Consider the following 72,089-nt stretch of genomic DNA (forward strand, 5'->3'; position numbering starts at 1 on the left):
CTTAATCAGATGGTACGTTTCAGGCTACTATCCTGTATTCTTCGGGTAAAGGCCATTGTAGAAACCCACAACGGGTGGCGGCAGCAGACTAGCCGCTGGGAGAATAACTTATCCCTGTCTAAATATTCTAGGCCAAAGGGTTGTGTACTGATGAAGCCTGAAAGCAGGCGCATATACAGCAAAGTTAAGCGATGCACGGTGATGGGTGGAAAAAAGTCTCTGCGATGCCTCAAGTAGTTTTGGTGTGCGTCGCTAGCTGCTTTTCTTTTGATAAGCAATACTTGTGTTTTCTATGTTGGGAAATTCACCTCGGTGGAGCTAGTATGGCGACGGTGTAGAAGGGAGCTGAGTGACCAATGGCAACTGGGTTCTGATGATGTTTCTAAAACAATCAATCGAAAGAGAAAAGCATAGAACATGTGTTGGTATCCGGGAGGAGGTGTGCAACGCAGGCAGCAGGTCTCACAGGAAGATCGTTTTGCAGTGAGACTAGCGACCTTTCTGATTCCAGTTACTTACACCGATGGATGGTGTTGAAGGCATGTGAACATGAACACTGTTATTTAGTTGCCTAAATAAAGGGGTGATGTGTCTCAAAACTATATTGAGTCAACTTGGCTGCACTAGCCCTCTTATCAATATGATGTTGCACTCCCTCAGGCCTGGATGCATTCAGTGATTCGGTTGGGAAGGCTGTCATAAAGCCGTTGTATCCTTTGCATGTATATTCTAGCAGGGGCAGATCTGGGGATCTGCCTCTCCGCGGGAGTACCTCAGTATCGTGAGGCAGTCATGAGAGATGCGTGCCATGTGTGGACGAGCGTCCTCCTGTGGGACCATGGTACTGTCACATGAGAGGTAACCGTGAGAATGTTGCATGTCTGTGACGTATAGCTGTGCCGTCAGAGTTCCCTCAGCCACCACCAGCCATGACCTGAAGCTGTACCCAATGGCTCGCCCCACGAAGCTGCCAGGGGTGACACCGTTGTGGCTCTCCCCAGGTACCCGCCATTCTTCTAGTAGCGATCCATCTCCGAACACAGTGCAACGCCGTCGACGGCTCACCTGAAGATGACTGGCAGGTGCCCAGTTGAAATATCGTGCAGAGTATTGAACGACGACTGGCTGCAAGCCAGAAATTTGTTTGACAGTAAATTCGCCGGGAAAACTTTAAAATTTACACAGTGCAACGCTATTCATCAACAGTCCACGCTTCCTAGTCAAGGCACCTCTCCAAAAATATCCGGTAGTGTTGTTGCGTTAACGGCAGTGTACGCATGGGTCAATAGTTCCTGATCCAGGTGCTGTTAGTGTCCGACCAGTGGTGCAGGATGACACAGTATGCCGCACGACGCCAATGACTTTCCTCGGACGGCAGACACAGATGTGGAGGGCCACGATGTGTTCGGTGCTCTACACGGCGATCCTCTCTCGTGGTGATCAGACGTGGCCAGCCGGCAATTTGATGGCGAGTATGCCTGCAGATCAACATTGGGCAAGGTCATGTTCAAATGCCTCATAGTTGTGGCTACAGCACTATCCCACTAGCCGGCCAGGTGGAGCCCCCTCAGAAACTGTCACTTCCTGATTAGGCTGTCTCACACGAGTACGCGGCATTCCCGTGTTCTTCACAGTGATCACTCTATCTCTGAGTCGTCACACCCCCTTGAATCTCCTTTCAGGCCTTGTAACAACACTAAACACAACAACACTAATCCGCTCTGGTGGGTTTTCAACTTGCCACATAGAACTGCAACTCTGCTCACTTACATACTCGTCTATTGTGTGTTCGTATACGAAGTTACATTGACATACAGTCATGTGTTCTGTCGGTTTCACTTTTTTTGACAGGCAGTGCTTATACTACCTGAGCATCATTCATAACGGACATCTGGATGATACACTCAGTCAGAATTATTTGCCAATATACGTAGTGCATAGTCATTATGTATCCCTAGCATGTGTTCACGTGAGTGATATTTATCCGGCAATAGTAATAATTCCGACCGGCTCAACGGCCTTCTACAAGTCTTTCAATTGGATGTCACTTTGGCGACTTGAGTGTCTCTAACGTACTCCAGATATCCAGCTGGAGAAAAGGGACCTACATTTAACATGGAATCATAACCTGACGAATCTTCACGTCACTGAGAGGTGAAGAAATAGACCGTTAAATGAAGACTGAAAGAAGAGAGAAGAAAACTGTGAAATTTCAGGGTTACAAGGATGTCGTCTCCAAGCTTCTCCAACTGTATAGGGTGCCACACGGTGCAACATACAGATGCAGAGTTGTGAATTCTGCTCTCCTGTTGGCGTGGCTTGACAGTAACGTATCATACTGGAGGACTGTCTTGATCCAGTTTTTACCTACTAACCTGATGGCTTCGAGGGTTTCTTACATTCACATACGCTCAGCTAAATTTACTCCAATAACCTAAAAAAATTAGCTTTAAAAACACTTTGTGTTCAATTTTTATCATGACAGTTAATAATAATTCCATTAACATGACAAGTCCCAAAGCAAAAAAGGCGTTTTAGGTGTAAATACAACGAATGATTTTTTATTTCCTGTTCCTCCAGTTTGTGGCATGGTAATGAGTGACATTATTTACTGGTTAGTCTTTTTCATGCTATAGGATTTCCTCACTGGATCATATTTTTTCTTCTATTTCGGGTTTTTAATATTCAGTGCCAACCCAGCATAGAAGGTGTATATAAATTTTGCGAATATTTCCTAGCTTTTTTTGCTCCTTTTACTCATGAAAGTACGTATTTATACTTTCTTGAAAAGAAATGGTAAGATGAACATCGACCAAAGCAAGACAAGGATAATGGAATAAAGCCGAATTGTATTAGGCGATGCTGAGGGAATTAGAGAATGAGACACTAAAAGCGGCAAATCTGTTTCGCTATTTGGGCAGTAAAACAGCTAATGATGGCCGAAGCAGAGAGGATATAAAATGCAGATTATACATAGGACGAAAAACGTTTCTGAAAATTAAAAACTTACATCTAATGCCAATCTAGCAAATATTTTTTGAAGGAACTGGTATGTAGTTGTGTGCATAAGTGAAACGTGGATAAGACGTTCAGACAAGGAGTGAAATGTTCTGCAACAGGAGAATGTTGAAAGTTAGATGGGTAAATCGAGTAAGAAATGGGGAAGTACAGGATCTAACTGGAGAAAAAATATATTTTTGACACAACCTGATAATACCAAGGGAACAGTCGATAGAACAATCCTTAAGGCGTTAAGGAACCGTTAGTTTGGGAATGGTAAGAAATGTGGGGTGTAAAAATTCTAGAAGGACCAAGGGATGAATACTGTAAGAGCGTTCAAAGAGATGTAGGCTGCCGAAGTTTTGCAGAGACGCTTTCACAGGGCGGAGTAGCGTAGAGAGCTGTATAAAACCAGTCTTCGGACTAAAGATCACAACAACAACAATGTGTTAAATGAAAAAAGTGACATCCACATGCGTATTAACAGTATTATCTACCCATAACGACCTTACGTGGAATGACACATAAAACTAATATCAGAAAAGCAAACACCAGATGAGGAATCGTAAGGAAATGTAATTCATTGACGAAAGAAGCGGCTCACAAGGCGCTTGTTGGAGCAATTCCTTTGTTCATCGATCTGGGTCCCCTACCAGGTAGGACTGATAGAGGAGATGGAGAAGATCCAGCGAAGAGTGGCGCATTTCGTCACAGGATGTTTTAGTAGGGGCGAGACCGTTACAGAGATGCTCAGGAAACTCTAGTGGAAGGATCTACAAGAGAGGCGCTGTGCACCACAGAGTGGTATACAGTTGAAATTTCGGGAAAGTACCACCCAGGAGAGTCTGACAGCATACTACTTCGCCCCCTCGCTAAATGATCAAAGTGAAAAAATTCTAGAAATTAGAGCTAATACAGAAACTTGAGCTGACAAATCATTCTTCTCAGGCACCTCTCGCGACTGAAACAGGGAAAGCGGGATCGGTCAGAGGTACTCTCCGCCACACACCAACAGATGGCTTGCGGAGTACTGATGTAGATGGCTTTGCACATTTGCTTACCTCTGAAGCGTGAAATTAATCTACGTGTAAAAATTTTTTTGGTTGGCTAACTATCAACAATACGTTTTATGTATTTCACATCAAATTAATTTATTTGGGCACGACATATTCTCGAACTCACCTAATCAGTTATATACGATATAAAGGTAATATCCGGAGTACCACAGGGTAGTGTGATTGGACCGTTGCTGATCAAAATATACACACATCAGGAAAACGTTTTGCATCACCGCTGTTCCCAGGAAGTTTTGCATCACCCCAGTTCCCAGAACTCCTGAAAATAGACATTGACTGTGGATATTGTATCAGTCCCTTTGACTGTTCAGAGATGTCACTAAACCCGCCCAGAGATGTAAACCACCATGCATGAGCAGCGCCTGTTAGGGTGTCCCACAACCGATCAGTTACAGTCATTCAACCAGGAAGGAGGCGCATTGCACGTGTTGTCTGTAGCTCAACCATGCCTAGACGGTCAGTACCGCGGTTTGATGGTGTCCGCATTGTTATTTCTTGTTAAAAAGGGCTCTCAACAAGAGAACTGTCCAGGCGTCTCGGGGTGAACCAAAGCGATGTTGTTCGTATATAGAGAGATACAGAGAGACAAGAACTATGGCATGCCTCGCTCAGACCGCTGAAGGTCAACTACTGCAGTGGATGACCGCTACCTACGTATTATGACTCGGAGGAACCCTGACAGCAACGCCACGATGTAGAATAATGCATTTCGTACAGCCACGGGACGTCGTGTTACGACTCAAACTGTGCGCAATAGGCTGCATGATGCGCAACTTCACTCCCGACGTCCATGGCGAGGTCCATCTTTGTAACCACGACACCACGTAGCGCGGTGCAGATGGGCCCAACAACATGCCGAATGGACCGCTCAGGATTGGCATAACGTTCTCTTCACCGATGAGTGTCGCATATGCCTTCAACCAGACAGTCGTCGGAGACGTGTTCGGAGCCAACCCGTTCAGGCTGAACGCTTTAAACACACTGTCCAGCGAGTACAGCAAGGTGGAGGTTCCCTGCTGTTTTGGGGTGGCATTATGTGGGGCCGATGTACTCTGGTGGTCATGGAAGGCGCCGTAACGGCTGTACGATACGTGAATGCTATCCTCCGACCGATAGTGCAACCATATAGGCAGCATATTGGCGAGGCATTCGTCTTTATGGACGACAATTTGAGAGCCCATCGTGCACATCTTCTAAATGACTTCCTTCAGGATAACAACATCGCTCGCCTAGAGTGGCCACCCTGTTCTCCAGACATGAACCCTATCGAACATGGCTGGGGTAGATTGAAAAGGGCTGTTTAAGGCCGACGTGACCCACCAACCACTCTGAGGGATCTACACCGAATCTCCGTTGAGGACTGGAACAGTCTGGACCAGTAATGCCTTGATGAACTTGTGGATAGTATGGCACGACGAATACAGGCATGCATCAATGCAAGAGGACGAGCTACTGGATGTGTAATGCAATCTGGACCACCACTTCTGAAGGTCTCACAGTGTAGTGGTACAGCATGCAATGTTTGGTTTTCATGAGCAATGAAAAGGGCGGAAATGATGTTTATGTTGATGTCTATTCCATTTTTCTGTACAAGTTCCGGAACTCTCGGATCCAAGGTAATGCAAAACTTTTTTGGTGTGTGTATATAAATGATCTAGTAGAAAGAGTCGGTTGCTCTTTATGGCTATTCGCAGATGATGCAGTTGTTTATACCAAAGTAGCAACTCCAGAAGAAAGTAAGAATTTGCAGAACGATCTGCACAGAATTGATAAATGGTGCAGACTCTGGCAGTTGACCCTGAACTTAAATAAATGTAACATGTAGCGCATACATAGGAAAAGATATCCACTACTGTGCACCTGTAGACAGCGTCTGCCGTAAAATATCTAGGGGTAACTATCCAGAGGGACCTCAAGTTGAATGACCATATTGAAAGAGATATTGGGAAAAGCAGACACTAGACTCCGATTCATCGGAAGAATCTTAAGGAAATGTAACGCATCCACGAAGGAAGTGGCTTATGAGGTGCTTGTTCGCCTGATTATTGAGTATTGTTCATCTGCGTGGGATCCCTATCAGGTGGGACTGACAGAGGAGATAGAGAAGATCCAATGCAGAGCGGCGCTTTTCGCCACGGGATCGTTGAGCAGGCGAGAGAGCGCTACAGAGATGGTAAACAAACTCCACTGGCAGAGGTTACAAGAGAGGCGCTGTGGATTACAGAGAGATTTACTTCTGAAATTTCGGGACAGCACTTTTCAAGAGGAGTGAGACAACATATTACTTCCCCGCACATACATCTCGCGTATTGACCACGAGGAGAAAATTCGAGCCAATGCAGAGGCTTACCGACAATCGTTCTTCCCACGCTCTATTCGCGAGTGGAATAGGGTTGTGGGTATCAGACAGTGGTACCCAAAGTACCCTCCACCGCATACCATTAGGTGGCTTGCGGAGTGTGATGCAGATGTAGATACAAAATGACAATTTTACACTGCCATTTTGACTATTTTTTGTCCGTGACTGTCTCAAGAAATACGTAAAGGTTTTTTTTAATTTACCGCTACCAGTCACAAACTTTGTCAACTATTGAATTATTTATTTATTTAGCGGCATGTTTCGAGATAAAACTCATCTTCAGGCTAAATGACATTCCAAAAAAACTTTAAAATAAGGTCATACTGATGTTACATAGTCATATCGTAAATGCTGTGGTCATCTTTTTCTTCCGGCGTGACAGTCTCGTAGTGATGCGCTGGGGTGGCTCCATTTCAATGCCTCTCCTGGCCACTTTCTCTAAGGTCACTGGAAGCTATTTTTGCAGCGTCCCCGGTTGCATTCCTCTGCTGCTGGTAGTCTCTGGAATGTAAAGAATGCTTACTGAAGAGATCTGGCAAAAGGGCAAACAAATTGTTTTAGCCCGGCCAAAAAGAAAGATAGCAGCTATGCAAGGAATGTTTCAAGCCCAGAAGTTTGGCTGACTACTCCACTTCAAAAATCATCAAAAGTAAAAAAAAACTTTCAGTTTACAAGATTATTTTAAACTTAATACGGGATGTAATATATTGATGTGACCACTCAGATTTTTCCGGCAGATGTGTTTGATTTGTGGCTCTTGGTTCAGCCGTCGGATAACGTTTTGTAAACCCCACAGTAATTCTTCGAGCCAACTGCTCGACTTCGCCGCTTCGTGCCTGCTACTTACTGCTGGCAAACAGCAAGCAGCCGGTGGTTAGTTGGCAACAGAAAACACCAGCCACGGCCTGACGATGTCGAGTAGTTGACTCGAAGAAATTCTGTGCGGTTTACAAAATGTGATCCGGTGACAGAACCGAGAGGTACACAGGTGTAGCGTATTGTTACTTGAAAGACGCTGTCGGTTGCTGGTAACCGACGAGGGCGTAACGTGACGCGATCCTGCGATGAGGTCAGCACGTCGTAGTCAATGGCAGGTGGGTGATGTTTCCGGCTTGTCGGTGTTGAACGTAGCGCGTGATGGTGGAGAAAAGGCAGCGTTTGGTGTGTTGCGGAAAAATGTTCTGGAAACTGGGAAGTAAAGTGGACGGTTGCCGCAGAACGAGCTTATTTTACACAGATTACAACGGCCTCTATATCTGAAGTCTGCAAGTGCGTCGGAATTTCATGCAAGTTGGAAAGCCTCTCCAATATGTCCGAGAATGTTGGTTGGTGATGATGCGGAAGAGATGCAACCACCGGAAGTCAGTAGGAGAGCAAGCTCAGAGAAGGCACTCGACGCTCGAGGTTTTGCAGTCATTCCGTCAGGTAATCCTGCAGATTGTGAGGAGAGGTCGTATGGACGAGTGGTTCTCTTTGTTGAGTGGATCAAGGAAATATTGCACTCTATGGATGGTTGTGGGAGTTGTTGTATGAAGGATTCTTGGAATTTAGTAGAAGCTTCTAGACATTCTATACTTACAAGTGCATACTGTAGGTCGTTTTCGACGTTCATTCAGTGACATGGCGGTCCAACGAATGGTAAAATAACACTCGAATTGTCTTCGTGGTAGGAACCACACACTGAAATAAAAAAAGGTTTGTTTGCGGAGAAACGGCGTGTGATCGTTGCTAGCCACTCCTCAGCTTGGGGACTGGGTGTTGTATTGTCCTCACAGTCGTACTGTCATAACTGACTTTTATTCCACTGGGAAACTGGCTGGATGGGCACCTCTCGACTGCCAAGAAATTGAAAAAAAGTTGAAATTTCCAGTGTTTTCGGCGTATGGAGCCTGTAGTCAGAGCGTGACTCGCTCGAAAAGTTACGAGGCCCTGTTCAATGCGTCCAGCTTCAAGCGCCATAAACATATGTGGACGAAGACCAAGTGTGCTGTCATACAAGATGAACACAAGCTGCACAATTAGAACTTCGGAGGTTGTTCAGGGATATTTTGTAAGTATTTTGGAATAATACGGATAGAGTCGTGCCGCGCTTCCACTGCACTGAATGAATCCTTACGCTGCCAACTCTTTGTCAGCAAACCTATCTATAATGCTGTGTATCGCGTTTACCCTGTAATTAACGCTCCCGGGAAAAGAACACCCGAGACAAAACCGACCATTACTGCGTGCAAGCTTCAGGGCGAAGAGTTGTTGTCAACAGCAGGTGACGTGAGTGAATGGACTGGACTGGAGAGCCAGAGAAGCTGGAACACCTGCCTAATATCGTGTAGGGTCCCAACAAGCACGCAGAATCCTTCGTACAGGGATGAACGGAAAGGAACAGCAATGCAACGAAAAGACGCTCAATGACCAAGGCACACTAAGGAACTCCAGATTCTTGGACTCCTGCGGCCCCGTTATTGACAACTTCCCTTAAAGTTACTCCCTAATATCGTTCCTGTGTGTGGATGTTGTACTGTATGGAACTGGTAACCTAGAAACGACGGAGAGGCTCCGTCCCCGCCGTAGCCCACAATGGAACACATGTCACCCTCCGCCCTACATCGAACCCAGGTTTATTGTGCGGTTCGGCCCCAGGACCGCCCCCCCCCCCCCCCCTCCCTCCAACCTCTTCTTCCAGGGAACGTCTCACACCAGACGAGTGTAACCCCAATGTTTGCGTGGTAGAGTAATTATGGCGTACGCATACGTGCAGAAAGTGTCTGCGCAGCCATCACGGAGAGAATGTAACTGAGGCGGGATTAGGGGAACCAGCCCGCATTCGCCGAGGCGAGTCCAGTGTGCTAACCACTGCGCCGCCTCGCTCGGTATCCCGCCTCGCTCGGTATCCGTGAGCAACCATTCGCTCTCCGTGTTTTATACCCGCTATCCACAGAATTTCAAAGAGAACCCTTCTTATCAACATTGTTAAAATCCTTCTACACATCTATAAATTCTATAAATGTCGGTTTGTCTATCTTTAACTAAAATAAGTCGTGGAGTCAGTGTTGCCTGGAGTGCACCTAGGGTCAGACACCGTCATACCGACTGTCTGCGCACCGTCATACTTTGGGTCATCTTGCACGGTCCGGAAGTGTGATCAATGGCCGCTAACAAACTCTTGAAACGAGTGCAAAAACAAAGTATTGCAGGTTCTCTGCACGCTCTCTGCTATACTCTCCTCACTAACGTTAGTAAACATTTAGCGGATGCACCCACCTACCAAACCATCCACAAAGACATCCACCAAATGTCACATGGAAATAAATTTCCCTGCAAAAGCTTTATCAGTTCACTACGTCAAAAACCTACAAATTCGCTTCTTGAAAGACCAAAGAGGATCCACATACGCACACGACACTTAAGGAACTAACACACTTTTACCACTTCTATATAGAAGACGGGCACAGTACCCTGACGAGGTTCCGTTGTCCTCAAGACCAATACGCTCGCGGCTCCAGTAGCGTCGTGTTTTTGCGTCACTTCGTGTTCACCAGCTACTATCCGGCTGCTTCCCCGACGCCGACAATTACTGCTACGCTACTGGTTGCCAACGTTGGCTAGATTCTCACTTGATGTTCAGCAAACATAAAACTATTCTTGTGCGGTACGTTCAACAAACAAGAGATATGAACGCTTCCTCGAGGTGTATTTCTTTGTATGAGTAGCGGAGATTGTCGTGTTGGTCACTGACTGAGGTAGGGCGTAGAGCCGAGCTTGGCAATAATAGTGTCACACATTAAAAACAAACCTGATAACACATGGTTTTCGCTGGAGCAGTCATAGCGTACAGCTCCGAAATCACTCACCGTGCGCCTTGCCGGTGTCGGGAAACAATTAATTTAATGCGTGTAGCCAACACAAAGAACACTTTTCAATAGCAGTCAGCACCATCCAGTTCTATACAACGCGCTGAACTGCGCTTCTTTTACTGACAGGTCATTAACACCTTTAAAAATACGCGGGCGCGTTCGTGGCCTAGTTCGCCGTGCGCTTGTCTTTCTCCTTGGTGCTCTCACCCGATAAAACATTCTGCCACGTACATAATTATGCGAGTTCAGAAACCTTACGGACCGCATTAGAAGCCTATATCACGAGCAGCTTTCAATGTTACACAGTCCTGTGTCTCACAGATACTCGGTTACTTCGTCTACACGTTTCGCTCTCGTCATTTGATAACACTTTGGCTATCCAGACTTGAGTTTATCTCGTATCTTACTCATAACTTCTTTCTTCAGTTGCTAACCATATCATATTATAAATATGACTGCCCTTACTTTCGTGATAGCCCAGTGAGGCGGCGCAGTTGTTAGCACTGGACTCGCATTCGGGAGGACGACGGTTCAAAATCGTGTCCCGCCATCCTGATTTAGGTTTTCCATGATTTCCCTAAATCGCTTCAGGCAAATGCCGAGATGTTTCCTTTCACAGGGCACGGCCGACTTCCTTCCGCATCCTCCCCAAATCCGATGGGACTGACGACCTCGCAGTTTCGTCTCCTCCCACAAATCAACCAACCTCACAACTTGGAAAGAACGCAAAATCCAGTTGTAAGAGTCAGAAATGTATTTTTAAGTTTTAGTTGTCACATGAGGAAGGCTTATATAGTTGGAACCCTTTTAGTGATCAAACAGAAATAGTTTTGCAGAACATTAGGAAAGTAGTTACCTTTCAACATACGCCTCGATATTCACAAGTCTTTTCTGAAGGTATCTTCATTGTATGTAGCTTTTTACACAATGAAAATTAGGAGATAAGAATCGCAGGCGAGAGAAGAATAGCTTTTGAAACGTGCAGTCACAGAAGAATGTGGTACATTGGGTTGGTACATCGGATAGTTTATGAAGAGGTACTGAATCAAGTTGGAAAGAAAAAATAACGGCTTAACTAAACGAAGGCGTCGATGATAGGACACATCCTGAGGCGTCAAGGAATTGTAAATTTAGTAATGGAAGGATGTTTGGAGGTTAAAAATTGTAAGGGAAAACCAATGAATTTGTTTTACAAACAGTACTCTACGGTACTGACCCTACCTAGCCTGCATTTATCGTGAATTTCTGGCCCGGCATAAACGCCCAAGTGACTGGAATAAAAGCCGCAGGTGACTTCAGTGTATTAAGAAAGGATAAGAAAACGGACCTACAGAATTAAAGACCAATATTCCTAACTTCTGTATGCTGCTGAATCCTTGCACATATTCTCAGTTCGAGATATTAAACTTTCTTGAGAATGAGAAGCTTATTTTCACGAATGAACATGGTTTTCGAGAGCATCGCTCGCCTGAAACACATTTTGTTATTTTCTCACATGATATAGTGCAATTATGGATGAAGGGCAACAGGCAGATTCCATATTTCTAGATTTCCGGGAAGCATTTGAACACGGTGCCCCATTGCAGCCTGTTAACGAAGGTACGAGCATGTAGAATAAGTTCACAGATCTGTGAGTAGCTCGAAAACTTCCAAGTAATAGAATGTAGCAACCAGACGCGGAAACATAATTTATTTATCTTGTTGCAAATCGATTTCGACTGATATCATTCATCATCGCTTCTAAAACAAATAAAAGAGACAGGGCATAAACAACAACTGCTTTAACAAACGAAAAAGGTGACAATGAAATATAGTTACATCAATTACAACATACACAGGTGTCAGAAATTAAAATTCAAAGTCATAACATACCATTTTTCTAACTGATGCATGCCATAAGTACTGTCATTGGCAGATTTCTATCATGAAGTGACACATCATAGGTCAACACTACAATAAGACAACATGAAATGGCGCCACATTGCAATAAGCGCCCTCTATGTAAAATACAAGAGCAATGTAAAATACAACCAATACGGAATATATCACATTAAAAAAAAGTTTTACAGTGCTGGTAATTGATAATACCAATTTAAATAATTACAACAAATATTTTAGGCCATTAGAATGTAAGTTTGCTGTGTTGAGCAGATGATCTGTGATTTCAAGATTGTTCATATTTGTTCACATTAGAACGGTATAATACAGTATGTTGTGTTGTTCTCTTCCTGATGATTATTTATGTCACCTTACATCGAGTGACGTTTATTTATCATACAATTTTAACTTTTGGTTTTATAAATGGTTTTGTATTAACTTTTAAACAAGATATGTATTTTGCGAAATCTTATGCAATTCCCAATTTCCGCACCTAAACTGAGCCATTCTGATTAAAAAAAAAGTGGTTGTCAGATGGTATATGTTTTTCTGTGTTGAGAGTTGGTTCTACATATTTTGAGAGTAGTGCTCTTGTTGTTTTGTGATTGACTTTTGAGCACCTATTTTATCGCCGGTGGTTGGCAGTGATATGACAATCCTTGTATCGATTACCATCATATTCATGAGAAATATAAGGGCGCATGGTACATTTGTTCATGAGGTCATAGTTCACATGGTAGATCTAAAGTCGTTATCCACATGTATGCTTCTTTATATGCGCAACACTTTGTTAATCGCATTATTTAAGTAATACGATTGTTTAATGTAGTTCGTATGTAGAACGGCAGATGGCCATTGATACCACTATTCGGTTTCGTCATTATGACAAATAAGTTTCAGTTCCTAAATTTGTGTGAATGGATTCATATTTTTAGCGTGTTTATCTCTCCTTACAATTTTGACGATCGTTGGTTTGACATATATATTTAATTTGTTATTATCATCTGACAACCAATGTTCAGACTTTTTCACTTGTTGTAATTATTTAAATTGGTATTATCAATTATGATCCCTGTATATTTTTTTTGTAATGTGGTATATTCCTTATTGCTTGTATTTTACATTACTTTTGTATTTTGGATAGAGGGCGCTTATTGCAACGTGGCGCCACCTCATGTTGTCTTATTGTAGTGTTGACCTATGATGTGTCACTTCATGATAGAAATCTGCCGAGGACAGTACTTCTACTTATGGCATGTATCGGTTAGAAAAATGGTATGTTACGACTTTGAATTTTAATTTCAGACACCTGTGTATGTTGTAATTGACGTAACTATGTTTTATTGTCGATTTTTTTCGTTTGTTAATACAGTTGTTGTTTATGCCCTGTCTCTTGTATTTGTTTTAGCACCGATGATAACTGATATCAGTCGAAACCGTAGTGCAACAAGAGAAATAAATTATGTTTCCGCGACTGGTTGCTACATTCTTTATAATTTTATACTCCACGCTCGCTGCACAGAAAGGGAACCTTATGCAGCCCAACATTCAGAACCCAGTATGTTGTCCTCGACGGCGAGGGTTCATCAGAGACAGGAGTATCGTCGCGATTGCCCCAGGCAAGTGTGGCAGCCCCCCGCTGTTGTTCTCTGTATACATAATTGATTTGGCCCACAGGGTGGGCAGCAATCTCCGGCTGTTTGCTAACGATGGCGTGGTGTACGGTAAGGTGTCCAAATTGAGTTGACTGCAGTAAAAGACGACTTAGACAAAACTTCCAGTTGCTGTGATGAATGGCACTTCGCTTTTAATAACGAAAAATGTAATTTATGCGAATGAGAACAAAGCTGTTACGTTCGGTTACAGTATTACCAGTGTCCTGCTTGACACAATCAAGTCGTTTCAATATCTCGATGTAACGACGGAAAACGATATGAAATGGGACGAACGTGAGAGAAGTGTGGTAGGGAAGGCGAATGGTCGACTTCGGTTCATTGGGAGACTTTTGGGAAAGAGTGGTTCACCTGTAAAGGAGACCGCATGTAGGATGCCGGTGCTACCTACCCTTGAGTATTGGTCGAGTGTATGGGATCAGCACCAAGTCGGATTGAAAGAAGATATCGAAGCACTTCAGAGGCGGACTGATGGAGTTGTTACCGGTAGGTTAAAATAACACACAAATGTTACGGAAGTGCTTCGGAAACTCAAATGGGAATTCCTGGAGGGAAGGTGACTTTTTTTTCGAAAAGCACTAGTGAGAAAATTCAGAGAACTGAATTTTGAAGCCGACTGTCAAACGTTTGTACTACACCAACATACAGTGCACTTAAGGGCCACAAGATAAGAAAATTAGGGCTCATACGGAGGCATGTAGGAAGTAGTTGTTCTGGCTGTTGATATACTTTTCGGGATGTGAGGTCGTGGTCCAAGAACTTCTCTGCTCCTTACGTTTCGTCCAGGACTGCGCTTGACTTCCTCAGATGCGCTGCTCCGCTGCGTCTTGCCGGTCGGATTATTATTTACGATTTTATTAAAGGTCTAACTCAAAAGGTTTTGGTAATCAATAGCTTTCAGAAAAGTGTTTACAGTTTGTATGCAGAATTTTGTAGTACTCGTTATCCGATTACATGCTTTACGCGATCAGGACAGAGAATAACGCGACATCACAATTAGGGCTGTCCGTCTTCCTCTGTCTTCTGCTACCTGCCTTCAGTTCTCCAAGAGTCCCATCTGCAGCAGTCTTGTGTTGCCCCACGCAGCCGGCCAGTGTGGCCGAGCGGTTCTGGGCGCTACAGTCTGGAACCGCGCGACCGCTACGGTCGCAGGTTCGAAAACTGCCTCGGTCCTGGATGTGTGTGATGTCCTTAGGTTAGTTAGGTTTAAGTAGTTCTAAGTTCTAGGGGACTGATGACCTCAGATGTAAGTCTCATAGTGATCAGAGGCATTTGAACCATTTTGAACCCCACGCATCCATCTGCTCCTGGAGGATTCCCGATTGGATTCAGTCGACTGCATTACTGGGCCATTTGTTTTCCCCATCTCAATACGCGTGCAACTCATTCAGGTTCTTTGCTTTTCGTCACTACAACGATGCTAGACTCCTTGTATTGTTCTTCTTGTTCTGTGTTGTAGCGCCTTCTCCATTCTGCAGTATTTGGGTGCAGACTGGTCCAAATACACTGACAAGCCGAAACATTACGACCACTGCACACCGCGACGTTGGATGCCGCCTGGGACGTTGCTGGCACGTGACGCGGTTTGCAAAAGTATGTAAGCGAAGCAGACACGGACGGGGAGCACCCTAACGAAGATATGGACCGCGAATTGGGAAATCCATTGAGATAAGCGACTCTGACAAAGGGCAGGTTATTCATGTTTTTTATTTGCAGCTCCTTGTATTGGCCGTGTTTGCAGTTAAAACTGTCGGATGTGAGGTCCGCCAGTTATGCAAAACACAGTTTTTCTCAGTACTCAAACATGTTTCGGCACCACTATGCCATCATCAGTGGGTTTTCGTTTCTATTTACTCTGCAATGTGAACATTTTTGTTAAATGATTATAAAGTTATTTGCATTTTAGTTCAAACAACAGATCGTTTCTTTTTGTAAATACCTTTATATTTGGTGTACATGAATTTTCTAGATCACTTTTGTGGTAATTACTACAGATAGCTTGGGTTCTGAGAAAAACGGTGTTTTGCATAACGGGCAGATTAGTATCTGACAGAGCCTGTGAACGAGTATCTCGAAGACGACGTAGGTGATCGAATGCTCGCGTGCTACTGTCGTGAGCATCTCTGAAAGAGGTAGGAGGACAGTGAAACTACCACTAGGCACTGAATGGTTGGACGTCCACGATTCTTCACATAACGTGAGGTTCAGAGACTTGTCTGGTCTGTAAAGTAGGATAGATGGTGATGTGTGGCACCTCTGCCGAGAGAGCACAACGCAGGTGCACGCACAAGTGTTGCAGAGCACACCGTTCACCGTACATGGTTGAACACGGATCGACAATTACGGTTCCAGTGGGCACGGGACCATTGGTATTCAGTGCAAACGTGTCGGCTCTTCGGGTGAATCACGTTTTTGCCACACTAGATCGGTGGTCGTCTCCACAAACGTCGTCATCGATGTGAACGACGACTCGAAACGTGCAGCGCGCCACGGACGCAGGCTGGTGGGAGCAAGGGACCCGTGGTAGTAATCGAAGATACGCTGACAGCTGCAAACCACCTGCTTCCCTTCGTGCTCGATGCCTTCCCTAACGGGATGTCTGTCACGTTGATTGTTTGTTGTGTCTCATGCCACGTCTATTTTGTCGTTCTTTTATTTACTGAGGGTGTAGCGTCTTTGCGATCTAGTCTGCCGTGCTATCGATTTCTTTCTGTGCTTTTTCATCTCCAATGGCGTTGTACAAGACCTACTATGTGTGCTCTAGTAAGGAATGTGCAGTTCATTACGACGTGCTCTGGCAAACTTCCCAACCCCCTCCCCCCGCTAACAACATTCTTCCCTTTCACTGAGGTGCATGCAGTGTAAATGCGTTGGGTAAATCAGGGCGTCATCCAACTCCAAACCATATCAGCAGACTGGGGAGAGTGTGTCCCAGAAGAAAAGTGTCCGCCATCGGCATCCTCCTGGAATAATGGAGGGGCCACAGTACCGTTAGGCAGTGCCAACGCTCGCTTATAGCACAGACGTACAATACTAGACTAGCACTTTTACTGAAGCCTGACGTTTGGTGAGGTAAGATGGCGGCTTCAGGAAGTTTGTGCGTGGTAATAACATGATTTTCTGAAACGAAATGGCGTTGTAGGATATACGAGGTGGCTTAAAGAATTTCAGGAGTTGAGCAAATATTTGCATACTACTTGAGTTTAACACATACAATGTAGAATCGTGCAACGAGAAGAGCATCAGTTTACATAATATATAAACACGTTTAATGCTGTCTATAGTTTTAGTAGATACATTCAGATGAATAAAGACGCTTGTTATTAAAGACAACTAGCACTTTCTAGTTGTAGGAGCACTTTCATAACGAGCATACTATTCAAAGAAAAGCTGAAGTCTATCGAAACTGGTTAAAAGCATATTATTCAACTGTGTCTGTTAATACTAGGTTATTAAACGCCCTAAAACAGGTAGAAACTATTTAAATACTTCCGGTATTTCGGGTAAGACAAACTGCAACGTAATTATTTAGACTTACATACAGAAAAAAACAAAAATACGTAAGCTGTTACTAGTTATGCTTGCCCTGAGACATGTTCCGTTTCTTGTTATCTTCCGTCTGCTGTCCGAAAAATTACTGCCAGACACGACGCATTATGTCAGAACTCTAAAGGTAATGTAGTTGTATCAGTTTATTCCCATTTCTTACGAATGTTTTATCAGTAAATAAATAGCTGTTCACAAGTACTTTGTGCTCACCACCATGTTGCTATTCTAAATTGTTGGTTCAGTGACACCAGCGATATTGCATGCGGCATTGTAGGCTAGTAATGTATGTCTGTGGCTCAGAGGCGCTTAAAAGTAAACTGTATAACTGTGGCTTGCCCTGAGCTCAGTGCTACCACAATACACTTAGGTTGGTAAAGCTCCGGCATGCCTAACTGTATTGTGATAGTACTGAACGCAGGGAAAGCCAACGTTATACAGTTAGCATTATGCTTCACTGTGGAAGTTCTAGATTCAGTCATTCGTTCAATAAGTCAATGGGTACACAGGAACGGATGTTGACTAAATAGGTACCAATGTGTTACAAATACACACATTTTCCTGCGCATGCTTCCCTCACAGACTCGTCAACATATAACCGCCCCACTATATTCGTTTCTATATGAAATGTAGCCCAACTTCATCTCTCACTCAATAAAAGTCTAGGTATTACCAAAAATATGTCGCTACAAACTGTTATCCAACTTACATTCGTGTGCTAACCTCTGACCAAGGACAACCTAATTTGGACTGAACTGTAACTGATTCAAATGCAACCTGTCTTTATATTAAATGTGTAACTGAAGTAAAATAATTATCTGGCCCTAATCAAAATTTCCACTTACCTCGCGTGTTGAAAACATTACTGCAGTTTTCTCGAAAGCGTAACAGCGGAGAAGCGCCTAAGCTACATTTCTGTTTCTGAAACCACATTCAGACTGTTGCATGTGGTTATGCGTAATGATGAACAATGAAGTGGGGAGAGTAAGTATTCCTATGAACTGATATTCCAAGACAACGATTTTAAAACGAAATATGCATTCAAAAAGACAGAGTAAAACTTCACGTGATCTTCACACACAACATAGGTCTGAACAATACTATGCTTAACAAAGTGAACAATGATTTACAGTGTGCAATATTAACAGAGAATTTCTATTAAAACCAAACAACGTAATCAGTTAATACCTTAATGCATGACTCAGAGAAGTGGGTTGATCTTTCTCCCAGTTAGCTGACAGTAATCATTCCTAGCTGCGAAGTGCTGCAGTCTTACCCAAACTTCCTCTCCTCAAAAATAAGCCGGCCAGTATGGCCGAGTGGTTCTAGGCGCTTCAGTCTGGAACCACGCGACCGCTGCGGTCGCAGGTTCGAACCCTGCCTCGGACATGGATGTGTGTGATGTCCTTAGGTTAGTTAGGTTTAAGTAGTTCTAAGTTCTAGGGGACTGATGACCTCAGATGTTAAGTCCCATAGTGCTCAGCGCCATTTCAAAAATAATATTATTCAAAATTTCTATCCCTTTCGCCTTCCAAAGTATACATCATATTCATCCTTGCTGTCCTTTACAATAAATGTTTCTCATCTAACAGATACGATGACAAGTCAACGCAGCACTACAGAATACGTCCGTCACCTACCACAATTCAAATAAGAATGTAGCAGATTGCGCTGAGGCAAAGACTGTGCCACAACAAGACCAAAGATTGTTTAGCAGTAACGTAACTTTCTCTCTCTCGCTAACGTGCACATCGTTATTATCAAAATGACACGGCCACCTTACAACTACAGTAAAAGCGTGAGATTCAGTGTCACGTGGTAAGAACACGCTAGGAAATTCCAAGTGCGGTTTAATCCTGAACTGTTCTTGCAGTCCCAGTAAATGTATGCTCGATGAATTTTGGTGAGGAAAAAAGGCAGCATTGGGCGGTAGCTTAATTCTGGACCGCAAAACTTTGATATTGAGACACAGAAAACTGAAAGTAAACAGGGAAAGTCGTATGACACGATTGTCTGGGCGACTTTTAGGGGCAAGTTTAGCCGCCTCATTGGGAACGGTTTTCCCTACAGTTTGGTACACTTCACGAAATGTGAGATTTGTGTTTGTATGTGATACATGTAGATGACTAATGTGCGTGTGTGGTGTGCTATGAAATTATGTTGTCTGATGGTGAGAGAGAGGAAAAGGGTCAAATCCGGTGCTGGCACACAGCTTACCCCTCTCGGACAGAACCACGGCAGATCACTGTAGACAGCATCATTTCCGCCATTTCATGAGACACTGCGGAGAGGTTTGGGACTTAGCCCACGAAATCGGCGCAAAGTGTGACGTTAGGGAAGTTCACCCCTCCTCCCCTTTGCCGCACAGACAAAGGGAAAACTGCCGACAGCGTGTGACCTACCCGGGCGGTCACCCATGCGAGTACCGGGCACTTTCGGGGCTGTTTAACTTCGGTGACCTGTGAACCGTGATTTATTTTCAAAGAATATTCTTAAGAATTTTTTTTGTTTACTAGCGATTCATCAAGAACATTAACACATTTAACCACACTATGTAAGCATAGAAGTAGTTGCCAGGGAGTAACTGATAAAATCATAACCAAATTCCTTTTAACAAATGGGAACTTTATTCACCTTAATAATGTCTAAAAGCATTTTTTAAAAGAAACAGATTTAAAATTATAATCATAAAGCACCCTTCAAATATCATAGTTACAATTTATTCAGAGGCAGAAAGAAACAAGTTTCGAGTGTTTGAACTTTGGGGCAGAGAACCCTGTCACTCTCTTTTGACACGGCCGTAGTTACGACCGCTTACAACAACCTCTGAAAGACTACACTAGTGCAAATCTGCAACACACCAGATAGCTTTAAACTAAGAGTTTTAACAATTTGCACAATCACACAAACTATGCACCCCCCGTAGGAGGGATGGAAATGGAACAAAACACTAACAATTAAAATATTAACCTTGCCACCTAAGGTGCAACTTGATTTTATCTTCTAAGAAAAGTCTTACGGTGAAAGGGTGGCAACTTTATATACTAAAATGATCATTTAAATAAAAGCCCATGAAATGCAATCTTATATAAAATTCTACAAGGTTGGCCAAACAATATTTAAGATGCTCTACAGTACACAGATACCGCCTTTCAAGGAAATAATATCAAAGTTTCCAAAGATCAAAACATATTTCAGGTGTTAGGCCGTTACACTCCAACCAATGAATTCGTTAACACACCAAATTCGACAAACATGACATGGGCAGCTACTAACGTACGGTAGATTGATAGAGAGATTACCGAATAACCCGAACGGCAGGTTATTCTAACTCGCCCCTACTCCACAAGGGGAAAAGGTACCTCCCAGTTCATAAAAAACCACCTTCCCGCGGGTGGGCAAAAGAAGAAGAATGGTGGGACGACCCCAAAGCAAACGGCTGGTGACCTCACCAAGAAAACAAGTTGAATTTGACAAGAGTAAAGCAAACAACATATCACCCATCACTTTTAATAAACTGCGATTTCTTGAGAAGACCTGGCGCAGCACCCCCAAATCGCTCTCCCGAACCGCCCGCTGCCAGCCGCTTCAACGGACGCAGGAAGGCGCGCCGATCTCCCGTCTCACGGCGTCGCAGCTCGCACCGGCCAGCCCCATGTCGTGGTTTCACTCCTGTTGCTGTCGTGTCGACCGCGATGTCACTACCACTCGCTATACGGCGCGGCCCACTGGACTCACGTGGCGACCTCACATGCGCCGACGCTCAAGACGGACAAGTCATCTTCTGTGTCAGTGCGCGACCGACCAACCGACCAATCCAACCGCCAATGACCATTTCCTGAACAAACTCGAGCAGACTGGCGGCCTAACGCGCAGACTCAGATGCAGGAACGAAGCTCCGACAGGGCGACCACTCGCTGAGTTCTCTTACTGGTACCGGCTTTAAAGGTTGATCCTAACGATAGACATACTAGCAATGCGAACGACAGACGGACACTAAATGAAACTTCCTGGCAGATTAAAACTATGTGCCGGACCGAAACTCGAACTCAAAACCTATGCCTTTCGCGGGAATGTGCTCTATCATCTGAGCTACCCAAGCACTACTCACGCCCCGTCTCGGTCCGGCACACAGTTCTGCCAGGAAGTTTCATATCAGCGCACACTACGCTTCAGAGTGAAAATCTCATTCTGGAAACATCCCCAAGGCTGTGGATAAGCCATGTCTGCGCTATATGCTTTTTTACGGGAGTGCTGGTTCTGCAAGGTTCGCAGGAGAGCTTCTGTAAAGTTTGGAAGGTAGGAGACGAGGTAGTGGCAGAAGTAAAGCTGTGAGGACGGGGCGTGAGTCGTGCTTGGGTAGCTCAGTTGGTAGAGCACTTTCCCGCGAAAGGCATAGGTCTTGAGTTCGAGTTTCGGTCCGGCACGTAGTTTTAATCTGCCAGGAAGTTTCAGTTAGGTCCCGAGTTCGAGTCTCGGTCCGGCACACAGTTTTAATCTGCCATGTAATTTCATATCAGCGCACACTCCGCTGGAGAGTGAAAATCTCATTCTGGAGACACTAACTGCCTAACAAGTGCAGACGAGAGACAGACTAGCATGCTGGAGACGAGAGGCTGACCCAGACTAACCCACTGGCGAGCCCATAGGCCCTTTAAATGCACGTGAACAGGCAACCTTTCACCAAAGCTGCGACTGCCACAGCGGCGCCACCGCCAGAAACGGAGGGCAACTGCTTCCCACTACGCGCTGCGGCGCGCTCTTCAAAATGGCAATTTTTACCACTGCTCAATCTGTAGTCAACGAGGCGAGGCCGTTGGCGAGATTATAAGTAAGCAGTGCTGATAATACGAATAAAAATTCCGCCATTGGTTCATAGAGATATAAATCAGTGAGTGAGTGTAGGAGCAGAAATAGCGCGCGGTAGAGGGAGACCGCGGATTTGGAGGAAGGTCAGACGGTGGTGGGTTACAAGGGCGAGCCATTACGTGGCGGCCAAGTGTCCGGGTCACGCACCAGCTGCTAGCTCTACCTGCTGGCGCCCGCGCCACGCCAAACTCCCATCTGCGAGCCGGCGGCCGCCTTCTCAGAGCCACCTTGACGGATAGCGCCCACCCACCCTGACACCTCATTTCCGGTCGCGTTTTTCACAGCGATATCGCCTCCTGGCTCTGGAGTGCTTCTAGCTCCACCATCCGGAAGCAAAATGATTCCTCATTTCATTACGCGGAGAAAGTTTGATTCGTTTAATGGTCTGAGATGCTCACTGATGGACTTCTGAAGAAGAAACGTTAAACTTTGTTCAAAAGCGTTCCAGGTGAGCTTGTTTCATTTGCTATACTCCTCCCTCTCCCCCTCCCAACAGCTTCCCCTTTTTCCGTAGCGCCTTTCTTTCAGAGTTATCAACCTTCTGACTGGTTTCATTCAGACCGCCATGAACTTCCCTCTTGCAGCAACCTCTTCATCTCAGAGTAGCTGTTTCACTCTTTGTCCTCAGTTGTTTGTTGGCCGTATTCCAACATCTGCCTTCTCCTAAGATTTTTACCCTCTACAACTCTCACTACTGCTACAGAGGTATATCATTGATATACCTTGTTGTCTTAACACAAGTTTTGTCTTTTTGTCCATTCTATTTGTTGTATTGGCAGAAGAGCCAATACTGTGTTACTAGAGGAGGCCGAAATGCACGCGTTTTAGCTCACGCAGGCTGGTGTGAGGAGGGAAGAAATATACTAACGTGAGGTCTGGAACATGACAAGCAATTAGAATTCAGAAAGCGGATCTAATTAGTTTCATACTTAACTTTAATCCATTAATGATGAACGTCGCTCATGACGGTACATCATTCACAATATTATCTGTTCAGAATAGTAACTGAGTATGGCGCCTTGCTATGTCGTAGCAAATGACGTAGCTGAAGGCTATTCTAAACTGTCGTCTCTGCAAATGAGAGCGTATGTAGGCAGTGAACCATCGCTAGCAAAGTCGGCTGTTCAACTTTGGCGAGTGCTAGGGAGTCTCTCTAGACTAGACCTGCCGTGTGGCGGCGCTCTGTCTGCAATTCACTGATAGTGGCGACACGCAGGTCCGACGTATACTAACGGACCGCGGCCGATTTAAAGGCTACCACCTAGCAAGGCGATGACACCACATTATTCTTGTCAGTGTTTTCCATATGACCCTTTCTTCAGCGTCTCTATAGCTTCATCTAATTTTCAACATCTTTCTATAATACCACCTCTGAAACGATTAGATTCTCTTCTTTCCTAGTTTTCCCACGTTCCGTTATTCAGTACCATACAATTCCGTGCTCCAAGATGCGACCTATGTTTGATATTTGTTCAAATGGCTCTGAGCATTATGGGACTTAACATTTGAGGTCATCAGTCCCCTAGAACTTAGAACTACTTAAACCTAACTAACCTAAGGACATCACACACATCCATGCCCGAGGCAGAATTCGAACCTCCGACCGTAGCAGTCGCGCGGTTCGAGACAGTAGCGCCTAGAAACCCTCGGCCACAACGGCCAGCTATGTTTCATACTAGCAGACCTGTTTGATCAGGAATTCCCTCTTTGTCTGTGATAATCTGCTATTTACGTCTTCCTTGCTTCATTCGTTATTTGTTGTTTTCTTTCCAAGATAACACCCTTCTTAAACTTCGTCTACTTCGTGATCCTCATTTTGACGTTAAGTTAATCTTCAATCACATTCCTGCTACTCCTCGTTATTTTAACCTTTCTTCCGTGTACTCTCAATCCATATTCTGTACACATTAGACTGTTCACTGCACTCAGTTCGTTCTGTAATTCTTCATTTTCACTGAGCTCAGCAGTGTCGTCTCCGAATCTTATCATTGATATACTTCACTCTGAAATTTAATTCCAGCCATGGTCCTATCTATTATTTCGGTCATTGTTACTTGGATGCATAGATCAGAGAGTTGAGGCGAAAGAGAGGATCCGTGTCTTACACTCTTTTGAATCCGATCGCTAAGTTCTTCGTTTTTCATTCTTACTGTTTTTTCTTGTAACGTGCTAGTATTTTTCTCAAAATTTTTAACATCTTGCACCCAGTTTACTTTGTAGAATAGTTTCTCTAGGTCGTTAAATCCTATGGATGTATTTAGATTTTTCTTAAATCTTGCTTCCACTATTAATCACAACGTCATAGATACCTGTATGGTGCCTTTGCCTTTCCTAAAGTAAACTCATTAACATCTTCTTCTTTCCAGCGCTAACAGGCCCTGTAGACCACAGGCTGCATCAACCATCTGCTGCCATCTTCTTCTGTCTCTGTCTCTCTCCAAGCTGCGAGGATTCCTAAGGCTGCGATGTCGTTCTCTATGTCGCCTTTCTACCGTGTGCAAGGTCGGCCCAATGGTGTTGTAGCTTGGAGAATGCCCTCAAATGGCTTCTTCGGAACTTTGTTGGTTTCCCTTCAAGGCACATGCCTAGCCCATTGCAGTCTCCTAATTTTTAATTTCTGAACGATTGTGGGTTGCTTCATTAACTGATACATTTCAGTAGTGTTTCGAACTCTCCATTTACCCTTCTCCAACACAGGTCCCCAAATTTTACTCGTCACCTTTTTTTGAAAACATTCAGTTTTTCGCTTTCTTTCTTGGTAAGCGTCCTGCTTTCAGAACCATACAGTACTACTAGGCAGACGATGGTGTTATATGTCTTGATCTTTTTGGTGACTGACAAACCTTCAGCTTTGAGTGGGCTGCTTAGAGCTTACAGACATCTTGATCGTGAGGCTACTCTCTCGTTTATGTACAGTGTCATGATAATTTTACTGCTGAAGCGCGATCCAAGATATTTAAACCTATGAACTTTTCTGACTCTAGAATGGTAGTCAGTTTCAAAGTGTGGATTTGGGTTATGACTTGACCTGTTTCCGTATATTCTGTTTTCTCTTGATTAATCAAAAGCCCAATTTTGCTGTCACTGTGCCTGAGAGATCTGTACACCGTCTTCAGCTCTTCTTCTGTTTGACCGAGTATGCGAGGAGTTTTACTTCACTGTATTAACATATAGAGTCGAGCAGATCAATTTTCTTATCCATTCTTCTGCCTGGTAGGAGAGGCAAATACCTACCCATTTTGAAGAACGCAAACGTAAAATTACGTAAAGCTTCCAGGAAATGAAAGTTCTTCAGACAGCTATCTGCAACAAAAGTTCCGCACTGACACAATTCCACTACTGGGACAAGGTGAAGTGTTCGTGGTCTTGAACAAATACGGCATTGATTTCTACGAAATATTGCTCGTGCCATATTCTTACCTGTTGAAGAATAATGATGTGCCGTGACGAGCCCGCCACCGTTTAATCTATGCCGTGTCGTTCAACTTGAATTTTCCGCAGGCTCTGCCGAGAGAGGCAACTGGGCGATATAGAAGGCCCTATTGTCCGTGTCTTGGCCAAGGTGGACAGGTATACGAGTATACGTAAAACATAATAAACCTGTTACGTATTATTGTACGAGGGTCAGTCAAAAAGTAATGCCTCCTATTTTTTTTTCTACGTTTAATTGTCAGGAAATTTAAATGCAATTACATAGGTTGAAAACCACAACATTGAGGATCATTTTGTCATTTTTCAATGTAATCTCCGCCCATCTCTACAGTTTTGGTCCATCTTTGAACAAGGGCATGTATCCCAGCACGGTAAAAATCACAGCTCTGCTTCCTAAGCCATTGATGCACGGATGTTTTGACGGCCGCCTCATCTTCAAAATGAATCCCACGATGAGCTTCTTTTAGTGGCCCAAACAGATGGAAGTCTGATGGTGCCAGGTCAGGGCTGTATGGGGGATGAGGCAAAACTTCCCATCCAATTTTGACAATCTCGTCAGAGGTGTGACGACTGGTGCGTGGTCTTGCATTGTCATGCAAAAGAAGAACATCTGCCATTGATTTTGTTGGGCGAACTCGCTGAAGACGTGCTTTACGTTTTTTGAGGGTTGTGACGTATTGAACAGAATTTATTGTGCATCCCTGCTCCAAAAAATCAACCAGAATCACACCCTCTGTATCCCAGAAAACTGTTGCCATAACTTTCCCTGCCGATCGCACAGTTTTGAATTTTTTCTTCCTCGGCGAGCTTGTGTGACGCCACTCCATTGACTGCCTCTTTGATTCGGGTTCAAAAAAATGCACCCATGTTTCGTCCCCGGTCACAATTTTTTTCAGAAACTCATCTCCCTCCAAACGGAAGCGCTGCAAGTGTTGGGAGGCTATTGTTTTCCTTGCCTCTTTATTCTGATCGGTTAACATTCTTGGAACCCACCGTGCACAAACTTTTGAGTACCCCAATTGTTTAATAATCGTGATCACACTGCCTTTACTAAGAGAAATAATGCGACACACTTCATCTGCAGTCACCCGACGGTCACCACGAATGATGTCATCAACTTGCTGAATGTTGTGTGGAGTCACTGCACTCACCGGCCTGCCGCTCCGCTTTTCGTCAGTCAACGGTGTTTGCCCTTCAGCTTCCTTACAACGAGGAACCCATCGTCTAACAGTGCTGACATCCACTGTCACAACACCATACACCTTCTTCAGTCTTTCATGAATGTGTATGGGCGTTTCACCTTCTGCATTCAAGAATTCAATCACACAACGCTGTCTCAAACGAACATCGATGTCGGCCATCTTACAAACTTCTGCTGTGCTGCCACCTGTTGACACAGAAAGTTACCACTGCAGTGGATTGCAGAAGAAGGTTTGAGGAATGGCGCCAAATTCAAATTTTTCACTTAACTTAATTTTTTTAAGTAGAAAAAAAATGGGAGGCATTACTTTTTGACCGACCCTCGTAAAAGTTGTTGCACACTACCAAGCTTTTCAGAACTACAATTATTATTTAATTCAAGTGTCCATTTTATCTAAGCAATGGGTTTCTTACGTGTGGATTTTTAAAGCAACAGTGTTCTGTGTGTTTCATTAAAGTGACTATATCGGAGAGACGCATCTTGCCAAATTTTTATAGCCAGGGCACATTTATGAAATTTTGATGAATATTTATAAGAACACTAGAGAACCCAGCAATGCTTCACAATTGCTAAAGATTTACGGGAATTGTACGATATACGTCGTAGCGCCCTGCTGCCCCCTCTCTCCACCCACTTCCCGCTCCGCCAGTCTCCCTCTACCTCTTCCTCATCCCTCTCTCTGTGCATCTCATCCTTCCCCCTCTCTACGTGCATCCTCCTCTCTCTGTCCAGCACATCGTCCTTCCTGTCTTGTTTAAAGCTGTAGCCAACGAAATCTTGATTGGGAATTGAAGCCACTTAAAATGAATACGTTAACTGAATGGGATTACTGCTGTGAGTGAGAGACCTCTCCTGCTGCTGTATCTGTGAGGATAGTACCTCCAACGGCAGTTTTTGGGCATAGTTTTAATCCGCAAACAGGTTGGATTACAAACTTCCGGACGATTCAGATTCCATATTAGTTTTCTAATCACAAACCGACAAGCCATAAATACAGTTTTCTGTTAAAATAGATCGCGAGGAAGAAAGCAAAACAGTGCATAGCTCTGTATATGATTTTTGTTTAAAATTGTACGTATAAGGAGAAATGACATATATGTGAGAAACGATTTGCCTAATGTTTATTTGCGTTGCTATGCCAGTTAAAATTGCCTTTGGGAAGAAAAACGAAATCGCATTTTTTTTCACCACAGCATAGCAAAATGTTCAAATGTGTGTGAAATCTTATGAGACTTAACTGCTAAGGTCATCAGTCCCTAAGCTTACACACTACTTAACCTAAATTATTCTAAGGACAAACACACACACCCATGCCCGAGGGAGGACTCGAACCTCCGCCGGGACCAGCCGCACAGTCCATGACTGCAGCGCCTTCGACCGCTCGGCCACAGCATAGCATATAGTTTCCTTGCTCACAGTTCGTGTAATAGAAAACTTGTACATTGTTGTTTAATAAAATATGTAGCTGTCTAAATGTTTATTAGACTACCGTGTAAAAATTTGAAGTAAGTCTGTCAAGAAATTTCGAGATTTTTGCTGACAATTTTACTCTCCTCTACGTTATACATATATATGTTACATATGTTAAAAATACGTATCCTGCGTCCGTCCAAATATATATTTATTAGAGTAGCATGTAAAAATCTGAAGTAAATCGGTCGAGAAGTTACCGAGATTTTTGCTAGCATTTCGCATTTGTATAGTACGTATACAACCTTTTATTTCGTGAACGGTTACATATATCGAAATTTTTTTCGGCAAATGTTAGAGCGTCGAGGACCACGTGTGTTTTTGTTTGGTTAATGTTTCATCGCTGGTATCAATTGAGATATAGAAGCTAGTACGTTTCTTAAATGGAACCTTAAACTTTTTATATCTACATTCGATAGCACTGGAGAAGACAATTATAGTGATATAGCGTTTGTTAATATGACGCCGAAACTTGTGTAGAAAAATTCGAGAAATAGCCTAGAATGTGAGAACATAATGGTCGGAAGCGGCATTTGCGGTGCTAATACTGTCAAAGAGGCATCTCGGATCAAACTACGTAGCTTTTGTACCGTAAGGTAGGCCTGCGCTACGAGAATAAAGCTTTATTTGCTCTTGAACTACGAATGTTGTATATGGAAATACAACATGTAGCGTATAACAAAAAGCTGAGGAAAACTATTTCACATTGGTGTATCCTCCGTGATTTACGTGAACTGAAACAGAGACATCAACTTCTTCAAAAACAAAGAGGTCTTATACACTCTAAAAATCAACTACTCTATTAAAATTCTAAATGCTAGGAGGAAGAATTGACGTCTCTTTTCCACTACGTGGCTGTGTGCTTCTTAGAGTAAAATACATGCTGTCGGACAACTGTCTGTACCTAAACTGATCTAAATTATGTCATATGGGATACATTCGTTGAACTAAACATTTTAGTAAAAATTCTTTGGTGTCGACTTGTACACCGCAAAATAAATATTCTTCTTAACGAATGTAAGCGCTTAATGACAGTCTTACCAGCTACGTCCAATGCACGCTGTCGTCTTATTTGACATTGCAGTGCGATTTCGTACATACGTAAATGAAATAAACGATTTATTAACAAAGATTTGGTAACCACCCAAGACACATAACATAAATTTAGTCTTCCAAAAAGTAACTTTATCCTTTATTTAAGCATGGGTTCAGATTTTTGACAAAAGACTGAAAGGCACACTTGCAATCGCCTTTCGGAAGAACGACGAATAGATGTAATGACAGTGGCTTAGTTGGAGCTTCGTCGTAGACTGTATTTTTCAGTGCTCACCAAAGAAAGAAATCGAGAGGAGTCAAATCGGAGGACTTTGCAGGCCATTTGACGACAGAGTTTCGTCCTATCCAACGTCCTGGAAAGTTCTCATTCAGTATTTTCGTTGCAACACGGGACGAGTGAGCTTGACAACCGTCGTGTTGCAGCCACACACACTGTCGAATATCCAGTTTCACCTCTTTCAGAAGAACCGGCAGAATGTTCATCAGAAAGTGTGCGTACGGTTGTCCTTTGAGAACGCCTGAGACGAAGTAAGGTCAGACAGTGTATTTTCCTAAGACGCCGCACCCTGCGTTTACGCTACACGGCCGCTGACGTTGCACGTGACGAAGCCAGAGTGGGTTTTGGCTGCCCAGTAGTGCATCTTATGCAAATTTGCATTAGTGTGGTTAGTAAACGTTGCTTCATCGGTAAAGAGAACACGTTGGAAGAAAGTGTGGTCGTCTCTCGGTTGCTGAAGGGCAAACCGACAAAATTCTATACGACGTTCGAAATCACCGTCGTCGAGTGCCAGATGAAGTGGCAGATGATAGGGATGGAAATTCTATCGATGCAGGATGGCAATATCATTCGTCTGGCTGATTCCAAATTCCTTGGCAGTATGTCTCGTACCACTGATCTGATTTAGTAGCGCCGTTGCCAGAACAGCTTCTTCGTGTTCTCTGTCAACTGCGGTCTCATTTCTTGACTTCTTGATTTCTGCAGCCTGTCCGCACTGGCGTCTTGATAATTCGTGCTATTGTCTAGCGCGTCGGACACTGGCGATCGGGATTGATAGCCCTATACCGCTGTATTGCTTCTTTTACATTCACCAAGTATAAGTGGTATACCCGACTTCACCTCATTGGTGCAACTGTCTGCACGAAACGAAGGTTGAAGTAGCGGCGTGCAGTGCAGAAAAGAAAACATGCAAATGTGTTGACAGTCTGACACAGCAACACGAGAGCGAAAACTAGCGATGTTTGTACCGCTAATGCCGATTCCAGCCACCATTCTCCCAATTTCTAGGGCATTTCTCGAATATTTTTACGACATGTTGTAATGTCAACATTACCAAATCTATACCATTGTATCGTCTTCTCCAGAGCAATAGAATGCAGTCATAAAAGGTATACCGTCCCATTAAAAAAATGTACTTGCTTCAATATATTTCCATTGATACCAGAGCTGAAAACATTAACTATACTTACCCCTCGACACTTCAACATTTTTCAGAAAGCGCGTTTCAGTATGTGTAACAGTTCACGCAATAGAAGTGATGTTACCATTACTTGACTCAACCTGTATATTTATATACAAAATATATTAAAATATGTAGCCTATGCACGTCTAACGTTTATTAGAAAATCGTGTAAAAATGAAGTAAACCAGTAAATAAATTCTCGAGATTTTTGGTGAGAACCTTAAGTAAAGACTTGGCGTGCACTGAAGAGCCAAAGGGTATGGGCATGTGTATTCAAATACAGAGGTATGTAAGCAGGCAAATTACGGCTCTGCGGTAGGCAACGCCTATATAAGGCAAGAAGAATGTGGAACAGTTGTTACATCGGTTACTGCTGCTAATATGGCAGGTTATCAATATTTGTGTGAACGTAGTGGTATAGACGGCGCACGAGCGACGTGACACAGAATCTCAGAGGTAGCGATCAAGTGGAGATTTTCCCATACTACCATTTCACGAGTGTATCGTGAATATCGGGAATCCGGTAAAACATCAAGTCTCCGACATCGCTGCTGCCGGAAAATATCCTGCAAGAACGGGTTAAACGAGCACTGAAAAGAATCGTTCAACGTAACAGAAGTGCAACCCTTCCGCAAATTAGTACAGATTTCAATGCTGGGTCGTCAACAAGCGTCAGTATGTGAACCATTGAACGAAACACCATCGATATGGGCTTTCGCAGCCAAAGGCTCACTCGTGTACCCATGATGACTGCACAACACAAAGCTTTACGACTCACCTGGGCCAGTCAACACCGACGTTGGACTCTTGATGACTGGGAACATGTTGCCTAATCGGACGAGTCTCGTTTCAAATTGTATTGAGCGGATGGACGCGCACGGGTATGGACCCTGCGTGTCAAGCTGGTGGAGGCTCTGTAATTGTGTGGGGCGTGTGCAGTTGGAGTGATATGGGACCCGTGATACGTCTGGATACAACTCTTACAGGTGACGTACGTAAGCACCCTCTCTGATCACCCCCATCCACTCATGTCCATTGTGCATTCCGTCGGACTTGGGCAGGTCCAACAGGACACTGCGACACCCCATACGTCCTGAAATGCTACAGAGTGGCTCGAGGAACACTCTTCTGAGTTTAAACACTTTGGCTGGCCAAGAAACTCCCCAGACATGAACATTATTGAACATATCTGCGATGCCTTCCGACGTGCTGTTCAGAATAGATCTCCACTTCCTCGTACTCTTACGGATTTATGGACAGCACTGGAGGATTCATGGTATCAGTTCCCTCCAGCACTATTTCTGACATTACTCTAGTCCATGCCACGCCGTGTTGTGCACTCCTGCGTGCTTGCGGGGGCTCTACACGATATTAGGCAGGTATACCAGCTTCTTTGGCTCTTCAGTGTAGAAGTATAGACAAGGACAAGTTTTCTTATTTTTAGGTCTCAGAAAGTGAGTAGCTCAAATGAAACTTGTGCGTACTTTTCTAAAATGTGATATACAAGAGGATATCCGAACATTGCTACTGCAGATGAAAACATCGGTCAAGTAGCGACAGTATGATATTGAACGATCAGTGGTTAACCATATGTTACAGCTGACATCACGTGGATATCAAACGAAAGAGAACGGAATATTTCACATGGGGAGTTAACTTCCGGAAAGCTTTATGAGAGATGGGTACTACATTCGTTGATTTCTGACTAAAAGTAAATGCCGAAACGAATTTCTCTGCAGCGTCTGGACTGTTTTTGTGTGTGGATTTGTAACTGTAGAGAAAACTACCACAGCATCACGTCAGGAGCGAAATAGATATCGCAGCAGTGAGTAGAAGTCGGCGGTCTTAAATGAAGGAAGGAAAGTGGAATTCAGATGCCAGACCGAGAGAGGTGGTGCAGTGGTCCGCACACTGGACTCTCATTCGAACAACGGTTCAAACCCGCGTTCCTTGATTTCTCTAAATCTCTCCAGGCAAATGCCGGAATGGTTGCTTTGAAAAGAAAACGGCCGGCTTCCTTCCACATCTTTGAAATATTCGCAGCTCATTCCGCAGCTCGTGGTCTGATGGCCAGCGTTCCTGCCTCTAGACCACGGGGTCCCGGGTTCTATCCCCGGCTGGGTTGGGGATTTTCTGTGCCCAGAGATTGGGTGTTGTCCTCGTCATTTCATCATCATTCGTAACGGTGGCTAGATTGGACTGCGTAAAATTTGCGACTTCGTACGGGTGCTGATGACCGTGCAGTTGAGCGCCTCACAAACCAATCATCATCGTCATCATCGCCGGTTTTACTACGCCTCTAACGACTTCGATGTCGAGAGGGCGTTGAATACTAATCTTCTTTCCTGAAACTGACAGAGACGTTAAGGCCTGTGTTTTCTGGGATGCAAAAAAGGTTCTGATTATTGATTATACGGGCGTAAGGAATGAACAGGGAATACGGCTGGTTCTCCTCCTGTAATAACGCGGCTCAACCAGTCTGTGACGATGCTGCTGCACGAGCGCCTGCTCGGCGACTGACGCCGTCTTACCGGAAACGTCACTTAAACAGCTGCCAGTTAGCGCTAACGGTGCAGCGCTTCCCTTATCAGCCGTTGTGCAGTCCTGATAACGAATTTTAGTTCCCCGCGACGCTTGTAAGACTAGAGCGTCGCGTACAAGGTACCATGATGGGCAAGGCTAAGTACCTAGAACGCCGCACGTAGTACACTAGTATATCGAAGATATATATCATAATAACTGGCAGCAAAGTTATGTATAATGGCTTGGTTCCCTCCTCTGAGGTGTCAATATTTGTTGGTGAATCAGTATCTGCATGACTTGGGATGGATCATTTACCATGACCCAATAAGTTTCTTCTTTTGCCGTGTGTTATTTATTATTATTTTTATTAAGTTTTTTTTATCAGACGGGAGATAAGGGCAGAATAAGTAATTTGTTTCAGTTTCTATAATAATCTGTGACGTCACCAACAACCTTAATCTTGCTACAATTAAGAGCTCCTTTAACCCATCCCGACACACACTCTGATTCATTTATTTTACGACGATTCGTCGTCCTAAGAACCAACGGCATTTTTGACATATAATAAGATGTACCTCTATCTCTCTCATACTCTTCACATATCTGAAAAGTGTATAAGTATGTGTAGAAACTGAAGTGAATTACGAAGGACAAAGGGAGGAAGGAGATAACGATGAGGTCCTTGTAGAAGGAGCACGGGACGGATTAGGGATAGGTGGGGAAGGATATCGGCTGCTTTCTAATCGCAGGAACCACCCCGATGTTTGAGCTACGTCATTTATTGTAGCCACGGGAAGCCTAATTCTGGATGGCGAATTGCCGATTTGAATCACCGAAACGCTCGGGAGTAGTCGAGCGGTCTCAGGCGCTGCAGTCATGAACTGTGCGGCTGGTCCCGGCGGAGGTTCGAGTCCTCCCTCGGGTATGGGTGTGTGTGTTTGTCCTTAGGATAATTTAGGTTAAGTAGTGTGTAAGCTTAGGGACGCATGACCTTAGCAGGCCCATAAGATTTCACACACATTTGAACATTTTTTTTTAACCCCCGATCTTCCGTGAATCGATCCCACTCGGTAACTCGACGAAGAAGAACACGAGAAGAGACGCTGATTTGCAAAGCAATAATAAGAAGACTGTTATCTCCAGTAGGAGAGTGTAAGTTTACATACCATGGAAGATAGTTTAGCAATGGGGAATGTGAGAGATCTGAAATACAGATCGTAGTAACATTTATCCTGTTCACCACGTTTGCAAATCCCCAACTTCCCTAAGGGAAGAAAAACCTCTTTGCCTGCAAAACCCTTTGCGTAAAATCTAGAGGATACGACAACTGTCGATGGCTACTTGGCACTTTAGGGAACTTTGATCCAGACCAACTTTATATCGCTAAAGAAGTGCATTCCTGCCATTAGAAGCTAATGCTTTAAATGATCGATACACCTTACCTTAATGCTGTTTCACTCTATCGACGATGTATGGGTGTAAATGACCAACTTAGCTATGGTTCCACGCGACAGTTGTTACGTATTACAAGTCGGTGGCCCGTCAGTACGTCTCTCACATCCTCTACGTCGACGGGACGCTACTTCCTGACATTCTCTCCTTTCCTTTTTCGTTGCCTCTTCAATTCTCTTAAAAAATTTCCTCCAAGAGAACTGTATTTATTGCAAGCAGGTAAGAGAGGTGTCACTGCCTATGCTGGTAACACAGTCATGAGGTGGGGATATGCACTTATACAGACGGCGGTAGTATCGCTTACGCAAAGTGTATATGAGCAGTGGATTGATGGAGCTGTCATTTCTTCTGAGGTGATTCTTGTGAAAAAGTTTACGACATGATTATGGCGCACGACGGGAATTAAGAGTTTGAACGCGGTATGGTAGTTAGAGCTAGACGCAAGGGGCATTCCATTTCGAAAATCGTTAGGGAATTCAGTATTCCGAGATCCACAGTGGCAAGAGTGTACCAAATTTCAGGCATCACCTCTCACCGTTGACAACGCTTGGCTGGCGGCTTTCACTTAACGACCGACAGCAGCGGTGTTTGCGTAGAGCTCTCAGTGCTAAAAGGTAAGCAACACTGCATCATGTAACAGCTAAATTCAATGTGGGACGTACGACGAACGTGTCCCTTAAGACAGTGAGGCGAAATTTGGCGTTAACTGGCTATGTCAGAAGAAGACCGACGCGATTGTCTTTGCTGAAAGCACAACATCGCCAACATCACCTCACCTGGCCTCGTGACCATATCGGTTGGACCCTAGACAACTGGAAACCCGTGAACTTGTCAGACGAATCCCGATTTCAGTTGGTTCCAACGAAGTTAGGAACTCAAGTTGTCAACAAGGCGCCGTGCAAGTTGTTGGTGGCTACATAATGATGTGGGCTGTGTTTAGACGGAATGGAGTGGGTCCTTTGGTCCAACTGAACTGATTATTTGCTGGAAATGACTATGTTCGGCTACTTGGAGACCATTTGCAACCATTTATGGACTTCATGTTCCCATCCTACTATGGAATTTTTATGGACGACAATTCACCACTCATCAGTCCACACTTGTTCACGATTGGTTTGGAGGACATTGTGGACAATCCGAGCGAATTATCTGGCCATCCAGATGGCCCGACATTAATCCTACTTCTACTACTACGACGACTTCGTGATGAGGCCCCGTGGACCGCACGTATCCACAAGTTTCCTCCTCCACTGTATCCTGTCCACTGCTGCTATCCGCCACCCGTCCACATCCATTGACACTTGGTTTAAATCTTCATGGATTCCATCCCTCCAACGCTTCTTGGATCTCCCTGGCGGTCTCTTTCCTCTAGGTGTGAAATCCAGGAGCTTCCGAGGCCATCTGTGATGCTCCATCCGGGCCACATGGCTGGCCCACTGCATTCGTTTGGCTTTGACAGTTCGTGCTATGTTGGGCTGCTGGTATAGTTCCTCAAGATCTTGGTTGTGTCTGATCCTCCATTCCCCTGTATCTGCATCCAGAATCGGACCGAAAATCTTCCGAAGCACTTATATCTCAAAAACAAGGAGCTTATGGAAGTCCTGTTTCCGGATACTCCATGTCTCTCAGCCATATAGAACAACAGGCTGGATCAGGGTTTTGTACAGTCGAATCTTGAACTGTCTGGAGAGATATCTACCGAAGCAATTGTGCTAGGCTGTGGTAAGATCGGCTTCCTGCTTGTATTCTGACATTGATCTGCTTCACGTGAGAAGTGCCCCTAGGTATTTGAAATGTAGGACTGGTCCCCAACCTGCAGTGATTGTGAATGATCAGCAGTCTTACAATGACCACGCGTCATAACGACGTACTCTGGCTTGGCTTCGTTTATGTTTAACCCAAATTTGCTGGCAGCCTCCTTTAATGCTTTGGTCATTTGCTCCAACTCCTGTTCCGACCTAGAGAATAAACAGATGTCGTTTGCCTAGGCTAAGTATGCCAGTCTCTTTCCTTCGATTTCAATCCCTTCGTTCCCTTGGAAGGTCTCTCGTACGATCTTCTCGAGGGAAAAGTTGAAAAGCATAGGGGACAACCCAACTCCTTGCCTGAGTCGTTCACAATTTCAAATTCCTCAGTTACGCGATTTCCCATCTTCACCTTGTAAGTAGGCTGTTTAGGTTTTTTTTTATTGGTAACGCCACATAGCGCTCTGTATGAAAAATCACTGGCTGCGTTGTGAGCAGTCAGTGGCTGGTTGGCATTGTTGTAATACTCGTCGACTCGTTCTCTCGTACTGAAGTGCGCATGAGTGTAAGGATGTTGTTGGGCAGCTGGATGTTAACAGCGCGTTGTGTTGCGCAGTTGGAGGTGAGCCTCAGCAGTGGTGGACGTGGGGAAAGAGATGGCGGAGTTTTGAAATTTGTAAGACTGGATGTCATGAACTGCTATATATATTATGACTATTAAGGTAAATACATTGTTTGTTCTCTATCAAAATCTTTCATTTGCTAACTATGCCTATCAGTAGTTAGTGCCTTCAGTAGTTTGAATCTTTTATTTAGTTGGCAGTAGTGGCGCTCGCTGTATTGCAGTAGTTCGAGTAACGAAGATTTTTGGTGAGGTAAGTGATTTGTGAGAGGTATAGGTTAATGTTAGTCTGGGGCATTCTTTTGTAGGGATTTTTGAAAGTCAGATTGCGTGCGCTAAAAAATGTCAGAGCCATTCTTTTGTAGGAATTTTTGAAAGTCAGATTGAGTTACGCTAAAAAATATTGTGTGTCAGTTTAAGCACAGTTTTGTATAATTGTTCTAAGGGGACGTTTCATAACCTTTGCACGTGTTTCGTTCAGACAGATCTTTATCAAATTGACGAGTTTCTCTGCCATGCCAAACTCCCTTAAACAGTTGAGCAGGTTCTTGTGATCTATGCAATCATAGGCCTTCTTGAAATCAACGAATAAAACATGCAAATCTTTACCATATTCACCCAGTTTCTCAGTGAGCTGCCGGAGACTGAAGTTGCGATCTACTGTTGACCTTCCTGGCCGGAAACCTCTGTGGTACTCCCCAACATTTATGAGACATAATCGTGGGCAAAATCCTGCACCGGCAACCCTTTCGCAAATTAGTTAACGTACGAAATATTTGACGTTAAGTATGTAAAACCTTTAATGGTGAGCTGTTATTAATAAATAAATGTGTGAAGAGGGAGTGGTTATAATAACGAAACTTCGTTCTTACCGAAAATTAAACAGTGCCATGCCAACATCGCGTGACTACATCGGCTGAAGTTAGTAATATGCTCATTTCATACACATTCGTGCTGCACGGTTTGCACACGGTGCCATAAAAAGAAATGGAGTGGACTCAGATCGAGTGAAGAAGAAGTTCACAGTGCAGGAATACCTCGTCCTCCTCCTGGCGATGTTGCAGGGAAACTCACACGGGTGCTCGTGAGCGAGATGTCCAAAGTAAGAGGTGGTGTGTTCATCATATGGCACCACATCCGGGGTCGAAGCTCAAGTGGGATGTCTCGCAACGACGAGGGAGTATGTGTGTCTTACAATATTCATTAATAGTATGGAGAAAGGGGTGCTGTTTACATCAGGTTTTGTGGCAAATACGTGTCAAGTAAATGTGAGAGTGCAATTACATAAAACGACTATAGAAACCAGAGATACACAGCAGGACGGAAAATATGACATGCTGTCGAAAAATAAGGGAGGAGGAAGCATTGAAACCGATCTGTAAAAGTGCATTTTCTTCAGCATTGTTATTTTCAGGAATAAATTTGACCCAAAGAAAATGACACACAGGTATTGATACTCGTCTGGATGAATAAAAAGACAGTGTTATGCATAAGGCGTATTTAAAAAGAAACACAATAAATCGTAGACACGGAAAAACATCAAGAGGGGCTTCGAATCTGAAGAAGATGTACGCCTGTATGTTAGTCAGGTTTAGGAACCCTATCTTGTTAACAAGCACATACATAATACACTACTGGCCATTAAAATTCCAACACCACGAAGATGGCGTCCTACAGACGCGAACTTTAACCGACAGGAAGAAGATGCTGTGATATGCGAATGATTAGCTTTTCAAAGGATTTACACAAGGTTCGCGCCGGTGGCGACACCTACAACGTGATGGCGCGAGGAAAGTTTCCAACAGATTAGTCATACACAAACTGCAGTTGACCGGCGTTGCCTGGTGAAACGTTGTTGTGATGCTCCGTGTAAGGAGGAGAAATGCGTACCATCACGTTTCCGACTTTGATAAAGGTCGGACTGTAGCCCATCGCGATTGCGGTTTATCGTATCGCGACATTGCTGCTCGCGTTGGTCGAGATCCAATGACTGTTCGCAAAATATGGAATCCGTGGGTTCACATTTGTCCAATGAATACCCGTTATCATCTGCTTTTCTTCTTGGTGTAACAATTTTAATGGTCAGTAGTGTAGATCAGTTTATCACATCGTTTAATCAATCAGTCTATGTTCATGTATTCCAATAACAGAGTTGCTTCGTATCTTTTGAATCGATCGTCTCCGGGTATGGGTTCCCTTTCCCAAGTTGAAACGTTTGCCTATCTCCTTTATCTGTTATAGCTTGCATCATCATCATCTGTAGCAGTACCACCACAGAAACACTGAATGTGCATGGGGACTAACCCGCCGACGTGAAATTTTTCCTCTAACGCTGGAGAAAAGTCGCGTTACCTAAAGAAAACTTCAATGATTTCTAGTTGCATCTCCAAGGCTGTTTCTTAATACATACGCATGAGAACAAATACTAAGCAAACTTTGGTGCGACCGTAATTTGAAATAAGATAGGTGCAAACTGTTTTTGTGGAACGAATGTCTTTTAGGGTCAGATGGTATGCGTCACACGTATCTGGCTGGACTTGCACGTAACTGTGCGAGGGTGGCGTGCGGACTTATGCAAATCGCGGTACAGTGTGGCGCCGAAAGCCGCAGCGCCTTGGCGCCGAAGCGAAGACCTGGAACACTTTTCCCTGCTAAGTGTCAAACACACGCTAGTCGTGAATTCATTAGAGCAGGCCGACTGCGAGAAATTACAAGCAGAGTTTGGCGCAGTAGCGAGCAGAAGCTAATTATGTTGCAAAACCCGCGGAGTCTTGTTACGCTATCTCTTGCTGCTCTCAAGCCGTAATTGCATACCTTCAAAATCTGGTCGTGGTGGCATCACTGTACTGCGAATGGAGACTTCAGATCAAAGTTTGGCAGACATTCTTCTCCCTGTAATGAAACTTGTTTGTGAAGGAGAAACCAAAAAGTTATTATCTTTTCCGAGATTTTGGTTTCCGTCTATACTTCGTAACTACGTTCATATGATTCTCTTCTGTAACCTAGCAGGAAGCCAGATGAACTTTGAATAATGCACTTTATTAAAAGTAAATTTAAGTAATGAATACGCGACGCGGGGTAGCCGCGCGGTCCTAGGCGTCTCGTCACGGTTCGCTCTTCCAAGAAAACCAAATCAGAAAATTTAAAGAATTGGATTCTAGATTTATACTAAGGCCCGCTACACATTGGTACCAAAGCATCATAAGGACAAGATTACATTAATTACAGCAAGCACTGCCGCGCAGGATAGCCGTGCGGTCTCAGGCACCTTGTCACCGGTTTGCGAGGCTCGCCACGTCAGAGGTTCGAGTCCTCCCTCGGGGATGGGTGTATGTGCGTTGACCTTAGCGTAAGTTACTTTAAGTGAAATTAAGTAGTGTGTAAGCCTAGGCACCGATGACCTCAGCAGTTTGGTCCCATAGGAACTTACCACAAATTTCCAAAAATTTCGAAGTAATGAATAAATACACTGAAGGGCTAAAATTATTGGGACACACTGTGACGTAAGTCGGTCAGCGTCTACTAAATGCTGTGCGCTGTGTATGTTTCCATGCAACCCCGAGAGACATTGTTTCCTGACGCCCCACTTTCAAAATCTCGGAGATCTTGAATGGCATCTGTTAAATTGGATCTGACTTCACTAGGATCTGACTTCACAATGTCAATGAAGTCCAAAGGGCATATTATCATTGCGCAACCTGACTATCCTCATGAATGTCTCGTCACAGACACGCATAAGAAATGCACTGGAAATTCTTTTTGCATCTCAAGTGATCTACTATTGATTCTAACCTAGTAATGTAGCACTGTCAAGGAACATAAAAACGGGACGACACAACAGGCCAACTTAACTTCCGTAATTTGAAAATAACTTACTAATGCTGAGAAGTGCTTGGTATTTGAATTAACTGCTCGGACTAGAAGTAGCTTCAATTGAATTATCGATCAAATTACAGCACGAGAATATTTCTGAAATTACCTCTGCACAAGGCATCAGTGCAAGCCTCATGGTTATTATTGGTTTGGTGCATAAATTCGTAACGTTTTCCGTGAGTTTAATAGACACAAGAAATACACAGAAGTTTTTCTCATAAGTAATATGGTTTCCTTCACCATTTACAATAGTCTACAGACGCTACAGGGCAGTTTTTCGAAAGTTCCTTGAAGGTTGTTCAACAGAGCTAAAAGGTGAAATTCCGAGGGTAGGTGAATAAGGTTGGTGCGGGATGACTTCCCAACACAACTACTGTGGAATTGCTGGCGACAGTTATCGTGGAGTAGCATCACTTTACGCAGAGTTCCTCACCGTTGTCATTGGGTTGCGTATGCAAGATTGCCAGTTGTTGACAATAAAAGTCACCAGTGATGGGTACACCTCAGGGAAGCAATTCGTAATACACCACATTATAATTTGTGGATGCGCGCAGGTCTTTGTAACGGAAGTTGCTGCTTTGTTTGGGTTCAAGCTTTCCTTCTTTCCCTGATGTTAGCATAAAGACACCATTTATCGTCACTACTAATAACACAGGATAGGAATTGTCGATATTGTTCACGAGCCAATTGATGTCGAGCAAGCAGAGGTGGACATATGACCACGTGCTGATTTTTGTAATTTTGTCTTAGAGCATGCGGTACCTATACACCCGATTGTTGACTCTTCCCCATTGCAAGTAAATGTTGCACGACTGTGGAATGACTACAGTTCATCATATTTGCCAGCTCTCGAGTACACTGACGTTGATCATCGTTCATTAATGGCTGCAAAAGATCTTAATCAAATCCAGAATGTCTCTGAACGTGGAGAGACACTAGTGTCCAAACGATCCTTCTGAGAAGTGCCCTGTACAATGGCATTATCACCATTCAGGCCCAAGGGTTTCTCGCTGCCCCCGCCGCTGTCACCCCTCTATTGAACTCAGACAGAAGAATACGTCGAAACGGTGCGGTTTCTCGACTTGGCGCTGCATTTTCTGGCGTCCACACCTCCACTCACTATCTCAAGACGGCGAAACGACAATATGTAAACTCAAATAGCAACAATGAACTACAAATAAAACATAAAAATCGAGGAATAAACCCGTAGAAAGCGGAATACCAACATGAAAAACAGAAAAGCCACGTATTTATGCACCAGCCAAACACATACCACCATCTTCGAAAATTATACGTTCAAATTATAATAATGAAAGGAACTAAATGCCAATAAAAGCATGAGATTTTCTTTTAACTTGAGGTCTATAATTTAGTCCCAAAAAGCACAATGATTCTGCATAGAACGATAAGATTAATGCTACATTAATTACGAGGTGTCTTCAGCAAAGTTATGCAACCAGATTTGAAAAACATGTAAAATACAAAAGCTTTTGGTCAATGAGATACAGTGTTGCTAAATATGAACACGTATCAGAAACAACCGGAGGTTCGAATCCTGCCTCGGGCATGGATGTGCGTGATGTCCTTAGGTTAGTTGGGTTTAAGTAGTTCTAAGTCTAGGGGACTGATGACCTCAGATGTTAAGTACCATAGTGCTTAGAGCCATTTGAATTTTTGTGCCCCACACTGATCGTAACTGCGAGTGTCCCTCTTCTGCTCATTCAGTAACATTGCCTAAGAAATGAGACTGTTCCCTTGTATATCGGCAGGTCGTAAAATAAAGAAACACAATGCGTTGTGTTCACAAACAGGCGCATAGAGATGAGCTGCATATGCTTGTTATAAGTGCTTCGGCAGTATCAGTCCATTGCTGCTTTCATGAATGGCTCCTTCTCTTTCTCGCTGTGTATGTTAATGCAACCGCGCTCGTTAGCACACCCTGTCACACACGAGTGAAACATACCATAAGTCCAGATTAGTGCCTTGTGGCGATCGTGCCCTCGCCGGACACACGCCTTAGTCACCCTGAACTCTGGCAGATGCACGCTCCTGCAGCTGAAGCAGCCGTGAATATGCGCAAGTCGACCAGTGCGCCACAGCTGTAACAGGAAAGAAAACTGCTCGCGAGAAAGCTACGTAAAAACAGAATGCATGGAAGATCGGTGATCGTAATGGACACCTCTCAATCTGACTCACAGCAGACCGTTGCTCGCCCAGTGCGGGTCTGCGGATGCGGCGTGACGTCACACAGTTGTGGTCGTCCAATACGGAGATTTACGCCTGTGGAACCTTTGTCTCTGCCGTACTGAAGATGCACCCTAGATGCTATGGGCAACCCGAATTGTTGTGTAATCTCCGCTGTATCTTCGAAGAGGTTGACATACTTGTTAGACACTGGAGCAGCCTAAAGACTGTCAACGTACAGCAGTGTAAACTGCGACACGATGCTTCCTGACAAGTGAAACAGCAGTTAGCAGTTAGAGACTAAATCAGCCAGGTACTACCTACATAAAAAGCATAAAACACTGCTCTAGCTACATACTTGAAATTCAAACCGACCCCCGCCCGAAGTTTTCAATCAAGTTAGTGACGGTGAATCAGCAGTTCACTACGAGTGTCGCGCGCTTGCCCATTTTCTCTATTTTTATTTATTTGCTTATTTTCACTATAGATATCGGTCAACTTGACCATCCTCGGCCATAAAAGCAGTTTTCGACTGTAAACCTTCCTAATAAGTTCTGCTTTGATATCTTATATGTTCCAACAAACATGTAACTTTCTGTGCTTTGCAATGTAAACATTAATGTGTCTGGCGCTAGGAATAGAATCTGTTTAGTTAATTCGTCGAAAGAGCTAAGTCACGGCTCGAGAAGAGTTTTGTCTGCAGTTTGTGGTTAAGGTTACACTCACTTTAGTCATTCTATTAACAGAAACTGCAACGGCCGTTCTTTTTTTTCCCTCCAGTAGGCCAGGAGTAAAAGACAAATGTATACAAAAATTACGTTTTTACTAAAAGTTACGTAAACTGGTTAGTTTTGGAGATAATCATCCTTAGTGGAACGAGTCCAAGAAAGCTTCCACTTGCTCACTGTTGATGGAGCCGCTGTGATGTTTATGTGGGTCCCCTGGTCACGTCGGTCTGACAGGAAACGAGGCCGCTGACGCCGCTTCCAAGGCTGCAGTCCTCGTACCCCGGCCGCTGTTCCGCTTCTTCCGAAGATCCCCGTGTTGGCGTCTGTCGGCAGATACTGTCACTTTTGGATCATCACTGGTCTTCTGTTCACGGGAACAAGCTCCTGGGATTAAGCCTGCCCCAGAGGTTTAGCAGACCTCCTCTCGGCTCTCCCGCCGGGAGATTATTATAGCTAGTTCGCGTCTTGGGCACTTTCGTTTCAGCCACCGTCATTTGTTAGGTGGTGATGCCGCACCACTGTGCGCTCATTTTCCTCAGCCTTTGACGGTTCGCCATTTCCTGACCGAATGCCCATTTTTTTTTAACCACTTACGTTCTGTTGTCTGTTTGCCGTCTGAGTTTTCGGCGATTTTAGCGAACAACGCGCGGGCTGTGGTTTCGGCCGCGTTTTACTTTTCATCCGTCGTAACAATATGGCGAAGGCCATTAGATTTTTAGTTCTGGACCTCCGTATATTGTGAACGTTTTTCGCAGAGGAAGTCATTGTTCTTAGCTCTCTTTCCTTCCTTCGGTTGGGCTTCACGTGTAGTCGCTTTTAACCTTTTCGTATTACTGTTCTAAGATTATGACATCGGCGCCTATGATCTTTTTTTGCGCCCGAAAATAAAGCAAATCTCGATGTGTGTTATAATTCATGGTGAAACCATCAGCTGTCTTTATTTTGTACAATGCGCTGCAAGTGCAAAATAAATGACAGCTGAAGGTTTCACCATGAATTTTTACAATTATTTGGCGGCTGAATATCCCCACCTGCAAACATACCTAACAACATCACGGATATTGTCTAGGAATTTAAAGATTAGAATATACAAAAGTATTGTTCTACCAGTTATGCTGGATGGGTGTGAGAATCGATCTCTCACTGTGCAAAATGAAAAGCCGTTTCGAGTATTTGGAAACAAAATTTTGAGGAAAATTTTCGGAGCAAAAAAGGATGACATTAGCGGAGAGTGGAGAAAACTCCATAACGAAGAGGTTCACGAACTCTATTCAAGTCCTGACATAATTAGTATTATTAAATCACGTAGGCTGCGATGGGCGGATCACGTAGCTCGAAGGATGAGAGCAGGGCAGCGCGCAGAGTACTGGTAGGGCACTTAGAGGGAAAACGTCCTGTGGGGAGACCGAGGCATAGGTGCGAGGACAATGTGAGGGCTGATTTGAGGAGCCTAGGTATTGAAGGTGAAAGGAAGGAAATAGCCCAAGGCAGGGACAGATGGCGAAAATACGTTGCTGCGGTAATGGACTCTCGAGTCCGGTATGACCAGTGAGTGTGTGTGTGTGTGTGTGCAAACATACGTAGACCTTTAATGTAATACAGTGAGCTCCACCACCCACATATGAGGTACGTGGCTGGCGCCGGGGACTCACGTGGCGGTCTCGGGGTGGCCCGTGCGTCAGCCGTGATTACGATCGCCCCAGAAAACAGCCTCGGGGGTGGGGGGGGGGGGGGGTGGAGTCGGGGGTGGGGCCGCGCATAATCTTAACCCGCTGCGCCGCCTCCACTGTGCTGTGATGGCCGCGCAACTGGGTCGCCGCGGACTGCTCCAGGAATAGCGGGCTGCGTCACTGTTCGTGCGCCGCCCGCCACACCCACCACACTGTCTCCTCGGTCGTGTGCGCAGTCTGCCGCGTACGCACAGCAGCCAGTGCGTCGTCGCGGAAGGTCACCGAACAAACCGACAAGGGCACGCCACCCACTGCGACATACCGACTCCTACCAGCTTCCGCCTATTAGCCGGGGACCACTCGAAAGTGACTCCTGTGAAAGCTTTTAGATCTTTAAGTTTCTGTTTCGAACATAGTCCAAGCAAACTTCATTGTACATTTCGGCGAACCAAACTCATACACTCTTAAGAAAAAAAGAGACGCATCACAAAAGAATTATCCGAATGGAACGGAAATCGTTATTTGACGTACATGTACAACTAAATGATTATAATTTCAGAAAAAAGCTCGATGATGTATTCAAGACAAAAAGCTTCACAAACTGAGCAAGTTCAATGGCTCTGAACACTATGCGACTTAACTTCTGAGGTCGTCAGTCGCCTAGAGCTTACAACTAATTAAACCTAACTAACCTAAGGACATCATACACATCCATGCCCGAGGCAGGACTCGAACCTGCCACCGTAGCGGTCGCTCGGCTCCAGATTGTAGCGCCTAGAACCGCACGGCTACTACGACCGGTCAACTGAGCAAGTCACCGACTCTTTGGTCCACCTCCGGTTATTATGCAAGCAGTTAATCGTCTTGGCATTGATTAACGCATTTGCTGGATGTGGTTTCTGAGGAATATCGTGCTAAATTCTGTCCAACTGGCGCGTCAGTTCGTCAAAATCCTGCTTGTAGCGCGCTACCCATAGTTCTCCAAACGTTGTCAATTGTGGAGGTATCCGGCGACCCAAGCATGGAGAGAAGCAGGAGGAATTCTGCAGGCGGGCATCATCTTGCCATGAAGGGAAACCAGACATGGCGTAGGATATCGTCGACGTACCGCTGTGCCGCGGATGACAACCGAAGGAGCCCTGATAGGAAAAGAAATACCACCCCAGGCCGTCGCTCCCGGCTCTCAGTCAGTTTGGCATCCCATCGCTGTCCGGGGAGTCTCGAGACGCGTCTTCGCTGGCCATCCGTGCTCTGTTTAAAAGGGGACTCATCATTCTAGATAATTCTACTCCTGTCAAAGAGATTACAGGGTGATCTGTTTTCTTTTCTCACGTCGCAAGCAGTCCTGGGCTTACATTTCAGCAAGATAAAGCCTTCCCGAAAAGTTAACATCGTATTTCAGGACAACTTACTGGACGAAGTAAATGATGTACCAGAAGCGCCGGAAGCTGTTCAACACGTTTCTCAGATGATCTGGTTAGGTACAAGAAGGCTGCAACACCAGTAAGCATCTCTTTGCACAATGGACAACAGAGGATTGATGAATGGTGCAAGCTCTGGCAGTTGACGCTGAACGTAAATAAATGTAACATATTGAGCATACATAGAAAAAGAAATTCACTACTGTACAGCTACAGTATTGGTGACAAATTGCTGGAAACAGTAATATCTAGGACTATCTATCCAGAGCGATCTTGAGTGGAATTATAATGTAAAACAAATAGAAGAAAAAGCAGATACCAGACTTAGATGCATAGGAAAAAACTTATGGAAATGTAAGTCATCCACTAAAATAAAAAAAAGGCGTACAAGGCGCTTGTTCGACCGATTCTTGGGTATTGTTCATCAGTCCGGGACCCTTATCAGGTAGAATAGATAGAAAAGAACGAAGAAAGAGCGCCACTTTTCATATAGTATCGTTTGTTGGGCGCGAGAGCGTTACGGAGATGTCCAACAGACTCAGTGCAGACCCTACTAGAGAGCCATTGTGCATCACGGGGAGTTTTACTGTTGAAATTTCAAGGGAATAGTTTCTGAGAAGACTCGGACAACAAATCACTTTCTTCGAAATACATCTTGCGAAATGACTGCAACAAACAAATTCGAGGAATCAGCGTCAACACCGAGGCTTACCGACAATCACTCTTCCACGCGCCATTCGCGGATGGAGCAGGGAAGTGGGGATCAGTTAGTGGTTCCAGAAGTGCCCTCCGCCACATACTGTCGGGCGGCTTGCGGAGAATTGATGTACATCTACAGCTACATCTACATGGATATTCTGCAAATCACACTTAAGTGCCTGGCAGAGGGTTCATCGAACTACCTACACAATAATTCTCTGTTACTCCAATCTTGTATAGTGCCTGGAAAAAACGAACACCTGTATCTTTCACACGATTTACCTTATTTTATCATGATAATCCTTTCTCCCTATGTAGGTAGCTGTCAACAAAATATTTTCGCATTCGGAGGAGAAAGTTGGTGATTGAATTTTTCTGAGAAGGTTCTGCTGCAATGAAAAACGCCTTAGTTTTAATGATATCCATCCCAAATCCTGCATCATTTCGGTGACACTCTCTCCCCTATTTCACGTTAATACAAAACGTACTGCCCTTCCTTCAACTTTTTCTATGTACTCCGTCAGTTCTATCTCGTAAGGATCCCACATTGCGCAGCAGCATTCTAAAAGAGGACAGATAAGCGTAGTGTAGGCAGTCTCTTCAGTAGATCTGTTACCTTTTCTAAGTGTCCTGCCAATAAAACGCGGTCTTTAGTTAGCCTTCCCCACAACATTTTCTATGCGTTCCGTCCAATTTAAGTTGTTCGTAATTATAATCCTAGTTATTTGGTTCAATTTAAGGCCTTTAGATTTGATTGATTTATCGTGTGACCTAAGTTTCATGGATTCCTCTTAGCACTCATGTGGATGATCTTGAAACGTCCCCTTTGAACAATTATACAGGGTGTTTCAAAAATGACCGGTATATTTGAAACGGCAATACAAACTAAACGAGCACCGATAGAAATACACCGTTTGTTGCAATATGCTTGGGACAACAATACATTTTCAGGCAGACAAACTTTCTAAATTACAGTAGTTACAATTGTCAACAACAGATGGCGCTGCGGTCTGGGAAACACTATAGTACGATATTTTCCACATATCCACCATGCGTAGCAATAATATGGCGTAGTCTCTGAATGAAATTACCCGAAACCTTTGACAACGTGTCTGGCGGAATGCCTTCACATGCAGATGAGATGTACTGTTTCAGCTGTTCAATTGTTTCTGGATTCTGGCGGTACACCTGGTCTTTCAAGTGTCTCCACAGAAAGAAGTCACAGGGGTTCATGTCTGGCGAATAGGAAGGCCAATCCTCGCCGCCTCCTGTATGTTTCGGATAGCCCAAAGCAATCACACGATCATCGAAATATTGATTCAGGAAATTAAAGACGTCGGCCGTGCGATGTGGCCGGGCACCATCTTGCATAAACCACGAGGTGTTCGCAGTGTCGTCTAAGGCAGTTTGTACTGCCACAAATTCACGAAGAATGTCCAAATAGCGTGATGCAGTAATCGTTTCGGATCTGAAAAATGGGCCAATGATTCCTTGGGAAGAAATGGCGGCCCAGACCAATACTTTTTGAGGATGCAGGGACGATGGGACTGCAACATGGGGCTTATCGGGTCCCCATATGCGCCAATTCTGTTTATTGACGAAGCTGTCCAGGTAAAAATAAGCTTCGTCTGTAAACCAAATGCTGCCCACATGCATATCGCCGTCATCAATCCTGTGCACTATATCGTTAGCGAATGTCTCTCGTGCAGCAATGGTAGCGGCGCTGAGGGGTTGCAGCGTTTGAATTTGGTATGGTTAGAGGTGTAAACTCTGGCGCATGAGACGATACGTGAACGTTGGCGTCATTAGGACCGCAGCTGCAACACGGCAAACGGAAACCCAAAGCCGCTGTTGGATCACCTGCTGCACTATCTGCGCGTTGCCCCCTGTGGTTGCCGTACGCGGTCGCCCTACCTTTCCAGCACGTTCATCCGTCACGTTCCCAGTCCGTTGAAATTTTTCAAACAGATCCTTTATTGTATCGCTTTTCGGTCCTTTAGTTACATTAAACCTCCGTTGAAAACTTCGTCTTGTTGCAACAACACTGTGTTCTACGCGGTGGAATTCCAACACCAGAAAAATCCTCTGTTCTAAGGAATAAACCATGTTGTCCACAGCACACTTGCACGTTGTGAACACCACACGCTTACAGCAGAAAGACGACGTACAGAATGGCGCACCCACAGACTGCGTTGTCTTCTATATCTTTCACATCACTTACAGCGCCATCTGTTGTTGAAAATTGTAACTACTGTAATTTCGAAAGTTTGTCCGCCTGAAAATGTACTGTTGTCCCAAGCATATTGCAACAAACGATGTATTTCTATCGCTGCTCGTTTAGTTTTTATTGCCGTTTCAAATATACCGGTCATTTTTGAAACACCCTGTACATGACTGTGCTTAAACTAACACACAATATTTTTAGCGCAACGCAATCTGACTTTCAGTAATCGCTACAAAGAATGGCCCTGACTAACATTAACCTATACGTTTCACAAATCACTTACCTCACAAAAATCTTGGTTACTCGAACTACTGCAATACAGCAAACGCCACTACTGCCAGCTAAATAAAAGATTCAAACTACGGAAGGCACTAACTACTGATAGGCATAGTTAGCAAATGAAAGATTTTAATAGAGAACAAACAATGTATTTACCTTAATAGTCATCAAACGTCATAATATATATAGCAGTTCATGATATCCAGTCTTACAAATTTCAAAACTCCGCCATTTCTCTCCCCACATCCACCACTGCTGGCGGCTCACCTCCAACTGCGCAACGCTACGCGCTGTTAACATCCAGCTGCCCAACACTACAATGGCGAGTATTACAGCAATGCCAACCAGCCACAGACTGCACACAGCACAGCCAGTGATCTTCATACAGAGAACTATGTGGCGTTACCAATAAAAAAACCTAAACAGCCGCCCGCATCTCGTGGTCGTGCGGTAGCGTTCTCGCTTCCTACGCCCTGGTTCCCGGGTTCGATTCCCGGCGGGGTCAGGGATTTTCTCTGCCTCGTGATGGCTGGGTGTTGTATGATGTCCTTAGGTTAGTTAGGTTTAAGTAGTGCTAAGTTCTAGGGGACTTATGATCATAGATGTTAAGTCCCATAGTGCTCAGAGCCATTTTTTGAACCTAAACAGCCTACTTACAATCTCACTCTTTTCGTTATTTAGGGTTATTTGCCAATATTTGCACCTTACAGATATCTTGTCTGAGATGACTTTACTAGTCGATAAACGACAGCATTTGTCTCCTAAATCGTTTATATAGATAAGGAACAGCAAAGGGCCTATAAACTACCTTAGGGAACGCCAGAAGTCATACCTGTTTTACTCGATGATTTTCTGTCAGTTACTACGAAATGTGCCGGCCGCGGTGCTCTCGCGGTTCTAGGCGCGCAGTCCGGAACCGTGTGACTGCTACGGTCGCAGGTTCGAATCCTGCCTCGGGCATGAATGTGTGTGATGTCCTTAGGTTAGGTTTAAGTAGTTCTAAGTTCTAGGGGACTGATGACCACAGCAGTTGAGTCCCATAGTGCTCATAGCCATTTGAACCATTTTTACTACGAAATGTGACCTCTCTGACAACAAATCATTAATCCAGTCACGTAAGGGCCTATAAACTACCTTACGGAACGCCAGAAGTCATATCTGTTTTACTCGATGACTTTCCGTCAGTTACTACGAACTGTGACCTCTCTGACAGGAAATCATGAATCCAATCAAGTAACTAAGATGATACTCTATAAGAACTCAATTTCCCTACAAGCTGCCTGTGTCGTACTGTTTCAAAAGCCTTGTCGAAATCTAGAAATGCGCGGAATCAATTTGAAATCCCTTCTCAATAGCACTCAACACTTAATGCGAATAAAGAGGTAGTTGTGTTTCACAAGAATGATGTTTTCTAAATCCGTGTTAACCGTGAGCCATAGACGTTCTCTTCGAGGTGCTTCATAATGGTCGAACACAATATGTGTTGCAAAATCCTAATGCGTATCGACGTTCATGATATGGTCCTGTAATTCAGTGATTATTCCCTGCTACCTTGCTTGAATATTGGTGTGACCTGTGCAACTTTACAGTCTTTCGGTACGGATCTTTCGTCAAGCGAACAGTTGTATACAGTTGTAAAGTATAGAGCTATTGTATCAAATGCTCAGAAAGGACTCTATCTGGTATACAGTGTGGACGGAAAGACTTGCTTTTGTTAAGTGATTTCGGTTGCTTCGCTACTCCGAGGATATCTACTTCTAAGTTACTGATGTTGGCAGCTGTTTCTAATTCGAATTCTGGAATATTTACTTCGTCTTCTTTGGTGAAGGAATTTCGCAAGGCTGAGTTTAGTGACTCTGCTTTGGCAGCACTGTCCTCGATAGTACTTCTATTTCCATTGCTATCGCGCAGAGAAGGCATTGATTGTGTCTTGCCGGTAGCATACTTCACATAGGAAAAGTATCTCTTGGGTTTCCTGCAAGGTTTCAAACCAAAGTTTCGTTGTGAAAACTGTTGTAAGCACCTTACATTGAAGTCCGCGCTAAATTTCGAGCTTCTGTGAAAGATCGCCAATCTTGGAGATTTTGCGTTCGTTTAAATGGTTCATATGGCTCTGAGCATTATGGGACTTAACATCTGAGATCATCAGTCCCCTAGAATTTACAACTACTTAAATCTAACTAACCTAAGGACATCACACACACATCCAAGCCCGAGGCAGGATTCCAACCTGCGACCGTAGCGGTTGCCTGGTTCCAGACTGAAGCGCCTAGAACCGCTCGGCCACACCGGCCACCGGCCGGCGTTCGTTTAAATTTGGCATGTTTTTTTCCTGCTTTCTGCAAGAGTCTTCTGATCCGTTTTGCGTACCAAGGAGGATAAGCTCCTTCGTTTGTTAATTTATTTGGTATAAATCTCTCAATTGCTGCCGATACTATTTCTTTGAATTCAAACCATATGTGGTCTACACGTACGTTCTTAATTTTGAAGGAATGGAGAGTGTCTCTCAGGAACGGGTCAAGTGAATTTTTTTCTGCTTTTTTGAAACGACAGTCCTGTGTTCACTAATCCCTGCATCCGTTTTGATGCTTGTTGTAACCTCAAGATTACTTTTAGCTAAGAGGCCAAGTGTGATGCCAATGCTAAAGTAGGAAGAGAAGACATTTTTTTACCTCACGTTGGCCTTCATAGTATGCATGAATCCTCTAACAACATTGGAATGAGATTAGTCAACCTGGCAGCTTCAAAAAACTTAAGAATTATGAGTACCTACTTTCCTCGCAAAGGTATCCATAGGTAACATGGAAGTCACCTGACTAAGAGACTCAGAACCAATTAGGCGGATACTTGTGGATGCCAGACACAGGAGAATATAAAATCTCAAAGAGGTGCAGAAATAGGATCAGGGCATTACCTTGTGGTGACAATAATATATGAGAGGACAGAAAGCAGTTTCAGCAGGAGGAGAGAAGCAGACCGGAAAATAAATGCAGACCTACTGAAAGAGGACCACATTAAGGAAAGGTATGCACATGAAATTGTAAACAGGTTTGCTTCAGTAGATATTGAAAAGGTTTGGTCGAAAATCCAGAAGGGTTTAAAAGATGTTGCAAATGAGGTGCTGAAACCAATGGAGAAAAAGAGGAAGAGCAGAGGATGATTTAATGATAGGTGTAGAGATGCAGTCACCAAGAGAAAAGCAGCGAAACTGTTATGGCTGGCAAATGAACAGGATGAAAGAGGAAGGTTGGGATACATGGAAGCGGCTAGAGAAGCAAGACAAGTCATTCGAACAGAAAAGCGAGAGGTCACAAACAGTAAAATAAAACTGGTAGAAGACCGGACAGTAGGAAGTACAAGCGACTTTTACAAGACAGTCAGGTTCTTCAGGAAAGGATACAATCCACGGATTCACGTGATCAGAGGTCAAGAAGGACAGATAGTCACAGGTGAAATGAAAGCCATGGAAAAATGGAAAAACTACTACAAAAACCTCCTGAATGTGGATGTAAACACCATGAGTGCTACAACAGAAAATGAAGAAGAAGAATTATATAGAGAAAACAGAGATACTGTACCACTTGGTGGCGTATGAACTACCAAGCATGGAAGAGGTAAGAGCGACCATAAAACTTCTGAAGAGGGGGAAGGCACCAGGAATGGACGGCATACCTGCAGAGATGCTGAAGGAGGGAAGATCTACTTTACAAGCTGGACTATAGCACTTAATCTGCTTCATTTGGAAGAAGGAAAGGATCCCAGACGAATTGAAGGAGTCTGTCATCCGCCCTATAATAGACAGAAGACCCAATTAGATGTAGAAACTGTAGAGGAATCACAGTACTCTGCACAGCTTACAAGATCTTGAGCATGTTGTTGCTGAAGCGACTAACACCACGGGTCAAAAAAGTACTGGGATTCCAACAAGCAGGTTTTAGAAAGGGGAAGTCAACTGTAGACCATTTACATACAGTACAGCTAGCGCTAGCAAAGAGCTGGGAATTCAGCAAAAATGTTCACTGCCTTTATGTGGACTACCAAAAAGCATATGGTAGTGTGAATAGACAAGCAATATGACAAGAACTCGAAATGGCTCAAGTTGCCAGAAAACTCATAGAACTGAGACAGATATACAACCAGGAGACAACATGCATGGTGAATGTAAATACAAAGAAGTTCAAGGAGAGGACTGGAGTGTGACAAGGACACTGCCTCTCCCCTCTTCTGTTTAACCTGGTACTGTAGAGAGCCCTGAGAGAGGTAGCAAGGCTAGAGACAGGGTTACAGCCAGGAAGAAGGATCAACACCCTGAACTATGCAAATGATGTAGATTTAACAGCGGAGAAAGAGCAAGACCTGGTTCAGATGACAAGAACGTCGATGGAATAGGCAATGAGAGCAGGCTTGAAGTTGAATATGGATAATACAAAATACCTTGTAGTTACCAGTGAAAATAAAGACAGACAGCTGAAGGTGGAAGACAAAGTCTTTGAAAGGCTAAAAGACTTTAAGTATCTTGGGGCTGTTGTTGTTGTGGTCTTCAGTCCTGAGACTGGTTTGATGCAGCTCTCCATGCTACTCTATCCTGTGCAAGCTTCTTCATCTCCAAGTACCTACTGCAACCTACATCCTTCTGAATCTGCTTAGCGTATTCATCTCTTGGTCTCCCTCTACGATTTTTACCCTCCACGCTGCCCTCTAATACTAAATTGGTGATCCCTTGATGCCTCAGAACATGTCCTACCAACCGATCCCTTCTTCTGGTCAGGTTGTGCCACAAACTTCTCTTCTCTCCAATCCTATTCAATACTTCCTCATTAGTTATGTGATCTACCCATCTAATCTTCAGCATTCTTCTGTAGCACCACATTTCGAAAGCTTCTATTCTCTTCTTGTCCAAACTACACTCCTGGAAATTGAAATAAGAACACCGTGAATTCATTGTCTCAGGAAGGGGAAACTTTATTGACACATTCCTGGGGTCAGATACATCACATGATCACACTGACAGAACCACAGGCACATAGACACAGGCAACAGAGCATGCACAATGTCGGCACTAGTACAGTGTATATCCACCTTTCGCAGCAATGCAGGCTGCTATTCTCCCATGGAGACGATCGTAGAGATGCTGGATGTAGTCCTGTGGAACGGCTTGCCATGCCATTTCCACCTGGCGCCTCAGTTGGACCAGCGTTCGTGCTGGACGTGCAGACCGCGTGAGACGACGCTTCATCCAGTCCCAAACATGCTCAATGGGGGACAGATCCGGAGATCTTGCTGGCCAGGGTAGTTGACTTACACCTTCTAGAGCACGTTGGGTGGCACGGGATACATGCGGACGTGCATTGTCCTGTTGGAACAGCAAGTTCCCTTGCCGGTCTAGGAATGGTAGAACGATGGGTTCGATGACGGTTTTGATGTACCGTGCACTATTCAGTGTCCCCTCGACGATCACCAGAGGTGTACGGCCAGTGTAGGAGATCGCTTCCCACACCAAACACCATGATGCCGGGTGTTGGCCCTGTGTGCCTCGGTCGTATGCAGTCCTGATTATGGCGCTCACCTGCACGGCGCCAAACACGCATACGACCATCATTGGCACCAAGGCATAAGCGACTCTCATCGCTGAAGACGACACGTCTCCTTTCGTCCCTCCATTCATGCCTGTCGCGACACCACTGGAGGCGTGCTGCAAGATGTTGGGGCGTGAGTGGAAGACGGCCTAACGGTGTGCGAGACCGTAGCCCAGCTTCATGGAGACGGTTGCGAATGGTCCTCGCCGATACCCCAGGAGCAATAGTGTCCCTAATTTGCTGGGAAGTGGCGGTGCGGTCCCCTACGGCACCGCGTAGGATCCTATGGTCTTGGCGTGCATCCGTGCGTCGCTGCTGTCCGGTCCCAGGTCGACGGGCACGTGCACCTTCCGCCGACCACTGGCGACAACATCGATGTACTGTGGAGACCTCACGCCCCACGTGTTGAGCAATTCGGCGGTACGTCCACCCGGCCTCCCGCATGCCCACTATACGCCCTCGCTCAAAGTCCGTCAACTGCACATACGGTTCACGTCCACGCTGTCGCGGCATGCTACCAGTGTTAAAGTCTGCGATGGTGCTCCGTATGCCACGGCAAACTGGCTGACACTGACGGCGGCGGTGCACAAATGCTGCGCAGCTAGCGCCATTCGACGGCCAACACCGCGGTTCCTGGTGTGTCCGCTGTGCCGTGCGTGTGATCATTGCTTGTACAGCCCTCTCGCAGTGTCCGGAGCAAGTATGGTGGGTCTGACACACCGGTGTCAATGTGTTCTTTTTTCCATTTCCAGGAGTGTAGTTATCGTCCATGTTTCACTTCCATACATGGCTACACTTCATACAAATACTTTCAGAAATGACTTCCTGACACTTAAATCTATACTCTATGTTAACAAATTTCTCTTCTTCAGAAAAGCTTTCCTTGCCATTGCCAGTCTACATTTTATATCCTCTCTACTTCGAGCATCATCATTTATTTTGCTCCCCAAATAGCAAAACTCCTTTACTACTTTAATTGTCTCATTTCCTAATCTAATTCCCTCAGCATCACCCGACTTTATTATACAACATTCCATTATTCTCGTTTTGCCTTTGTTGATGTTCATCTTATATCCTCCTTTCAAGACAATGTCCATTCATGTCAACTGCTCTTCCAAGTCCTACGCTGTCTCTGATAGAATTACGATGTCATCGGCGAACCTCAACATTTTTATTTCTTCTCCATGGATTTTAATACCTACTCCGAATTTTTCTTTTGTTTCCTTCACTGCTTGCTCAATATACCGATTAAATAACATCGGGGAGAGACTACAACCCTGTCTCACTCCCTCCCCAACCACTGCTTCCCTTTCATGTCCCTCGACTCTTATAACTGCCATCTGGTTTCTGTACAAATTGTAAATTGCCTTTCGCTCCCTGTATTTTACCCCTGCCACCTTCAGATTTTGAAAGAGAGTATTCCAGTCAACATAGTGAAATGCTTTCTCTAAGTCTACAAATGCTAGAAACGTAGGTTTGCCTTTCCTTAATCTAGCTTCTAAGATAAGTCGTAATGTCAGTATTGCCTCACGTGTTCCAATATTTCTACGGAATCCAAACTGATCTTCCCCGAGGTCGGCTTCTACTAGTTTTTCCATTCGTCTGTAAAGAATTCGCGTTAGTATTTTGCAGCTGTGACTTATTAAACTGATAGTTCGTTAATTTTCGCATCTGTCAACACATGTTTTCTTTGGGATTGGAATTATTATATTCTTCTTGAAGTCTGAGGGTTTTTCGCCTGTCTCATACATCTTTCTCACCACATGGTAGATTTTTGTCAGGACTGGCTCTCCCAAGGCCGTCAGTAGTTCCAATAGAATGTTGTCTACTCCGGGGGCCTTGTTTCGACTCAGGTCTTTCAGTGCTCTGTCAAACTCTTCACGCAGTATCGTATCTCCCATTTCATCTTCATCTACATCCTCTTCCATTTCCATAGTATTGTCCTCAAGTACATCGCCCTTGTATAGACCCTCTATATACTCCTTCCACCTTTCTGCTTTCCCTTCTTTGTTTAGAACTGGGTTTCCATCTGAGCTCTTGATGTTGATACAAGTGGTTCTCTTATCTCCAAAGGTCTCTTTAATTTTCCTGTAGGCAGTATCTATCTTACCCCTAGTGAGATAAGCCTCTACATCCTTACATTTGTCCTCTAGCCATCCTTACTTGGCCATTTTGCACTTCCTGTCGATCTCATTTTTGAGACGTCTGTATTCCTTTATGCCTGCTTCATTTAATGCATTTTTATATTTTCTCCTTTCATCAATTAAATTCAATATTTCTACTGTTACCCAAGGATTTCTACTAGCCTTCATCTTTTTACCTACTTGATCCTCTGCTGCCTTCACTACTTCATCCCTCAAAGCTACCCATTCTTCTTTTACCGTATTCCTTTCCCCCATTCCTGTCAATTGCTCCCTTATGCTCGCCCTGAAACTCTGTACAACCTCTGGTTCTTTTAGTTTATCCAGGTCCCATCTCCTTAAATTCCCACCTTTTTGCAGTTTCTTTAGTTTTAATCTACAGGTCATAACCAATAGATTGTGGTCAGAGTCCACATCTGCCCCTGGAAATGTCTTATAATTTAAAACCTAGTTCCTAAATCTCTGTCTTACCATTATATAATCTATCTGAAACCTGTCAGTATCTCCAGGCTTCTTCCATATATACAGCCTTCTTTTATGGTTCTTGGACCAAGTGTTACCTATATCTTGGGGCTATACTCCATGAAAGGAACGAGACAGACCAGGAAATTTCCGCACGAATACAAGCAGGAAACAGGTCAAGGTTTGCTCTCGGAAAACTGTTAAAGTCCCGACTTCTATCGAGATCCTCAAAGACCAAGATCTACAAGACAACCTGTAGTCTTATATGGAGCAGAGACCTGGATCAGCACCCAAAAGATGGCAAGAAAATTCCTGCCATCCGCCATCCTCAGACAGATTTTTGGGCCAATGAAGGATGGAGATGAACGGAGGAAAAGAAAGCAATGTGAATTGCAGGAGCTATACAAGTCGGTGGACACCGTGGCAGTGATCAAAGAAAAAAAACTGAAGTGGTATGGACACGTAATGCGTCGAGTAGGCCAGATAATAAGGCAGGTAGTGGCGGAAGATATTAGAGGCGAAAGACCGCGGGGAAGACCACGACTCCGATGGAGAGGATATGAGTACGCTGGGACTGTCTGAAGAAGAATACATAGACTGAGGACGCTGGAGGAGGCTGATTGGTGAGGCCAAAGACCGACTGCGGTTTGTGTGAACAACGTAGTAAGTAAGAGGTCAAGTGTGTTTTCACAACCGTTTACTATCCGCGTGGGCTCATGAACTAACTGCTCGAAATAATTTTCCGAGAATGCGTTTACCACAAACTCGGATGATGTTTTATGTGCACCTCCGGATTTAAACATGTATTTTCGCCAACATATCGAGGTAAATTAAAATTACAATCAACTATTATGGTATGAGTTAGGTACGTGTTTGAAATTAAACTCAAGTTTTCGCGACAGGATAAACTACTTCTACAGCAACAAACACGCCACGGCCAACTGTGCTTAGCCTATCCTTTCTGAACACTGTTAGATTTCTCGCAAGAACTTCGACTGAACTTATCTCTGGCTTTACCCAGCTTTCAGTGTCTATAACGATTTGAGTATCAGTGCTTTCTACTTCTATGTAGACGATAATATAAATGTAGAAGGAGGTCTGTTACCTTGGGAGCAAAATTACTCATGACGGTTGAAGCAAGTAAGATAAAGAAGCAGCCAAGACGAAGCAAAGAAGGGGTTACTGGCCAAAAGATGTCTACTAGTATCAAACATTGGCCTTAATCTGAGGAAGAAGTTTTTGAGAATGTACGTTTGGATAGCAGCATTCTATGGTAGTGAAGCATGGACTGCAGAAAAGCCGGAACAGAAGAGAAGCGAAATGTATAAAGGGTCGTGCCGTAGAAGAACGCTGAAGATTGGGTGGACTGATAAGTTTAGGAATGAGGAGGTTCTCCGCAGAATCGACGAAGAAAGGAACATACGGGAAAAAACCACTGACAGGAAGAATGGACAAAACGATAAAACATGTGTTAAGGTATCAGGGAATGACTTACATGGTAGCAGGCGGAGCTGTAGAGGTTAAAAACGGGAGAGGAAAACAGGAGTTGGAAAGAACCCAACGAATATTTAAGGACGTAGTGTACAACTGTTACTCTGGCAAGAAGAGGCTGACACGAGGGAGTGAGTTCGTCGGCGTGCAGAGTCACGTTTGCTGCCGAAAGCACGGCCTCGTGGCAGGCGCCGGCATCTCTAACTTGGATGCTCTGTAGCGCCGCCGGATGAAGTTTCTGGATGTGAGTTCCTAGCCTCGCTTTATTCCTCAATACACCCTCAGTAATCCCTCGAAGTTTGTCGCAACATTTTTGGAACACCTAGGAGAGATGCAGAGATTTTTTCCTTCAGGATAGGGCAATGTTTTCGGCCAGTAGCTTGCTTTTCTTGAATAAATATATTATTCTTTGTGCCAGTCATATAATTTATTTTATTCCTCATTATCTTACAGAAAGATATTTGGACGCCACAACCGGTATTCGATTATTAACCGCACAGCCATCAGACGTTGCGCTGTTTATTATTGGCCAGTACCCATTTCGCTCCTGTCTCGAGTTTAAATACCATTCACAGATGGCGCTCGATATGGGAAGTACACTACTGGCCATTAAAATTGCTACACCACGAAGATGACGTGCTACAGACGCGAAATTTAATCGACAGGAAGAAGATGCTGTGATGTGCAAATGATTAGCTTTTCAGAGCATTCACACAGGGTTAGCGCCGGTGGCGACGCCTACAACGTGCTGACATTAGGAAAGTTTCCTACCGATTTCTCATACACAGCTGTTGACCGGCGTTGTCTGGTGAAACGTTGTTGTGATGCCTCGTGTAAGGAGGAGAAATGCGTACCATCACGTTTCCGACTTTGATGAAGGTCGGACTGTAGCCCATGACAATTGCGGTTTATCGTATCGCGACATTGCTGCTCGCGTTGGTCGAGATCCAATGACTGTTAACAGAATATGGAATCGGTCGGTTCAGGAGGGTAATACGGAACGCCGTGCAGGATCCCAACGGCCTCGTATCACTAGCAGTCGAGATGACAGGCATTTTATCCGCATGCCTGTAACGAATCGTGCAGCCACGTCTCAATCCCTGAGTCAACAGATGGGGAAGTTCGTTAGACAACAACCATCTGCACGAACAGTTCGACGACGTTTACAGCAGCATGGGCTATCAGCTCGGAGATCGTGGCAGCGGTTACCCTTGACGCTGCATCATAGACAGGAGCGCCTGCGATGGTGTACTCAACGGCACGGGTGCACGAATGGCAAACGTCATTTTTTCGGATGAATCCAGGTTCTGTTTACAGCATCGTGATGGTCGCATCCGTGTTTGGCGACATCGCGGTGAACGCACATTGGAAGCATGTATTCGTCATCGCCATACCGGCGTGTCACCCGGAAGGATGGTATGGGGTGCCATTGGTTACACGTCTCGGTCAACTCTTGTTCACACTGACGGCACTTTGGACGTCATATTTCAGATGTGTCTCGACCCGTGGCTCTACTCTTCATTCGATTCCTGTGAAGCCCTACATTTCAGCAGGATAATGCACGAGCGCATGCTGCAGTTCCTGTAGCGGCCTTTCTGGATACAGAAAATGTGCGACTGCTGCACATACTCCAGATCTCTCACCAATTGAAAACGTCTGGTCAATGGTGGCCGAGCCACTGGCTCGTCACAATACGCCATTCACTACTCTTGATGAACTGTGGTATCGTGTTGAAGCTGCACGGGCAGCTGTACCTGTACACGCCATCCAAGCTCTGTTTGACTCAATGCCCAGGAGTATCAAGGCCGTTATTACGGCCAGAGGTGGTTGTTCTGGATACTGATTTCCCAGGATCTATGCACCCAAACTGCGTGAAAATGTAATCGCATGTCAGTTCTAGTATAATATATTTGTCCAATGACTACCCGTTTATCATCTGCATTTCTCCTTGGTGTAGCAATTTTAATGGCCAGTAGTGTATATGTCAGTATTCGACGAAATACCTGAAGACAACTGACATATGTGAACTTGAAGTATGGTGCTAGGAATTGTACGAGTACAGGCTGAAATCCCGAAGCATTATCCAGTTTCCAGGGTGTTGGAAGAACTTTCACATATTTTCAGATGTTGTTTATTAGGTAACTGATTTCCCTCACTTTTTTCAGCTGTGTTTCCCTCTATCAACCACTCTGTCTTTAGGGTGCTATTCACTTTTACTTTTGCGTTCCTCTAGTTCTATTTTAACACTAATCGGTCTTCCCGCTTCAATAGGTTGTCTCCCTTTCCTTCGAACACAATGAAAAACTCTGCTGTAAATACGACAATTAGCCACTGACTCAGTTCGCAAGCTTAGGCTGCAGCATGTTGTATCCACAGTGATTCTACTTACAGCTATTTTGTTCCTATACGAGACTCAAAGAAATATATCATATTCCTAGCTGCTACCATGATATGACTTACGCATGAAAGTTAGAGGTGTACCCAAAATACGATTTTTATCATCCGCTGGGTTGTAGATAAACTAGTTTTCTTTTCTGTTTTACTCGTTGTTGACCTCATCAGAGGCCATTGTATTAAAGGTAAGGGAACTTCTACTATCCTGTAAAAAACGCATTATCACAACTATAATTTCTCCACTTCACTAACGTACATTTTCTCGTCTAATTTTCAAGCCGTAAGGATCATGAAGTGGAAGAACGCCAGCCTGTTTTACAGAATATATAAAAAATAACGGAATTTGATCAATTTATTATCTGCACGGTATTAGCATGGTTTCTTTAGCCATATGTCTACTTACAAACTCCTCAATTCACCAACGGTACGTGGTGGAGGGTACTGTGTACCGCTACCACTTATTCCCTTTCCTGTTACAATCGCAAATAAAGCGAGAGGAAATTTTGGAAACTTGTGGTAAGGTCTTATGGGACCAAACTGCCGAGGTCGTCGGACCCTGAGCTTACACATTACTTAATCTGACTTAAACTAACTTACGCCAAGGACGACACGAACACCCATACCCGATGGAGCACTCGAACCTCCGACGTGGAGAGTCGCGCGAACCGTGACAAGGAACCCGGACCACACGGCTACCCCGCGCGGTCATAGGATAACGACAGTCTGTATCCCTCGGTACGAGCCATAATTTCTCTTATTTTGTCTTCGTGGTCCGTGCTCGAAATGTGCGTTGAGGACAGTAAAACCGTTTACTCAACTGGAAGTCACGGTTCTCTAAATTTTCTCAATAGTGTTTTGCAGAAAGAAATTCGTCACTCCTCCAACGTTTCTCAGTTCAGTTCACGGAACATTTCCATAATATTCCCGCATTGATCAAACCTACCGGTAACAAATCTGGAAGCACTCTTCAGAATTGTTTCGATTGCTTTCTGTAATCCGACGTGGATGGGATTCCAAATGCAAGAACAGTATTCAAGAATGGGTCTCTCCAGTCTCCTTGGACTACACTTGGCTCGAGTTCACCCAATAAACTGAAGTCAACCTTAAGGCTTCCCTGTTACCGACCTAACGTGCTCGTCCCAGTTCATGCCGCTCTGGTAGATATTCTATCAAAGTCACGTATATGACAGCTAAACCGCATACTCGGACCTTTCTCGACAGTTTCCCCAGTGGCACTGCGTCAAACACTTTCCGGAGATCTGGGAATATGGAATCTATTTTTTACCGGTTATCCGTGGTTCGCAGAATACAGAGCGAGAAAAGGGCAAGCAGAGCTACGCAGGAGCGATGCTGTCTAAATCCGTGCTGATTTGTTGACAGGAGCTCCTCTGTCGCAACAAAATTTGTTGTATTTGAATTTAAAATATGCACAAGAATTGTGCAACAAACCAAGGTTAAGAATATTGCTCTGTAATTTGGCATGTACGTAATCTCTCCCTTCTTATATATGGTTACAAGTTGCTTGGTGCTTTGCAATAGGAGAAAGATTCGTGATAAGTGCAAGCTAAGTAATGGGATGATACCGAAGAGTACGCTCAGTAAAATCGGATAGGTGTTCCATCCGGGCGTGCCGACTTATTTGTTTTCGGCTCTTTTAGTTGCTTTTCAACGACAGGAATGCGTGATTCTATACCCTCCGTACAGGAGTGTCACACATTATGGAGACCTTAATGAGAAGACGGGATGGGGAAGTGTAACAGTGCATCATCCCGAGGATATCTACATCGTTAAAGACTGCGCTGTAGCTTACTTGAGCAAACATGGGAGACGTTCCTCGTATCACTTGATTGAAAGAATCATATCGCCATTCGTCTAATGCAATCTGTCGAGACGGCAGAGTTCGTAGAAGCACCTCGTCGTGGCAGTGTGCAGACTGCCACTTGTAGGTGCTCATTGTCACATGACGGTGGCAAAGGCAAAACCAGCCGGGGGACTGCCCTGTTAGTGTTCGCGTCCAATGGCATCAGTAACTCTTGCGCATCTTGACTGGCCGTTATTCACAGAAGAGTGCTACGTCCCTGGTTAATTGTGTGAACTTTGCTTACCGCGCTATTCCATCTCATACTGCACTTTCGGCGAACTCTGCGCCTATACGGTAGAGTTCTGTCGGTATGTGATTCTTCCACTGAAGGTCGTCTCCTGCACCAGGCTCTGACTGCAGCGAGAAACTGCAATTTGTTGTGTTTCTGCGATGTTGTCGTTCTTACTAATTGTTGTTCCTTCAATAGCAGAATTGCTTAAATCACAAGGATATTAGTCTACTCGAGCGATACTTACCTGAACCACGCAGTTTCCAACAAGTGTAGGTAGATAGCATTTTGACTAAGGAAATCGTAGTTTTTAAGAAAACTATAATGGCGTCATTTACCATTCCAAATTATTCTACGCAATGATAACGCGTTGGCGATAGAAACGGGGATAACTTCCTATAACCACGACTATTTGAAGCGAATTGAAATCAATTTGACAGATAAAAGGAAGAGAGACAGCAGTGGATTTTGTCTTACCGCTCTACATTTCACTGTTGTTGTATATCGTATCACAGTCTGACTAGTTGTGGTCCGTCCATCTCACGGGAACATTAATTTCGGTAGCTGTTATGGTTCTGTGAAACGTAACTAGTCTGAGTGTCATCCAAACGTGTACTCTGTCGTGCTCTTATTTTAGTACCGCAATAATACTCGTAGAATAAATGTAACATTACCCATAGTACAACACTAGATTCTCTCATGGCAGGGAGCCCAAACAAAGGCAACTTATCTCCGTGAGGCAGGTTGGTTCAAATGGTTCAAATGGGACTGAGCACTATGGGACTTAACTTCTGAGGTCATCAGTCTCTTAGGACTTAGAACTACTTGAACCTAACTAACCTAAGGACATCACACACATCCATGTTCGAGGCAGGATTTTAACCTGCGACCGTAGCGGTCGCGCGGTTCCAAATTGGAGTGCCTAGAACCGCTCGGCCACCCCGGCCGGTTGAGGCAGGTGATGAGCATAACACAAGCTGCAGAGATCCTGGAAGGAAGAGAGTAGGTCTGGGCGCTGCAGTCCCGTGGCTGTGCGGATGGTCAGGGCGGAGGTTCGAGTCCTCCCTCGGGCTTGGGTTTGTGTGTGTCTGTCCTTAGGATAATTTAGGTTAAGTAGTGTGTAAGCTTAGGGACTCATAACCTTGTCAGTTAAGTCCCATACGATTTCACACACATTTGAACATTTTTTGAAGAGAGTAGCGCGCTGCTTTGTTCTTATGTGTCACGTTACAATGTGCTGGTTGTGGTCCGTCCATCTTACGCCAACATTTCGGCAGCTGTCTCGGTTCTTTGAAAGATAAGTAGCCTGTATGTCATCCAAAAGCGTAGTTTCTATTTATGTTATTTTAGTGACCTAATAGCAACAAAAATACAATGGAGGAAAAAAATCGCAACATAAGAAAATCGGAAATGCATGTGTCATGGTAATCATTTTAACATTGCATGATCACAGCTTAATACAAGCGCGAGATAAGCCACTGCGAATGTGAAATGCTAGTACATTAATAAACGGTGTGGCCGCCAGAGCGTTGAATGCAAACGTGCATGCAATCTGTTGTCCAGGTGTCGTATGTCACTTTGTGGAATGGAGCTCCGTGCCTCTTTCACTTGGTCGGTCAGTACAGGGGCGGTTGACATTATCTGACGATGACGCTGGAATCGTCATCCGATGACGTCCCACGTGCGCTCGATGGGAGACAGACCTGGTGATGGAGCAGGCCGAGGCGACCTGCCGACACTCTGTGGAGCTTGTTGGCTTACAACAGTGGCATGTGGGCGAGCCTGGAATGCTACTCATGGATGCTAGCACAACACGTCGAATCACCTGACTGCCGTACAAGTGAATTCAAGTGTAGCTCAAGCGCGTGTAGCACGCGGTCAGGTCGGTTGCTGGTCCTCAAACGGCCTCCTCGCAACCAACACACGGTCATCACTGTCACCGCTACAGGACGAGCTTTGATCAGAAAAGACAGCAGACCTCCACCCTGCCCTCCAGTGAGTTCTCGGTTGACGCTGCTGAAGTCACAAACAGCAGTGGAGTGGTGTAAGTGGAATGCACGCTACAAAGAGTTTGGTTCCGAGCTGTCCTTGAAGTCACCGATTTGTAGCAGTTCGTTGTGTTATTATGGTGCCAACTGCTGCTCAAATTACTGCTGCAGATGCAGTACGAAGCGCGAGAAAGAATGAAGAGGTTCTGGGAGAAGAAGAGGAAAATGCAGTCCACGAACGGGCTACCCTTGGTCCTACAGAGGCCGAAACGCAAGAAGCAGAAGAAGTACGAAGCGCTAGAGCCATATACCGGAAAAGATGGTGTTCCCTCTTGGTTGTTCCACGCGGTCGTCTGGAGACCTTGCGACCGTATCTTTTCGTGGCCACCGCTGCCATCCACCATGTATAGTGGTTACATTCCTGCCAAGTCTTCTTGCAATATCGCAGAAGGAATATCGAGCTCCTCGTAGCCCTATCACACTACGTCGCTAAACTCTATGACATGTTGATAGTGGCGTCTTTGTCGCCGTAAAGGCATTCTTGACTAACATCGTTTCTCCGCATCCAGACTCAAACGTAACCGACGCTCACGACCGTCACAGCGCGTATTTAAAGCAAACCTGATTTGCGTTCCCGTAATGGTACTAATAGAGCCACTCTTGTGCGACTGACGCGAAATCTGAATAGAAATCATCTGTCCTATGTAGAAACACACCTATCTACCTTTGTGACTCCTACACTGCTAAATAACCGCAGCAGCAATGGCTTACACGAGATGAAGAGTGGTAATGCTGCTGCACTTTGTAGTACGAGTGAGTGATTTAAAGCAGCAGCTAACCATAATGATTAATGGCAGTAGGTGGGTGTGTCATTACTAAACTTACCTGCAATAAAAATACAGTAAGTGATAATACGGCACTACATTCACTTATGACACATAGCTGATAGAAAGGCAACTCATTTCGATTTGGCAGGTGCTCACTACAACGAAGGGTTCAGAACTCTATTGATAAGTACAGGATACCAGCGGAACTTTGAGAAAAACTTCGTGAGAGGTGCATCTGACTGTGGAATACACCCGAAGTGTCATACAGCAAGAATGCGTGTACCAATTCTTAGCTGATGTGTCAGAAAAATAGGAACGTGAGAGGTTACCAATTCTTGTGATTAGTATCAAGGATTATATTGTTAACAGATAACATAAATTGAGCTAAGAATTGGTACACGCATTCTTGTGGTATGACACTTCGGGTGTATTCCACAGTTAGATACGTCTCGTATTCGGGAGGAGGGATTGGGGAAAAGATGACAATGGGAGTTTGAGAACCCTGCCCGACCAGCAACAATGAGGTCTCCAATTCTTTCCATAAACCGTTCCAGGCAAAGTCCACTGCCCTTTTCATGTTCTCCTACATAGACTTCTTCCAGTGATATCGCCTTGCGCGAGCCTTTATTTTTCTTTCTTCGCATCCTGTGATCATGGATATACGTGATGATCACCGGATTATTAGACGTTAAACAAAACAGACGGAGCCGAATTTCAGGAACAAAAAACGGACTGCCATTTCGATTATGCCTCTGACTGATACGTCCGTGATAGGGTAATTTGTAACCTCTCTCGTCCCTAGCTTTCTGAGACTTACATCTCGGCGTTGACATTGAAGATGACGCAGGTGGATGTGATTTAGGGAACTCTGAATGAAAGTAAGAAAGTTTGCATGTGAGGTTGGACCCCCAGCGCGAATCTCAGACATGAAGTACTGTGCGATGTGTACACGCCAGACGGAGACAGTCTAGCAGGGAGGAGGCCGCTGACACTGTAACTGGCTGTGAAGGCGACCAGAGTGCGGCTGACGCAACGCCGCCGCCTTTCGGGGTCAACGACGCTGCGGAGCGTCCGCTGACGTCATCAGCGGTCTGGCACTGCGGGAGGAAGACCTCAAAGATAAGCGCCTTCCGCCGGGGACAACTCGGCCGCCATCTCCACGTGCTCCGCTGCACTGTATGTGGTGTCTCTTAGCGCGAAAATCTGCTGTGTCTTGGATGTCGTTACCGACAAACCCTGGTGGGAGATGAGGCAAACATACACGAACATTGCTTGTCAATAGACATATCCTTTCTATGAAATGAATTAAAGACGCTCAAATGAAAAGAATGACTCGATTAGAATGAAATCAGTAAAGCTGCAATGACAGGAAATGATGGCGGTGCAAACCTTTCAGACATGCTGAACCTGGAAATGTAATGAACATATACTGGAACCAATACTTCCTATGAATCGGGAGACGTTGCCTCAACCACTGAGGTCTCTGACCACGATTCCATAACTGTCACCAATGTTTCTACATATCATTTCCGAACACTTCTGTCAGACGTTTCCACACGCAGTACCTGGGAATTTTCTTTATTTGTTCCTGTAGTTGCTGAGGGCACCAGAGAGGAAGTTCTGACTTTCCGACTGATAATGGAAGAAAGACTTAAGAAAAATCTATGCATGTTCATAGGACTTGCCTACCTGGAACGGTGTTCGACAATGCAAAGTACTGCAAAAGGTTCGAAAGTCTAAGAAAAATAGAACTAAGCTGTAGGGAAACATGTATGGTATGCATTATGTACAAGAACTAGAAGGACATAATAGGAATGGAAGACCAACATCGAAGTACATGATTAAAAAGGGTTTAACGGAGGGATGTAGTCTTCTACCCCTGCTGATCAATCTATACGTCGAAGAAGGAGTTATGGAAATAAGAGAATGATTAAAGAGTGGGATTAAAATTCAGGTTAAAAGGATATCAACGTTAAGATTCACTGATGATATTTCTCTCCTGAAGTGAAGGAGGTTTAAACCTTATCGCACTCTGACGAATCTAGCTCGCGGAGGGAAATGTGGACCAAACGTAAAGATCACGAGTCACTCTGCTGCTGACGAAAGACGGGCCAAACTTTTTTTTATGTGTCGGATACGGCTCCGTTCAATATGCACATTATCCAGACAACAGCACGCGGTCAGAGAAGGAAAACATATTTTGCTTACCGAATAAATATATCAGAGGTAATGTTAAAAAAAAATGTTCAATGACCGGAATAGGAAAAGCGAGAAAACTGTCAGTAGGTGAAACACCTCTTTGACTCCAAGAGCAGTATTGCGCCGATTTCTCAATACATATCGAACGGACGCCTAAAAAAATCCAATAGGTATGTGCGAAGTTTGTGTGAAACACAAAGTATAAAGCGAAACGAGGTAGGAATGCTTGAAGTGTAAAGTAGCGTTTTTTATCTGTTGCAACTCTTTCGAAACTACCATGCCACGCAGGACTACTAATTTTTAGAGTTGTAGGTATTTTGCTATTACAAATTCGTTGAAAAGGAGCATTTCTTCTCGTAATTACAGTTTTTGTAGACAATATCTTCGTTTAGACGCCATGTTATCATGTCGCTTCTGTAGACGCCCACGAACGTTATAACTTTTATTGAAGTACTGTTTATGTGTAAAAATTTACATTAACACTTTAAAGAATTAAACTAGGGATACCGTCCGCAAGAGCTGTATCAAGTGATACAAAAAGAGTGCCGCTTCATATCAGGTATCCGCGTGTCAGCTTGTACCAGTGGTGGTACTGTTTCGCGTATCAAACTGTCTGGTTTCGCATGCGTCGTCTCGAATCGCATGGACACAGAGTTTGTTGAACTAAGTGGTGCGGAAAATTGTTAATGGAATGAAGAGTGAAGTGAGTACGGAATATAGACTGAGATTAAAGCGAAGAAAGACGAAAGTAATGGAAAGTAGCAGCGACAATTCTAGCGGTGAACCTAACATAAAAATTGTGGACCTCGAATAGACGAAGTGAAAGAATTCTCCTATATTGGAAGCAAAGTGACACAGGATAGACAACGCAAGCGGAATATAAAAGGCAGACTAAAACTGACAAAAAGAGCGTTCCTGGCCAAGAGAAAAATGTCTGAGAATGTATGTTTGGAGCACAGCATTGTACGCTAGCGAATCATGGACTGTTGAAAAATCGGAAAAATAAGAGAATCCAAGCGTTTGAGATGTGGTGCTACAGAACGATGTTAAAAATTAGTTGAACTGATAATGAAAGGAATGAGGAGATTCTTTCCAGACTCGGCAAAGAAAGGAACATATCGAAAGCACTGACAAGAACATGGGCACGATGATAGGACGTGTGTAAATATGTAAGGGGATAAGTCACATGGTCCCTGAGAATAACACCATTGAGGGAAGTGGGGACTGTGGAAAACATGGTTCGCAATTATTTTGAGTTGTTACTACATATTCTTTACGCTGCAATTCCAGAATATATAATTGGTTTTCACTGCTATCCTTTCACTTCGCTGCATGTTCATCGATTTCAGTCATATCAATCCATTCATTCAATTTAAATGCGTTTAATTAATTTCATACGGCAGGGTAAGCTGCGGTCCTCCCCGTTTCCATTCCTCTTTACTTCGACCATCATTAGTTTTTTTCTCCCCAAATTGCAAAACTCCTTTACTACTTTAAGTGTCTCATTTCCTAACCTAATTCCCTCAGAATCACCCGACTCAATTCGACTACATTCCATTATCCTCGTTTTGATGTTCATCTTATATCCTCCTTTCAAGACACTGTTCATTCCATTCCACTGCTCTTCCAAGTCCTTTGCTGTCTGTGACAGAATTACAATGTAATGGGCGAACCTCAAAGTTTGTATTTCTTCTCCATGGATTTTAATACCTACTCCGAATTTTTCTTTTGTTTCCTTCACTGCTTGCTCAATATACCGATTGAAAAACATCGGGGAGAGACTACAACCCTGTCTCACTCCCTTCCAAACCACAGCTTCCCTTTCATGTCCCTCGACTCTTATAACTGCCATCTGGTTTCTGTACAAATTGTAAATTGCCTTTCGCTCTCTGTATTTTACCCCTGCCACCTTTAGAATTTGAAAGAGAGTATTCCAGTCAACATTGTCAAAAGCTTTCTCTAAGTCTACAAATGCTAGAAACGTAGGTTTGCCTTTTCTTAATCTTTCTTCTAAGATAAGTCGTAAGGTTAATATTGCCTCACGTGTTCCAACATTTCTACGGAATGATAACCGATCTTCCCCGAGGTCGGCTTCTACCAGTTTTTCCATTCGTCTGTAAAGAATTCGTGTTAGTATTTTGCAGCTGTGACTTATTAAACTGATAGTTCGGTAATTTTCACATCTGTCAGCACCTGCTTTCTTTGGGATTGGAATTATTATATTCTTCTTGAAGTCTGAGGGTATTTAACCTGTTTCATACATCTTGCTCACCAGATGGTAGAGTTTTGTCAGGACTGGCTCTCCCAAGGCCCTCAGTAGTTCCAATGGAATATTGTCTACTCCGGGGGCCTTGTTTCGACTCAGGTCTTTCAGTGCTCTGTCAAACTCTTCACGCAGTATCGTATCTCCCATTTCATCTTCATCTACATCCTCTTCCATTTCCATAATATTGTCCTCAAGTACATCACCCTTGTATAGACCCTCTTTATACTCCTTCCATCTTTCTGCTTTCCTCTCTTTGCTTATAACTGGGTTTCCATCTGAGTTATTGATAATCATACAAGTGGCTCTCTTTTCTCCAATGGCCTCTTTAATTTTCCTGTAGGCTGTATCTGTCTTACCCCTAGTG

Source organism: Schistocerca gregaria, chromosome 1 (genome assembly GCF_023897955.1).
Source record: "Schistocerca gregaria isolate iqSchGreg1 chromosome 1, iqSchGreg1.2, whole genome shotgun sequence".
Classification (NCBI taxonomy): Eukaryota; Metazoa; Arthropoda; class Insecta; order Orthoptera; family Acrididae; genus Schistocerca; species Schistocerca gregaria.